The following is a 71634-nucleotide window of genomic DNA, read 5'->3' as shown; positions in this document are numbered from 1 at the left end:
AAAGACTTTAGGGTTCCTGTAGCAACAGCTCACTTAGCATGAAAAGCTGGGTTCCCAGAAGTCCTGAAGAGTACACTGTGGTCATATTGGAGCCTGAGACAAACGGAAAATGTACACTCCTATATCCTCCAAAATATTTTGAACAAAGTGACAAAAATTATTAAAAGCTCTATAATAAAAAATTATGACCGTATATATACCCCCATATTCATTGCCTCATCTGTTATCATACATTGTCAACCTTCGTAAACCTGCCTGGTGGGATTTGAAGACTTTGGGAGCAGGAACGTGGGGCCGATTGGAAATGGCTGTTCCCATCACACAGCCATGCACTGTGATAACCCAAACAGCCTGTGTTCATTTAAAATTTTGATATTAATTCATCATGAATTTTTTATTTGTTTTTACTTTTAAAACATATTAAAATATTATTTATCTTGATTACTACATTTTTTGACACCTGCCAGGAGTGAATTTTGTTGCCAGAAGTGAATGCCACGCTTCTCTCACCGTAATCCTGACGCTGGTCCTGAACCACGCAAAGATTTCACCTTTTAACATTTCCAAAGGAAGAGATCTACAACTGAAGAGATTGCATGCCTTACCTAGGGTATTTCCTTCTGGTCCAGCATGAGCTTGAACAATATCAGATGTGAACTTTCAGGAGCCAGGTTTCCCATTTGAAATTTTGTTTTTGGCACATGCCAGCTCTTGGAAATTGTGATCTGGGTGAAAGAAAGGGGTCACCTGCCAAATTTTGTTGCACGAAAGATGCTGCTGGTTGGATGATTTTGTGAAAAAGCAACATATGGTTTCAGTGCTCCTTGTTTCTCCTTCAAATAAAATCATTTCTGAAAAATTTGCTACTTTTTATCTAATGTTTAGAAGATAGTCCATAGTCTTAACACTCGCACACACAGAAAAAAATGTCAGAACATGTATTTTACTAAAGCATTTCCTTCTTATTAGAAAGATATTAGAGGTGCATTTTCTAGCCTAACCAGAATCCAGGTACGACTTGAATCAAATTAAAGAATAACATTTCCCTGGTATATGTTCCCGGTTTTGATTGGGCAACACCCAAATGTACTCAATAAATGTCACAAAATTCCTTGGACAAAATTAAATGTGTGCTTGCTTTCAACTCTAAAGTACGGGGCACACACTCCTTCCTGGATGATTGTTTTAAATGGTGTGATGAAATCAAGCAAACAAACACTGGCAAGGCGTGGCAGTCCCAAGGAAGCTAAGAATTCTCGGTTCCTAGTCTTAGAACTTCTTGGCAAACTAGATGCAAACATATAAAGAAAAAAACTACAGCCGCACCCAGCTCCACCAATAGTAGCAGTGTGACCTTCCGTGAGGAAACTATTCCCTCTTCTTCAAGTGTTCAATGAGCCAATCTGGGCTTGACTCCTAGTGTTGTTGTAAGGTTAAAGAGAAACTACCTGCGGCACAGACTTCCTATGGCTTCCCCAATGTGCATCTCCTCTTATTCCATAGGGATAGAACCCCCAATATTTCCAGCTGTTTTACATGACTATGCAGGATAAAGACTACATTTCCCAGCTTCCTTTGCAGCCAGATGTACTCATGTGGTTCACTTGTGGCCAGGGAAAATCATCAACAACCAGTGAGAGAGAGCCAAGAATCATCATAGACTATAGGTGTAAAGACAATATTGTAGGAATAGCAAAGCAAGAAGCTAGAAGGAGGTTGGACCCTTGACCTTTATGGAGCCATCATATCAGCCATGGATTGCATATGTCCAGACTGTTATGTGAGTGACAAATAAAATCATATCGTCTTTAAGCCACTGTTACTTCGGGTTTCTGTTATGGTGACCAAAATTGTATCCTAACTAATATCCCATGTAAAGTGTTTGGCAAGTGACCAACACATTATAAGGCTTGCAATAAATGCCAGCTATGGTGATGGTGGTGGTAGAGATGAATTCTACGTCTATTGCCCTTCCGAAGAGCATCGGACAATGAAAATAAAACCCAGAGAGACCCAATGTGAAGCACATTTCCCTTTCTTACCTTTATCGCATTCTCTGACTCAAGTGACAGTCATACAGTAGATATGTTTACAAAGGACATCTACCAGTGATCATTTCATGTAATTCCCCTTTATTAATTACAAATGTGCCTGAGGGGAAGGAAAAACATTTCTAAGAAAAAACAGCTTCTACTTAAAAAGTCAAATTGTCAAAGGCCTTATCCTGAAAACTTCCAAGAGTCGACATTTGTTAACATTTTCCATATTTGCTTTAGACGATTGTTTAAAATAAAGCATCACAGATATGTTTGAAGACTCTGACTTCACCCATCCAATTTCCAATAGGTAATGACCCTTCAGAAGTAGTTGAATATCCTCCTCATTGGATAGTTATGTCTTATTAAGTATATGTATCATGAGAAATATATAGTATAGCTTTGGATAATTTTTAATCTTATATAGTTTATATACTACATTAACACTTGGCAATTTTCTCATGTGGTAGGTTATTAGACAACGATCATCCTTATTAAATGTAGGGGAGGCATTAATATTATATTATTATCTATGTTTTTTGTATGTTTAAAATACATTATAAACATAATTTAAAATAAAAAGTAAGAATTTAAAAGAAGTACTCAGAAGTTATATTAACATGTACCATCACCAAGACCATTCAGATTGGGCCAGAAGTGGTGTGTGGGGGGTGAGGGAGACGGTTGGTCATTTCCTAAACATTTTACCCTACATGTGTGAGCAATCAACTTAAAAAAAAAAAAGAAGCAAACACAGTAGTACCTTGGTTTGCAAGTATAATTCGTTCTGGAAACATGCTTGTAATCCAAAGCATTTATATATATCAAAGCAAATTTCAAGAACCATTGACTCAGTTATGATCATGTGACATTCGGCATCATGTACTACTGGTATTGCAGGACACAATAGGTAATTTGAGGTAATAGGTAATTTGATAAACAAGGTAACTTGTTTATCAAGTTAAAATTTATTAGAAGTGTTCACTCATCTTGTGGAACACTCATAGAACAAGTTACTTGCAATCCAAGGTTTTGCTGTATTCTGAGTTTACCCAGCTGATCATTATGTTAATAGGTGACTAGTCACATTACAAATGTAAGTCTACCCTTCTAAAATACCCAAGAATAGAAGCGCCTGGATTTCAACTCAGGTTATGCTCTCAGGGTCATGAGATCGAGCCCAATTGTTCGCCTCTCGTCAGGCAAGAGCTGACAACTAGGGCTGCTGACCTGACGTGGACTGGACCAGTCACATTCTCTGACCCCAAACTTGGACTTGAAGTACGGAGTCAAGGTCTTTTGGTTACTGAAACTGAAGACAGATAAACCTGTGAGTTGTAAGGCAATCGTGCACAGAGAAGCAGATGGAGCTGACCCACAGAGAAAAAGAAGAGAAAAAAGAAGGTGGAGAAGCAGGGACAAAGAGCCCCGGGTCTGAAAGGGAGGTGCCTGACGGGACAGCTGCCCGGGACCAAAAGCATTCTGGTCTTTCCTGAAGCCCCCAACACTCAATCCTTGGATTCCATGAGGTAATTAATCTTGTATCCCAGAACAAAACGTCTATTCTATTTATGTGATCTCATGTATGTACGGATAGATGCATACATACATGTGATATGTATACATACGTAATGTATACACGTCATGTATATGTATTATTATTATTCATTTATTTTTGCTTAAGCCAGTTTGAAGTAGATTTCTGTTACTTGCAAGCAAAAGAGGGTTGACTCTTACAACCTCCTGAGCAGGCATTCTGTGAGGCCACCACCCACAACCTGACCTTGCCACATAATTAGTGGAGATTTTATACACGCATACACCCAGTGAGGACTCACCAGCAAGTGGCCATCACCAATGTTTTCCCTCTGAGAGCTATCAAATTAGAAACAACTATACTGTCTCCATGTGGGTGTTCCCTGCACTTTTTTTAATTTGGTAACCAAACCAACACATTGCTTTCCATATGCCACTTACATAAAATCAATAAGTTTAATTCAGAAATTTTCCAGGGGCAGCTGCTCTGATAATGCATGCCAGTCATCTCAGTAAATACAAGATCCTGAACTTGGTTTCTCTGGTCAAGCAGTCAACAAGGAACAGGCAGCCACACTTCTGGTTTCACCCTTAGAACTTGCTCATCCTCTGATGGTTTCACTGGCCATTTTGAGATTACGTTCCACACAGCTCCTGGGTGCCCTTCAAACGATCAAGCAATTACCCCAAATAACAGTATACTGGAAAAATACCTTGGATTTCTCTGTAAAAAGATAACATGATGAGAATAAGCTAACTCTGTAAGTCCGATAGCTTTTTAAAAATAGTAAAACAATAAGAGAAATCCCATATAGAAAAGATACAATTTCTTGATTATTTAACTCGACTCCAATGATCATCTAAAGCTCTTTGAAGAACCTGGATAAACATCCCACTGCAGATGCTGTTATAGAATATGGGAAGGCAGGCATAAGAAGCAGTCAACAACGTAGGTGTGGCATCTGGCTGGGCTGACTTGGGCTCAGGACTAGGCCTTACATCTCAAAGGCTGTGGGACTTAGGGCAAGTACCTAACTTTTCTGAATCTTGGTTTTCTCACCTGAAAAATAAGGATAATAATGACTGCCTTGTGTGAGGATGAAACAAGATAATGCTGTAGAGAACTTAACCCAATACCTGTGCAGGGTGACTCCAGATAAATGTTAGTGGCGGCTGGTATTGTTGTTGCGGTGGTTGTTACCATGGGACGGCCTGTAAAGCTGAAGGCTGTTGAGACTCAAAGGTCTGGATTTCAAGCTATTTTTGCAAGCAGGGAACTACTAAAAATAGGAGGCAGTGTTTACTCTCTTAGCTTCGGGGAACAGCTATGACTTGGTCTCTGACCAAGTAGATTCGGTGGTAGCGTAAGCGGACTGGTAACTGCCTCTCAGTTCAGACCACATCCTGACTGGACTTCCCTCCAGGGAGCTTTGGACAACCCAGAAAAGCAGGCCCAGCAAATTTCTATAGGCCAGCCCCTTCAGAAGGCTCTCCAAGAGAGAGGACCCGGTGCCCTTCCTGTTTCACACAGGAAACTGCAAGCATGGCAGAAGACCCAGGTGACAACCTGGCTGCCAGTTGTGAGTTCACTGACTTTCTGTGCTCCTTATCCTGCCACCACCACACCACATAATGCTAGGGCAGTGACTTCGTGACTCACAAAATCCAGGGCTCCAAGGCAGAAAAAAGCCGCCTTCTTTTCGAAGGAGCTGAGTGGTGAAGGGGAGTTTTGCTACAACCCGCCCTGTGGACTATCCTGGGTAGGATCCTAAGAGTTGCGGACCATTCAAACTTGAACTTCTCCTGGTCCACAGGATGTATCAAAGATTAGGGGCTCATCTCCAGAAATAATACCTCCCAAAGTCTCTTAGAAGCCTATTGTGCAACCTTTGAAACGTAATTGGAAACTGGATCCATTTCCTGGATTGGATGTTTCCAATAGTAGAAAATACCTTCTTATTCCAGTACATTGTGTAGCTCACATGACTTTAGGCCCACACACACATGTGCGCTCGCAGCATACGCGATATGCATGTGTGTGTACTACAAATACCAAAAATTGTCAAAATTTTCTTTTTCTCATGTTTTCCTAATTTTGTTTGTTTGTTTGTTTATTTACCTTGAGAGAGAGTGTGTGTGTGTGTGCGTGTGAGCTGGGGAGGAGCAGAGAGACAAGGAGAGAGAATCCCAAGTAGGCTCCACACTGTCAGCATGGAGCCCGACACAGGGCTCGAATCCACAAATTGTGAGATCATGACCTGAGCCAAAATCAAGAGTTAGACCTTAGCCAACTGAACCACCCAGGTGCCCCTTTCTCATTTCTTCCTGATCCACATCTTGCAATCTGTAATATATGTAGCATTTGTCCGAGTCCTTAGTGGTATCACAGTTAACAGCAAGTGATGAGTGGTGTCTAATCTCTTAAAGATTTTTTTAAATTATGTTTTATTTTTATTCTCAAAACTTCAGTGAACTTTTCCTAATAAATTAAGTGGAAAAGAGAATAGGTGGCAAAAGTGAATTTAAAAATTTGTTTTGGTTTTTGGGGTTTAAAAAAATTTTTTTCAAGCTTATTTATTTATTTTGAGAAAGACAGAACAGCACAAGCAGGGGAGGGACAGAAGAAGAGGGAGAGAGGGAGGGAGAGAATCCCAAGCAGGCTCCATACTGCCAGCACAGAGCCAAACACAGAGCTCAAACCCACGAACCATGAAACCATGACCTGAGCCAAAATCAAGAGTCTGACGCTCAACCGAGTGAGGCACCCAGATGCCCCTAAAGAAAAATTGTTGTACAGTATATCATCATATCATATACTGCATCAAGGATGAGTACCCATGCTCTATTTTCTGCCACACATAGGTACAAACGCACTGAATGGAACCATAGATCCTACGGTTTGGAAGGGACTTAAGGAAATTACGTAAAATGTTGGCTAACTGAAAAACTAATAAAGCAGCTATTTACAGACAATATGACTGTCTACCAAAAAAAATCTAAAAGACTCTTCAGACAGACTACTAGAATTACAAAGGTTGCTGGATACAAATGAACGAATATTTAAAAAATCAATAGTGAAAAAAATTCAATAGTAACACCACATCCCAACAGAAAACTAACAAAAGGTATAAATAAGAAATAAAAGCAAGATTCCCTAACAATAGTAACAAAAACTTGGGGAACTTCCAAGCAAACCTAACAAAGGAAATACAAGGTCATTATAGAGTAAAGCTTGATTGAAGCATATAAAATATCTAAATAAATGAAAGGATATACCATGTTCCTGTATGGGATGGGAAGATAAAGATGGCAAGTCTCTCCAAATTAATCTGTAAATTCACTGCAATTGCATTAAAATCCATATGTTTTGCCCCTGTGGCATTTGACAAGTTGATCCACAAGTTAGTATCAGAGTAAAGAAACAAAAACACCCAAAATAACTTAGAAGAGTAAAAACAAAAACAAAACAAAACCACAGCTCACCACACTCGTCAACAAGGCATATTATATAGCTACAGTAATTTCAAAAGAATGGCATTGGTGTAGAAATAGACAAATAGAACAACCGAACAGAATAGACAGCCCACAAATAGACCCATGTTAAGGGGAAAACTTGATATATGACAGAGATAACATTACAAGTTAGTAGGGAAAGAATAAAACTATTCAATAAACGGTGTTGGATCAGGTCATTTGACATTCAGAAAAAAATTTGTTTTAGAAATCTATGCTTCCTGTCATTCACATACTTAATTTCCAGGTCAATTCAGTAATTAAAGTAGAAAGCTAAACTTTAGTATTTTTATGCCTCAGGGTTGGAAAATATAAAACAAAGAACATGATTGGTAAATCTGACTGTGGTAAAATTTCAAATCTAAACCATTATTTAAAAACATAAAAAGATAAGCTAAAATTGGAAGAGAATATTTTAAATCATAAACCCCAGAAAGGTGTTTTCAATATCTGTTTCAATATATAAAATCCAATAAGGTAGGGGCGCCTGGGTGGCTCAGTCGGTTAAGCATCCGACTTTGGCTCAGGTCATGATCTCACAGTTTGTGAGTTCAAGCTCTGCGTCAGGCTCTGTGCTGACAGCTCAGAGCCTGGAGTCTGCTTAGGATTCTGTGTGTGTGTCTCTCTCTGCCCCTCCCCTGCTCACTTTCTGTCTCTCGAAACTGAATAAGTGTTAAAACAAAATTAAAATAAAATAATAAAATAAATCCTACAAGGGATTCTTATCTGGAATATATAAAGAACTCCTAAACATCAATAAGAAACAAACAGCCCAATGGGAAAGTGGGCATAGGATAGGAATGAGGAATTCTCAGAAAAGAAACTAAAGGGCCAAGAAAGATCATAGATAGTAATCAGGAAATGCAAATTACGACAACAATGACTCTCCATTTCACATCCAACAGAGTGGCAATGGTAATACCAAATGTTGAGGATGTGGGGAAATGGAAATTCTCAAACACAGCTAGTTACCATAAATTGTTCCAACCTCTTTGGAGAACAATTTTGTACAGAGTTGACAATGGGCATACCTATAGAGCCCAGTAATCCTACTTCGAGGTGTGTATCCCAGAGGAAGTCTGGTATCCTATCCATAAGAACCCATATATGACGATGCTTTGGGCAGAACTGTGTAGAGGAGAAAGAGAAATATCTTTAAAGTCCATTAATAAGAGAATAAACAGAAAATTTGGTACGCTCATAGAATGGAATATACATAGCAATTAAAATGAATTAACTTACCTAAAAGTATTACCGTAAACAAATTTTGAAACCCAATGTTGAAATGCAAATGCCAGGATAAGGTGATATCAAGCCTTTTCATCTTATTAGGTATCATCATCCCTCTGACTTATCTCTTCCCTGAAAAACTGCAACAGCTAATTGCTTCCCATTCTTGCCCTTTCTTCTGCCGCCTTCCACACGACACCCATGGCAACCCTCTCTGCTTACAGCTTCCAAGGGCTTCCCACAGCAGCCTTAATAAAATCCAAATTCCTTGCCAAGTTCTCCTCGGCCTTTCCTAAACCCCTCCGCCTTCTTCCCACTTCTTACTCCTCGCCCCTCACCCCCCCCTTTCCTCCATGCTCCCTGCTGTTCACAACACCCCAGCCTCTGTGCAAAGTTTTGCTCTTCCATGTACACACCGAATTCATTCCTGTGTGAGAGAATCGGCACTTGCTTGCTGTTCCTTCTGTTTGACTTGTTGTTTCTTATTGTTTAGGTTTTGATTTTAAGTTTTCTGTTTTTGTTTAGAGAGACAGAATGCACAAGCAGGGGAGGGGCACAGACAGAGGGAGAGAGAAAGAGAGAAAGATAAGAAAGAAAGAAGAAAGAAAGAAAGAAAGAAAGAAAGAAAGAAAGAAAGAAAGAAAGAGAGAGAGAGAGAAAGAAAGAAAGGAAAGAAAGAAAAAGATAGAGAGAGAGAGAGAATCCCAAGCGGGCTCCACACTGTCTCAGGAGAGCCTGACGTGGGGCTCGAATCCACGAACCATGAGGTCATGACCTGAGCTGAAGTCAAGAGCAGGAGGCTTAACCAACTGAGACACCCAGGCGCCCCTGTTTAGGTTTTGATTTTAAATGAGGTATCTTCAGCAAGGCCTTTCCTCAGTGTCCTACCAACCCCTTCATTCCCCTGCCCCCGCCAATCTGAACCACAATACCCATGTCATCCTTTACAAATTTACAGCTGCCTAGCATCATCCTATTTGTTCATACGTTTATATATTTAGGACAAGGGTTTTGCCTTCTTCACCATCATATTCCCAGGGTCTAGAGCAACGCCAGGCACAGAGTAGGCACTCAATAACTCAACAAATCTATTGATTTGTTTATGCAAATTCTTAAAACACATAAAACTATACTACATGATGTTATAGGCACCTAGTTACATACAAAAAGAGAAAACCATGGAGAGTAACTGGGGCAGAGTTTATTTCTGGGAAGGGTAAGAGGCCAATAGAATTAAAGAGTGGGACAAAGCTTTAAAATTAGATATTTTTTAAGCTATGAAAGAAATACAACAACATTTATTAAATCTGCGTGTTGTCAAAGCTGAGTAGTGGTTGTATAAGTATTGTGCTTTTCTGATTGAGATATTTCATAATGAAAACACAATTAAGTGTGTCAAAGAGATTTGCAATGACAAAATTACAGACATAGAGAACAAAGTAGCAGTGGTCAGGATTTAGAAGGGGGTGTGGGGGCATTGACTCTAAGTGGGAGCTCTTGGTGGTGACTGAAAAGTTCTATACCCGGTGGCAGTCACACTAACCCATCGGTAATAAGATGGCACAGAATTATACAGACGACAATTTTGTGGTCTGCATGTCCTACCGTTACATAAGATGTAAGCACTGGGGGAACTGGGTAAAGGGTACACAGGTCCTCTCTGTCCCTCTCTGTACCATCTTCACCGTATCCTATGAGTCCAGAGTGATTTTTTTTTTATAAAAAGAGAAATATGCAGTCCACCTAACATAATATTATTTCTATTTGACAGATGAGACAAGTGAGACCCTGAAGAAGAAAAACGATTTTTGGTAGGTGGTATGTGGGCAGGGCAGGGGGGCCCCAGAACCTGCAGTTTTCTTTGAACAACCAAGTCAACAAACACATGGGTCTAGATGCCCCAGGAGCCCTTCCTCGGGACTCTGACATGACACTGACTTCACAGTGAGTAACTCCGTCTACAGGGCAGAGCTGCAGATCCCATGCATTAAAACTGGAGAAACTTTCTCCAAATTCCAATGGCCTTTTACTTCAAACTCTCGGAGCCTCAGTTTCCTCATCTGCAAAACAGGGACAGTGTGATGACGCGCCACCTACGCTGTTAAAATCAAAGAGTGCGCACAATGTGCTTGGCATAAAACTTGACACCCAGCAGAGTCAGAGCACAAGTAAGAGTCAAGAAATGCAGCCTATTACCCGCAAAAGAAATCCAAGTATGTTTACTATCTGTAATCCTTGGGACCCAAGGACCCTCCTATATGAGATACTGTGCAACCACATAAAGAGTTTTTGTGTTGGGTGAAGTGGAAAGGTCGGGATCTGGTCAGCTGTGGACAAGTGGAGGTAGAGCGTGAAGCTGTCCGAGAGAAGCAAGCGACCCTCACAGCCTATGCCCTCTATCTGTTACTGGAAAGTAGCTGGGAGACCCACTCAGAAAAAGAAAAGAAAAGGATATAAAATCCAATGGCTTATTTTGTTTGTGAAACCCCACAGACTACAATAAGATACAATCACACATTCAATGCCAAAAGAATACCGACTATTCGATTGACTGGACAGAAAGCCAAAATAAAGCGATACGCTTCAAGTTCCCAAGGATTACAGCAAGACTCTCGATTGTGGCTGCTCAAAATTAAAAAGAAAAATGAGGACACTTCTTTCCTTTTGGTCATGAACTAACTGCATTTAAAACCACTGAAACGAGACCGAGTTTCTGAGAGGAGAAGGATCAGGTTCTGCTTTCAGTTGGCCGAGGAAGAGCATTCCAGCCCCAGAAGCACACACACATGCAGGAAATCGGACACTCAATTTCTTCTCAAAAGGTACATTCAAGTTGACAACAAACCCACTTGAAATTCTGAAATCAGAACAACAAAGAATGGAAGGAAGAGTTGGTCTTTCGGCTGAAAATATGCTGACGGGGTCTGCGCTGGGTCGGCAGAAATACATAAATCAGGTGGTTAAAAAAAGAAGGATCAGAAGTGCAACTCATTTTTAGGACTAAATCGCAAAAATTAATAAAAATATGTGAGGTTTGCCTGAAGTGACTGGGAATCGGTAAAATATGAGTCTATTATAGGAAGAAAAGGTTGAGCACATTTTCTTCGGAGGACGATTCCAAACGCATTAGCCAGCCCCCCTGCAAATGCCTTTAAGTCAGTAAATGCTTGTGACAAAAAGTGCTTGTTTCATTTTGACAAGATTTTAAGCCCACTAGTAAATCTAAGCTTAATACCCATCAAATATTTTGCAAAAGTAATGAAGTCCAGGTAATAAAAGAACTTTCAATAAATCTCTCCATTTAAAGTATAGCTGACAAGAAGAATTGGTGCCCTGTGTTTGGGGCTGGTTCATTCAATTTGACATAGTAGCAGAATGCAGTAAAATTTGCTTAAAGTGCTGGTTGTATAATCGTGAGATTCTTTTCTAATTTTTATTTCAAACACGAAGATTAATGACCTACAAGGACTAAGTTTTCCCCTAACCCTCAGTATTCTAGAACTCATATTCCTCCACTACCTCCCTTATGTAACATTCCTTCTAGCAAAGTGAGCAAATATGTATTCGTATTATCAGCTTTCAGAGCAACAGAATTCTCTATGATGACTTAATTTCATGCTAACTACAAAATAAAAATAGAATTACATCTGAAGATACGAGAATAATAAAAGGAACCAGAATATTTCCTCTTATGGAAAATAAAAAATGGGAAAATCATAGCAACACCATTAGTTAACTCTTAATTAAAGGATAGATTTGGTAAAGAATATGTTCTAAAGTCTTAATGGACTTAAAAAGTTACAAGAGCTGGACAGTAGAAATTATAGTAGTTAAGAAATATCTTTGTTTCACTTTTAAGGTTTTTTTTTTAACAGAATATGTAAAGTGCTGTAAAAATGAAAGTACTGTAAAATCGAAGGTCAATTTTAGTCAAAATGAGAGAGGGAGATTCAGGGTTTAGCTAAAATTCCCGATCTCGATTTCCTATCTTGACAGTTTCTGCCTCTTTTCTTAAATTTAAATACATTATTAACTTGAATTCATTACCTTCAGAAGTCATATTATAAAAATGTATGTCTGTGAAAAAGTTAAAAGCATCTGACCTTAGAAACCAATTTATTTTTCCCTTCTTATTGCAAAAACAATTTATTTCCAAATTTCCAAAGCAAATAATCTCCCAGGTGCTTCCTGCCAGTTGTAAAGAACATTCTATTTAGGGACAACATTGGAGCAACACGTTTCACCTCCTCTCTCTTCCTGCTGCCTTCCAATGTGTTGCTGGGAAATTAAGAGTTTGAAGTTGGGAGTTTTAATTAGACAGGGTTTCTATGGCTGTCGGTTTATTTCCTTTATTTTAAGGCATCAGTCTCTGTATGCTAGAGCGGAGCTGCTCACAGAGCCACAGAGGGTCAGACCTGAAATGGGAAAGTTATTTTAATTTAGTTCAGCATGTTTGTTTTTCCTTTCTGCTGACACTTAGATCCTATTCTGATGTGACTGTGTCTTTGTTTAAGATGGCTTTTCAGGGTGTGAGGGAGCTGGGTTTTAAAGGGGTCGTTTTCTAAATAAGCAGGTAGTTTGTGAAATAAAAAAAAAAAAAAGATGTCAAAGTTCTGTAATTCCCAAAGGGTTGGTATCATCTCAAAGGTATTTGGGGGGCGGGGGTGGGGGGGGGGCCGGTGTGATGATTTAAACAGCAACTTCATAGCTACTGGAACCACAAGTTTTTTGGAACATGACTTGTATCTTGGTACCTGGATATATCTTGGTTTCATCTGTAACAGGTTGTAACTATAAAAACCTTACACTGAAAATAAGAAATGAAGTGTTTCTGTAGAGGTGGTCCTCTTGAAGCATTTGAAGTCACAAGCAGATCAGCTACCCCATGGAGTACAGATTCTAGATACAGAGTCAAATCACCGTGGTAAGAACCACACATAAAATTATTGCTCTCTCCAGAACCACCTATCGGCTGCAGGAAATCAGCGTGTCGTCCATAGAACTGGGCACCCCTCTGGTATTTCGCAAGAGAGTGCGGGAAGATAAGTGGTTGGTATGAAAAGGAACAAAAACAAAAAGAGGAAGCAAGAAGAAAGACACCTGAGATAAAGGGATAGAAAGCAGGGGTGCCAGGCTTGTGTCAGCAGGAACTTCGTGCCATAGCTGTGCTCCATCGATCTTTTGAACAGAACTAATTGCAGTTGATATTATAAAACATTTTTTAAAAAGTTTTTCAGATTCTGCCTTAAAGTTTCCAAAGACAGTCTGCTGTTTTTAACTGGAGCCACAGTCAAGAGCATGAGCCACATGCCCGCTCCCCAGCTCCGGGTGTCTCTGGTCAGGCTGGGTCTGAGGTTCTCAGACTGAGTACTGGGCCAGGCCTTTGGCTAGTTCCAAAGGCCGCAGGGCAGAGCACTTAACATTCCAGAGACATCATTTCTAGCAGGGAAATTTAACTCCCGGGTCATTTAATTAGCAAATGAACAAGCTTATTTGGTCTCAGTACTACATATGCTGTTTAAAAATTAACAGTATTTAAAGGAAAACCCTCAACTGTGCTTACAACTTAGAAGGCAGTAAGCCTTGTTTAAGCCTGAAATATTAATCTAATTGGTGCAAACTTTTTGGAATATGATTTGGAAATATCTATTAAAATGGTAATGCACATATGATTTCACCCTAATATTCCACTGCTAGAAAATGCACTCAACATATATATTCCTCTAAGGACACAGTGATGTTGCCACAGAGGGTTTTTTCCTGCATCACTCTAATAGCAGAAAACTGGAAACAACCCAAATTTTGCCCATTAGAAAGGGATCGATGCAATCAGTGATGGTACATTCATAGGATGGAATATTGTGCAGATGTTGAAAAGAATGTGGTGGATCTTTTTGTTATCATAAGGATCCATAAAGCTATATAGACGTGCAGAGATCCCAGATACTAAAATAAAAAATTAAATAGCAGAATGCACGACATCCTATTTGGGCTTTTAAAAAAAATGATTTAAACATATGCTTATCTTGCATTTTAAAATTCTGTAAGAACAAAAAGGAAACTTTTAACAATAGTGACCTCTGGAGAGGAGGCTGGCAAGTTTACTCTTCCCTTCAAATGCTCCTGAACTGATGAGATTTCTAATCATGGTAATAATAGCCACGTTGTTACTTACAGAAGAATTAAAAAACGAGCGAATGCTACAAGCTGACGTTAAACCCACATTAGCAAAATCACAGCGGGGGCTCCTTGAGGAGACAATCCGAGGAAGCTGCGTTCTCCGATGTGTCAGGATTCCCAAGGCTGCGTGAACAGATGTTAACCCATTCGACGTGCAGCACAATGCGACAAACACCGCCGCGGACTCTGGATTCCCCGCTCCGCAGGCGGGTTTCCAGTATTAAACCCGTGGACATCGGTCGGTTTCTAAAGGTCTCGCGTCCCCCGACGCTGCACCGCAGGAGGGGCAGGGGACGTCCGCGGGGAGCTCTGCGCTGCAGCAGGGCGCCGCACAAACCACATTTCTGTATCCCCCAGCGGCGCCAAGGTCGCTCCCCTGTCCACAGCCCGAGTGCACGTGCGCAGACGTTAGAGCCAGTCCCTGCAGCAACTGCGTTCGAGAACTCGAAAGAGTAGAAAGAAGGGAAACCCTCCCGAGTGAGATTCCTCTTCCTCCCGCAGACACACACACACACACACACACACACACACACACACACACACACACACTTTGTTCTCACTCCGCGTCTGTTTCACGCTCCTCTCTACTGGTTCCTAGAAATATCTCCCGGGCTATTTCGTTTCTGGTCTTGTATACATAAATCAAAATCAAGTCGTTTCCAGCCGCTCGTAGGAAGTCTTGGTTTTAACCCCCTTTATTCACCATACAATTTCTCTCTTCTAGTGCTGCCTTGACCAGGTTATTAAATGTCTTGGGGGAAAAAAATGGGTTTGAAGGTCTGTAGCTTAAATAGGTCTTCCAAATATAAAATTTTCCTACACTATAATTATATTTCAATAATGCATTTAAAAAAATAGTCCCTTTGCTCCCAGAGTATTTTTGAGGCTTCACAGCAATGCCAACAAGTAAAAACTTGTTATCTTCAGTGTTAAGGGAGAAGCCAGTACGTTTAAAGAAAAGTTAACTCATCGTAGTCTCAAATAATACTTCTCACCTCTTCACTAATAATGTTTAACTTGCTCTTCGGATATTTATAATTCAAATGGAAAAGGAAAAAGGACTGTGATTTTCATGTATAAGTTGGGAAGCTAACTTTTCGTAGTCTGTTTCTCCCAAATCCTTCTCTCCCTCCTTCCAAAAAACAGCAACAGTAAACAGCAAACAAATCTCAAGGTCAACCCCAAAGTAGTCTCTGTAGGTTCTGAGTTGAGAAATGTTATATGGAAAATAAGGGGGGAGGGGGTGTGCCTTTTTTTCCAAAAATTTGGGGGCTAGTGTCAGTAGATAAAACTATTTTACTGCATCAGTAACTCTTAAAGGTCCAGATACTTGCTTATATTTGCCATAAATCCATATTAACAATCCACTACTTTGTCAACCTTCTCGGCTTTGGCGCTAATGGAAGGAGCTGTTAACAGCCCTCAAAACTAAAGTTCCTTTATTTCTTCTGCCACTTGAGAAAAAGTTCTGCCACAAAATTCTAATAACACTAAGTTCCTGCAAATCAACTTGGAAACGTCTAAATGTGTTTTTCCTACAAAAAGTGCCAGACATCAATTTTATCTGGCAACCGTCAAAATACATCAGACCACAAAACTATACATTCCTGGACCTCACAAGAAGCACGGCAAAAAATTTCCCCCAGCCCACCAAGTGTTCAGTTGCAATTCTATCTGCAGTCTACAACATGGGCAACAGCACTGAAATTAACCTCTGCTACCAAGCCAAGTAACACCCTCTCTGCCCTCCCGCAGAGGAACGGGTGGAGATTTCAAATCCACCTTCTCAATTTCTGGTTTGAGATTACACAGGATTATTCAACTCTCCATCACACTAAACTCACTTTCACAAAAACAAGCAGAAAGCCCAAGTAATGGAATTTTTATTTGTACATTCTGTGTTATTTTATGTGAAGACAAATGACAGAAAACATGGGAATTTAAAGTAAAAGACCAATTTCCTAGAATGTCACGGTTGGTAAAACGTCTGTAACTGGAGTATGGCATAATTGATGTACACAGTGACCTCAAGAGAGGAAATGCCTTTGGAATCTATCAGTCATTTATTCAACGCCTAAAATGAAAAACTTAGTGGGAATCACAAGGCACTTTCCTGCACAGAATCTGACATCTAGCTAGAGAAGATAACACTACGGGAGTTCAAAACAATGTAGGATTGACAGCGGGGGGGGGGGGGGGGGGGGGGGGGGGGGGGGGGGGGGGGCTAAGGGATAGTTATTTTTCATTATGTCTCTCTGTTTTATATTTTTAAAACCTTGCTACATGTCTGACATCAATAAATGTTTAAGAGTTGAACATTAGCAATGGAGAGGAAGGGACAGATGTGACAAGCAACAGGAAGAATTCTGCTGAAGGCAGAGACTTGATGGGGGCGTGGGTTACATGCAGATCTCTGCCTGGCCGTTTGTCCCAGATCTATCAGCAAGTTCCTGCTGTCTCTAGAATCTCCCACAGATTCTTCCTCCTCACCCTCCTCTCCATCACTGCCTCAGGCTGGACGACTTGCTCACAATCCCCTTCTTCTGGTACTTGAGTTCTGAGCCAGTGGGCAGAACGGCAAAGACTATGGCCCCTGCTCGGAATACCGTTTTGAAATGTAAAATTGAATATGCAGATCACAAAAGCTGAATTCTATTAAAATGCACATATCAAGATTTTTTTTCTGGGACATAATAGATTTTTTAAAATTAATTAATTCAATGACGAGATACAGCTGTAAGTCTAATGGCTACCGTAATTTCGGTTTAGTGAAAAGGGTAAAGGGTATTTTGAGACAGCTGCAACAACTGTACTATGATATCCATGTAATATGTAACATAAAAATACCTGATTTCGATTGGTGATAAACTCATGTCTTCTGCTGTTCTTTTTCATTTTTTTGCTAAGTTTATTTATTTTGAGAGGGGAGGGGAAGGGCAGAGAATCCCAAGCAGGCTCCACACTGTGAACACCCAGCCCGATATGGGGTTCACACTCAGGAATCCCGAGATCATGACTTGAGCCAAAGTCAAAAGTTGGATTGCTTAAACCATGGAGCCACGCAGGCTCCCCTCTTCTGCTAATTCTCCTGTGGATTCTCTGCCTACATCTATATTTGAAGGAAATGCTTGATTTCACGTAGAGGCTAATGACAAAAACAATGTTTCCTAAGTTCACAGATCCCAAGCATTCTGTCCAGGGATCTTTTGCATCTTAATCTTGGATTAAGAAGTCCTGAACTGGCGGCATGCCCCTCCAGCCCAGCATCCACATTGCCACTAAATCTGATACTATCCTTCTTCAGCTCAGAAGTTTCTGTAGCTTCCTCACTTCCTGGGGCAAATGCAAACTTCTTTGAAAGGCAAGCAAACCCTCTGTGCTCTGTTCTCTGCTCACCAACTCCAATTTATCTTCCCAATCTAGCGCCCTTCCTGCGGCTCAGGTCAACCCATTCTTTCAGTGCCAAAGCTGCCTCTTCTCTGCTGCCTTCCCTGGTGTCTTCTCTGCCTGCACTGCTCATCGCACAGACCTCATTGCAGGGATTATCTTACTGTACTAGAGTTGCACCATGTGTGTTTATCTCTCCACCATGGAGAAGACCCTAGAGGAGGAAACTGTTTTTTAACTTTGTGCTGGACCTTGCCTCATGCCTGGGACAAATAGGTGCTCAGTAAATATTTGATGAAGGATTGAGCGATGAATGACTACATAAACGAAAGAGAGAAATATAAAGAGGAAGAAGTCAAAGATAATGCTACAGTTATTTGTTTATTTGTGTTTAAGAGAGAGAGAGTGCGAGATTGGGGAAGGGGCAGACAGAGAAAGAGAGAGATTCCCAAGTGGGCTCTGCACTGTCAGCCTGGAACCTGATGAGGGGCTTGAGGCTGGGCTTTATGGGGGCAGAGGGTGGAGGGACATGGAGGGAAGATGCTCAAACCCATGAATTGTGAGGTCATGACCTGAGCCCAAATCAAGAGTCCCACTTAACTGACTGAGCCACCCAGGTGCCCAGATAATGCTACAGTTTCTGATCTGGGTTAATGCAGGGGGGAAAAAAAAAAAAAAAAAGGAGAATGAAGAAAAACTTGTGCTCATAAAGTATTTAATTAAGTACATGTACATATTCTAATTTTTTTCAAAGATATTAACTCATGAATACTGTGGAGCATAATTATCCACCAAAGCACACCATTTATTCTAGTATTCTTATTATACATAAACATGCTACAGAAAAAGACCCAAACTAGAAACAGGTTGCATTCTAAAACAAAGTTTGCACACCAGTTGTCTGGAATTTAGAACAGTTTCTCTCAGAAGCAAATTGAAATTAGTAAGAAGGTGCCCCAAGGATCTCACAAGTCCATCTGATTTGTAGTGTGCCTGAATGTCTCTGCGTTTCACTGAAAACCAGCAGAAAATAGTACTGTTCAATACTATTGCAATATAGCCAATTAAACGAAGCAGTAAGAAGTGAATGGGAACATTATTTATCCTGAATATTGACACTGGAGAAAAGACAGGTTTAATTTTAGCAGGCTGAGGAAGCCAGGAGAGATATTTATGAAGATCAGAAGGAACTTCTGGTTATTTCAGAAGCTTTTGAGGGAAGAACCTCTGGCTCTTTAATATGTATAATTTGACTTCAAGACTTAAGACGTTTCCTTTTGGCTCACAGAAAGGAAAGAGAAAAGCTATTTTGCAGTACCTGGAAAAGTTTTGGAAGACAAAGGGGAAGGAGGAATGGAATTCAAGAGGCTCTGTGTATCCTATAAAGGTTACGTGAGGTCGAATTAGCCAAAATAGAAAAAGAGAAGCAAGCTTTATATGGCATGGTATAAGTGAGGGCTGTTACTGCTGCTCACCAAATATTTCTGGTTTTCTCCCCCTCCTGGACACTGAGGAGGGCTCGACTACCCGGCCCCCTTGTGTCTGAGTGGCACCATTTTGCAGAGTGCTGGCCAATGAGTGGAGAGTAGAAGGGATAAGGCATTTAAATGGCAACAAGATATCCTTGGGTTTCTCCTTTCCCACTGGATCAGCACCTCAGCCACCTTTTAAGAGGTAACTCCTTTGGAAGCCTGGGTTCTGAAATGACGTAAAAGAAGAGCCCCCTTTGTGACACATGGCAGACACGTATAGGCAGAGAAATCTGTTATTATATAAACCATTGTTGTTTTAAGCCACTGAGAGTGTGGGGATGTTTGTTTTGCAGCATAACCTAGCTTATTATGACTGACACATTATTCATATAGTTTACCTCCAGAGAAAAGAAAAAAGGTGGCAGGGAAGAGACAACAGGTTATGGCTGCCCTAGTTAGAAACCTAAAGGAGGACAGGAGAAGGCAGAAGAGGTGTAAATCAGATGGAAAGGATCTTCCCCAGCTGGTGCTCAGGGTTTGGGGAGATCTTGGTTTACTTCAAAATTAAAGCCCCAATAATACCATAATTACAAATTGGGCAGACAGGGTCCTAGCCTTCCTGCAATTAACTACGTGGGGCTAGAGGGTACATGGTCTCACATACATCATTGGGGCACATGCTAGGTGGAGGCCTCAGAGCTTAAAAGCATTTGTAAGCCTGAGAAAAAGAAAGCAAGAGTGAATAAACACATGCGTTAGGGAGTCATACTGGCTTGAGTTCAAGTCTTAGCTCTCCCTCTTAAGTCACTAAATCCCTCTATGTGTCAATCTCCTTTTCTCCAAAGTGGACATAAAAACAGAACCGATTTCAAAGGTTTGTTGGGGGCACTAAATGAGGCCCTATTTGTTAAGTGTCAAGTGCAGTGCCTGGCATTACTAAATATTCAAGCTTTTTCCAGTTCTCTGGAAGCCCAGGAGTTGGTTTGTTATAGAAGGGACACCTCATTGTTGTGCCCTGACCATAACAAATCCCACAGTCTACGAAGTGCAGTTTCAAGCTAGATCTCGTCGGAGCTCTCATTCATGACTAAGCTCAGTGATGTGCCTCTGCCTGTGGCAGCTGCACACTCCTCTTCCGAGGCTACCAAGATCAGAGGTGCACCCCACTTTCTAGCAGATGCAGGAAAATCCAAAGACACAAGATGGATATATTGAGGCAGTACCAGTCATGCTCCAAGATTCTTTTCATTTTACCAAAGAATCCAAGAATTCCAATAGTACTTTGCAGGTTTTTTCATTTCTTCCTCCACTTCTTTTTTTTTTTTTCTTAATGAATTGCTTGACAAAGAAAAGGAAAAACCAAAGCTCCGTGGTTTCCTTGTCCGTGGAGGATCAATCAGAAATGAGAATAATCTATGCAGGTGGGAAAAAGGACTTGTGGAAACACATGCGTTGCCCACAATTTTCTAGGGGCATATCTATGACACGGGTCAGGGAGCAAAGCTAGCCCTCCAGGTCCTTGATAATGAAAAGCCATCCAAAAAGTTATTGTGATGATAATAGAGGGCACGTGTCAGATTCCTGTTTCTCCAGCACAACCAAGATCTACAACCCCAAATTCAAACTCCTTGATTACAGGGAAGGCCCTCCAGCCTTCACCCACAGCCAGGTGAAAACACAAAGTTCTTCTAGCCGGGCTAAAAATGGAATCAATGGACACCAGCTGTGAAAAAGTCCACAGTTAAAAGGAAGTTACTATTTTTTTTTTAAATAAATGAAAATACATTATGGCATAGAGGTCAAAATCTGCACTATAATTTAAGGGGAAGCTGAGATCCACAAAAATGTGGAGCCTGCCACTCCTCGGGCCACCCCTACCCCAGTGGGAGAGAGTGTGCTCTCACATCTGCGTACGTGGGGTACTTCATCAGACGACGTCGGAAAGCATGAAGACGAGAAAACTCAGATGAGATAACTGAGGCCCTAAGAGATTCAGTATTTGGCCCCAGGTCAGAAAACCAGAAGTGACCCCAAGTTTACCCAGTCCTGAAAGAGGACTTCAACAACCTGCATTTTGACTTCATGACATACTTTCCAATTGAGGAAATTCTTTCCAACTATCTCTTAACTCAGGCCAAAGACACTGCAGGCAAAGTATCCCGTGATGGGAACCGAAACTACCCCCTTAAGCAGCAAGGGCTGCCCCTACACCGGCAAGATCCCACGTGACCGACCCCAAGATGAGGATCAGCCTGACCTTTACTGCCCACCTGTTTGGACTCGCTGACCTTTTCCCCAAAGTTTCCTTATACAAACCTGGAAATATTTTCAGCACTTTGGAGGCAGTCTTTGAGACACTAGTCCTCTGTCTTCTCAATGTTGACTTCACTGAAATAGATTCCTTTCTGGTTCCACCACTACTCCTCACTCTGCCTTTGGGTTTTGTCAGCAGCGAGTGGCCAAATCTAGTCTGTCTGGGTCCCTCTGAGAGCCATGTGTTCTTGCACCTGTGCGCACCAGATACAGTCGTAGTTCAAGTTTCTGCTACTGCACCACCACCTCCTCCTTTCCTGAGGATGGAATCTGCCACGAATGCCAACTCGCGGCGGGTGGAAGCCAGCCTTCCAAGGGAGGCGTGCCCGCACTGCCTACAGCCCCAGACTCCAGGGCAAATGTGAGTCCGCAGGGGTGGAAGCGGGTCAGCATCTGCGCCCTTCTTCATCTTCTGCCAACCTTGCCTCCTCCTCTCCCCACATCTAGCAGCTCACACCTACCCAGTCTCACTTTGTCCAGGACATTTTCCAGAGGAGCTTCAGAGGGATGATATAAAACACAAACCTAGTTTAGTTACTTCCCTGGTTAAGAAGCTTTTATCCACTGCCATCCAGATAAATTCCAAGCTATTAAGTTCTACAAGATCTACCCCAACTCACCCCCTACCCTCCTCTCCAATCCCTCAAAGAAACGCCTTCCTCACTGAGGAGTCTAAAGACTGCTTCCTGCCCTTTAATAAGCAGACATAGGCACCTTCCTCTAAGGCCCTTCTCCAGCCCCTCAGGACACGTTGATGGCACCTCATCCACAGGTAACTATTATTGCCTTTATCATGGCATTTTACAATAAATTGTACATAGAATTCAAGCTCCAAATGGGATCCTGAGACACAGAACCAATCTTCAGAGCCCCCCCCAAAAAACCTGGGTTTAAACCATCACTTCACCAGTTACTGGAAAGCTATTTTCTTTCTCCAACCCTCAGTTTCATTTTCAATAAATGGGGAAATTCGTACCTTACCAGTTTGTTGCAAGGATTAAATGGAATGACAATGCAAGGCAGAGAACATACAAGATTATTTACCAAGTGTTATTTCGGCTTCTCTCTGTCTCTTCCCCTGGGCTACAGGAGCTCAGTAATGCAAGAACAGTTTTTTTTTTTTTTTAATTCTTTGTATTCCTTATGAATAATACAGTAGGCAGCGTGCCATAAATGTAGGCAGGATAAAGGGAGGGGGAGGAAAGCAGGTGAGAAGGGAGGGAGGAAAGAAAGGAGGAAGGAAATTAAGGAATGAAATGAATGAATGAAGCTAGGAGCAAAAACAAGGGACCCTGACCTATTAGAGCTAAAAGAGGTATTTTAAATATTAGTCCTCGGACTTTGGGAATGTCCTCTTCCTCCCTACTAATAAACTCTGACAGGATATCTGCAGACACTAGGAAAAGATACTTAATCAAGAGACTGGCCCATCTACCAGAAAACAGTGTAGTTCAATATAGGATTGGCATACAGATTTTAATGCATTCCTCAATTTATTCATTCCTACTCTGCTCTAAAACACTGGCTTTGTTACAAAGGAGGATACAAATAAACTGATCTTACTATCATAAAGAGGCCTCAGGTATAGAGGACAGAATACCTGAATCAGTGGTGGTGTTAAACCAATCATGGGGGGGGGGAAGCCTAATTTGTTGTGTCTGCCGATTGCTATGGTGTAACTATTCTCACCGTGGCTGAGTTCAATCTACCAGTGATTTACTCATAATGATTTAGCTCAGAAAAGAACCCTAAATACAGTGGTTCCTGCACCCCTTATCCACAGGAGAGGTATTCCAAGATGCCCAGTGGATGCCTGCAACACGGGTAATACCAGACCCCATATACACCAGGTTTTTCCTATCCATACATTTCTCTGATAAAGTTTAAAATTTTTTTAATGTTTATTTTGTTGAGACAGAGACAGAGCTTGAGCAGGGGAGGGGCAGAGAGGGGGAATCACAGAATTCAAAGCAGGCTCTAGGCTCTGAGCTGTCAGCAAAGAGCCCGGTGCGGGGCTCTAACCCACGGACCGCGAGATCATGACCTTAGCCCAAGTCGGCTGCCCAACCGACTGAGCCACCCAGGCGCCCCTTTCTCTGATAAAGTTTAATTTATAAATTAGGTACAGTAAGAGATAAACAATGTAGAACAATGACAACAATATACTGCAATAAAAGTTTATGTGAATGTAGTCTCTCTCAAAATATCTGACTGTACTCACCCTTCTTGTGATGATGGGCGATGATAAAATGCCTGCATGTGATGAAGCAAAGAGAGTGGACACAGGTGTTGTAACACCTTGTCTGGCTACTATCTATCTTCTGACCCTACAGCAAAAGGAGGCTCATCTGCCTTAGGGACCTCCACTGGTCAGGGGTAACTGACACAGCCTTAAGCTAGCAACTACATGGTGGATACGCAGGCGCAACTGCTTTTAGCTGGCTCTCAGGGGCCCTCAGCAGACCACTGAGTCTCCAACCCTCTGAGTTGAGTTTTCTCATTCCTGCCATCTTTTTAGTTGCTCTGCTGTTTATTAGCATCCTCACTGCCTGATGGACAAGGAAAACAAATTGAGAGATCAGAGAAGCAACTAATTTTTCTGTCAGTGGTTCTAACAAAGGAGATTGAATGGGGAGGAAGTCAAAACCATTAGCTACAATGTGTTTATAGGTTTCTACCATCCCCATTCTCTCTGCCCCATGTTACTGCAGATAAGTGAAAGCAGATGCCCTACTCCAATGAGCAAAATACAAATACACTTTCTGACCCAATATCAACCTGACAGCTACAACCTGGAAACAGAAATGGGGAGAGAACAGCTATGTTGGAAACCTAAGAAAGGTCAAGTTCATCAAGATGGCAGAGGGGATATTAAAATAGGACTTCTCTGGGTAGAAATAGCATGGAGATTATTTTTCTGAAAGCTACAGATCATAGCAGCTTTCTGGACCCAAATCTCAACAGGAAAAACCGTACCGAACTAACAAGGGAAAACTGTTTAGCAAAACGTAAGTTTTTATCTTAACATGGTTAGAAACCAGGGAGACATAGAAAAACTATGAAGTTCTGTGATGAAGTCCCACTCTCTCTGCCATAGGAAAGGGGCTCCCTGGGTGGTATTTATGCTTTGACAGAAGAGGAAGGCAGCTGGAAACACTGCCTTCCCATTCCCAGAGTTTGTAAGGGAGGCGCCTCCCCCCCCCCCCACACGCTCAGTAATAATTCACAAAATGTGCTTCTGATCTCCAGGGGAAGTAAAGGATGTAGTTCTGAGTAAGAGTTGTCTATAAAAGTGGTTTTCTTTTTATGGCTCAGTAAATGTCTGTTGATGTGAACCCCGTTCTCTGTGACCACACTTCGTCTGATTCCGTCTGATCCAAAGCTCCTGAAGGAATACCTAGTTTTGCTGTATGATTTCAGCTTACTTACTGTCTAGGTATTTGGGATTCTGGGGCTTTTAGAGGCTACAGTAGCAACAGCTGTTACTTTACTTTGGTAATAAAGTTAAGTAACCTGAACTCAAGCCACACAGAGGAAACTTTAGAAAAATCAAAAATATGCAAAGGTGAGAATACAAGAAAAAACATGCGTCCGCAGGAGGAGAGAAACAAAACTATCACAGACTCATTCTCAAGGAGATGAGCAGAAGGGAGGGAGGGCGGGCACGTCCATTCCATTCAAATGATGTGCAATTTAACAGTGAAGGAGCCTCAAGTACTTGACATTAAGAAAATGAAAATACGCACATAAAAAAGTGGGTGCATTTAGGGCTGGCTACTTGTTTCACAACCTGAAAGGAATCGGAGAGAGACTGGAGACAGATTTAATCTTCAGGTATTCTAAATTACCCAACTCAAGGAGAATATAATTACCGTCTTTCACTGGGGTAAATAAGGCTGGGCAGGGCTGTGTCAAATGAGCTAACAGGGCAGATTTATGACACAGAGGGCACAAAGTAAGGCAGGAATTAACTGTGCCATTATGCCCAGGAGCGGACAAAAGAAAGAATGGGCTCCACTGGTGAGGACAGGAGGGTGGGCAGTGACCTGGGCACCCACGGCTGTGTGTGAGTCACATCTGGCAGACGCAGAAATGAGATCATAAAGCAGCATGGATGACAGGTTTTTGATTTTCAAACAGCAAATAGATGGAGGAGTTAAAATGAACACACAAGTCTAATGTGGATTGAGACATCACGAAACCCAGCAAAAGTGGATTCTCCAGGGTGGGGTGGAAAGAGCCAAGAACTGGGATTATCCCACGTGGCATTCCAAAGGCCCGCTCTCTAAATTTTCAGAGGAAGAAAAATGTGATGTTAAAAGCACTGTGTGTGTGTGGGGGGGGGGGGGGGGGCGTCGCCTGGGTGGCTCACTTGGTTAAAGCATCCAGCTTTGGCTCTGGTCATGATCTCATGGTTCATGGGTTCGAGCCCTGTGTTGGGCTCTGTGCTGATAGCTAGCTCAGAGCCTGGAGCCTGCTTCAGATTCTATATCTCCCTCTCTCTCTCTCTCTGACCCTCCCCTGTTCACACACACTCTCTCTCTCAGAATTAAATAAAACATTAAAAAAAAAAAAAAGCACTGTCGGGCTTGCAGGGTAGCACCGGGGAGCACTGACAATTCTCACACGGGGTGGAAGGGTGCAGCTTTTATGGCTACTAAACCCGAGGCTAGACTCTCCAGGCTCAAATACCAACGCTGCCATTGGTTTGCTGAATTGTGTGTGCGGCGACACTCAGATCTCCTGACGTCCCTGGGTCTGAACACGGTCTTCAGTAAAGTATCGGAACTAAACTCTATGATCTGAAAAGTGATTTCAAGCTTTACAATTCTAGGAAATAGGGAGAGGTTACAGGCCTCTTAGTAAATGAAATGTCTAGGATGAATGATAACCCTTTTTTCTCCAAAGCACAGAACCGAGGCCATGACCACAGAGACAAGACAGGCCTCAGCCCAGCTGTTAGACAGAACCCAGGGCCACTCAACCCCCACTACCCTGTGCCTAAACCGACAACCGAGAAGGGCACGGCCTGGTCTCAGGACATTCCATCCCTTGGATTATTTGATGACGTCTCTGTCTCCTACCCGCCTACCAGGGTACAATTTTCTAAAAGCAGAAAAAAAAATCCTTCCCGAGAAAATAAACACTCCAAACAACTGTCCCATTCTGTTACCTATTTGGATTACATAATTACTATGAAGTCAAGACTTTCTTACTGACATGCCAAAAAAGAACTCTCAGCTCGCAAGCTGAACTTTTTCTCCACCGTCCAAAGCTCGAAAAAATAAAACCCAAGTCCCTAAAAAGCAGTCCCTAGTGCCCACTACAGTGAAATAAAACCCCCACTGCCTCAAATCTGTCCAGAATGGAAACTCACATCAAAATATCTTAAGTCAATGGAGATGTAGAAGTTCGTGTAGTGTATTCTTCAACAGTAAAAACAATAACACAGACCCTCACTTAAGTCCCAAAGTGCCCTCCATAGGCAGAGAATACTGGCTTTTTCCTGATTCCATCGAGGATAATTTAGTCAAGTGTACACCTTACCTTTTTGGTTTGCCTATCTACAAAATGGGGCTACCGTTAACTGGTAACTGGCATTGTTTACCAACAACCAAGTAAAATAGTTAACCCTCGGGGCACCTGGGTAGCTCAGTCAATTAAGCAGCCAACTCTTGATTTCCTGCTTAGGTCATGATCTCAAGGTTCGGCTGGGGAGTCCTAGCCTCAAATACGGCTTCAAGCTAACAGCCCGGAGCCTACTTGGGATTCTCTCCCTCTCCCCTGCTCATGCTCTCTCTCAAAATAAATAAAACTTAAAAAAAAATTTAAGGGACACACGGGTGGCTCTGTTGGTTAAGTGCCCACTTCAGCTCGGGTCATGACCTCACAGTTTGTGGGTTCGAGCCCTGCATTGGGCTCTGTGCTGACAGCTCAGAGCATCGAGCCTGCTTTGGGTCTTGTGCCTCCATCTCTCTCTCTCTCTCTGCCCCTCACCTGCTCATGCTCTGTCTCTGTCTTTCAAAAATTACTAACCATTAAAAAAAATTTTTAAGTTAACCCTTCCCTCACTTACCCCTACATCAGGAAAAAAACTACTGGGCCAAGGTGATTCAAATCCCACAGAGGACATTAATTAAGATACCTGTACTTTTCTGGTTGGGATAGCAGTAAAAAGGCTGAGGGGTCCTTTTATAGCCTGCTCTAACTTGTTCATCTGGATAAATGCAGAAATAGTAGCAATTTGCTCTTCATAATTCCCTTCCAGGAGTAAAAAGGGCTAAGATATTCCTGGAATGCCTCCTCACTCACAAATTGGAAGGCATACCTCCTGTAATCACTGAACTTTGCTCATATGGTCGGTGTGAAAATTAAATGAGATAATGCATGTAAAGAGCTGAGTGAGAACTTGGTACACAATAAACTCAATAAATAAATGAGGTTAGTAATGATGAAAAAAAAAAACCCACAGCAAAACAACACATTCCCTCCCCCAACCACCACCACCAAAAAAAAAAAAAAAAAAAAAAAAAAAAAAAAAAAAAGGACTGCCTCCTGATGCTTATCAACTTACTTGGTATAGGGAAGACTGAAATGTAAGGTAATAATTCCACAGCACACTCAAGATACCTTTGCTCTCCTCTGGTGTGCTCATGGTCAGTCATCTGCTAGCAGGAACGCAAGAACTTTCCACAGTTCTGTGTGCTCGTTCATACCCCACCAGTCCGTCCAACTCTCAGCATCAAGAGGCATCAGAGTTTGAACCAATGAGAACAGAAATGCAAAAGACCTTATAGAAAGTCCAAAGTCCCAGACACTGATCACATGGAAGTTTTTCCAGAAAAGTCAAATACCCCACACTAAACAACTGTTGTCAGTGGGGGGAAGGAATAAAGCACAGCATCTGAACACCCTAATGAAAAGGTCCACATCATAGACCAGAGCCTAAAAGTAGAACTCTTCTCTAAATTTTAGGCTACAAATAAACTCTTCCTAAGGCACACCTAACAATCTTTTGTGTTTGGCTCTGCTGTTTGGACATGCATAGTTATGTTTTCCTTCTAGGCACAAAACCATTTTTCAAGACTTCATGAAAAGAGGAATTTTTTCATGATGAGGGATAAGCAGGTTTTACTATAATTTATAATAGTTTTCTAATTCACTTGGAGCACACACATAATATGTAACATTCACTTTGCCAATGACATACCACAGAATGTAACTAACTAGGATTTTTTTTTTTTTTTTTTTAGAGGTGACAAAATGAATACTGTCTGGTCTCCACATCTCAACCGCCATGAGATTGTGGCAAAAAGTAAATAGTCCTAAAACTTTGAATTTTATTTTGTATTATGCCTATTAACCCATAAAAGACCAGGATATGTCACAAGTCTTGTAGTTTCTAAGCCTTTTTTTTTTTTTTTTTTTTTGGAAACACACAGGGCATTAGTGTCATGCTTATTAAATCGGTAAAAAAAACCAGGCCACTTGACAGTACTTGTACTTTCTGAACCATGCCTGCCAAATGCAAAGGGCGAATGCAGCCCATTTTTGGGGAAGGGGAAGTCATGTTCTACCTCTTGCTGAATAGTTGGTTGACGTCACGTGACAGAAGGTTTTGTGGCAACTGTCTGGTACCACGAATGTGTATGTTTTCTACAATTCAAAGTAATAAGTGCACCTTGTCAAAGTCAAGTTTTTTTTTTTATTTAATACATTCTAATCAAATAGTAACAGCAGTAAATAAACACTTTGAAAAACAGGCAGGTATCCCCCTATCTCTGGAAGAAAATTAAGTCGAAGTATTCTACATGGTAGAAGGGAGACCAAGTGCTGATGTCCATGGTCAGACAATTCAAGGACAACTTGGAAATTTCTAAAGCCATTTACCAAAAGTCAATGGCAACAGGTTGGGATACAGCTACTTCAAAGGATAAAATGTCTGTATCTACATGGTTTTATTAATAGGGATTGAGTTGCACCTGTATAGCACGACATTCTTGTCTTTAGCCTTAAAGGAAAAGACACAGTCTTTTCCGTTTGCACCAGTTTGAAATATTTCTGAAATAAGGCTCCCTTAAAATGGATTACTACAGTACTCATTCACATGAGAGTTCATACATGTAGGAAAAAGTCAAATACAGGATTTCATGGTCACTTTTTTGGTTGATTTGGTTAATTGCATAAAAAGAAGGATAAATACTCACAAGCAGTATCTGTTTAACAAAATTCCTAGGTACATCAAGAATGCAAAAATAGAAAATGTCCTAAAGTCAACTCTAATCACCAGGCATGTAAAATTAAAGCTAAGCCTGTGTCAGTCTGCTCCGTCTCCTTCTTCAGTACTCCTACGTGGAGTTCTCTCTCTACTAATGGGGCCTGGGCCTTCCACCTAACAAAGAGGAACCTCAGGAAGGCAAGGCATTCCGATAAAATGCTCCTTCAGCCTTTACTGGGGACACTTTATTTTTAACTTAAAAGGATCAGCTGGTCTTGGTCAGCCTTAGGAAGGGAAGCATCACTCAGGTGAAAACATCTGGGGAAACTTAAAATACCTAGCTACCTCGTCACGCGTTTAAATTAGATGGACTTCAGCTGTTCTTAGAATTCCGAGTAGTTATCCAGAGTAGTGACTCAAGTTTTGGTTCTTTTTTTTTTTTTTTTTAACATAGCTGCATTCGGAGATACTCTATAGGAGGCATGTTTAGAAAAAGAGAAACATTTATACCTGGAATTTATATTCTTCCAAGTAATCTTTTAGTCTTGTTGGTAAAGGCAGTCCCCAGATGGTACCGGTGCATTTGTTAATGGTGAGTCGACAGAGATGCTGCAGAGGCGGGGCTGACGTGTAGAGCGGTTTGGTCAGATAAAGGTGGACGGTGCCGTTCCGGGGCGCTTCTGGGCCTGTCCGCTTATCCTTGCACATCTGAACGTAGTAGTCGATCAGATGAACCACACTGTCAAACTGTTTAAGCTTGGACTTGACACATATGATAGAGTCCAACCTGAATTTCCCATCTTGGTATTCGATTCGCAGATTAGTTGGTCCGGCTGATGTTTTAACAGATATTGTTAGCAGGTAGTCCGAATGCGAGCTATCTCTAATCAAGAAAGTTCCTTCTGGTGCCTCTTTTAATTTCTCTTTGGCTTCATTAACAGTCATACTTCCCCAGTACCAACCTGGGGTTTTCGTTCAAGAAGAAAAAGAAGAGAGGGTAAGATAGTTATTATACAGAATTTTTTAAATAGGGCAAACACTTGGCAACGACTTTTCTAGCTCTAAAGAGAAGTGTGTGAAAGTTTACCAGACACTACCATAAATATTTTAGGTAGACAGACACTTAATGAAAATGTGGGTCCATTTTACGAACACAAACTGTGAGCCAATTTTTATGCTTTAAAAAAGTAACTTTCTGTAGCCCTTTAAACTGTCTTGAGATTTTTCTCCGAAGGACACAAAAGAATATTGGCGGTATGACACACTGTCCCACAAGCACAATGCTTCTAGCACTGTTCAAGTGAAATCAAAGTAAATTAGACATCGGAAGTTAGACATAAAAGTCACGCCCTTACAAAGGTGGAAAACCCAACTCCTGTGACTCCAACAGGGTAAAAACAGAAAGAACTTCTTGGAAGGTTCGTGTCCACCCCCTCCCTCCCCAAATCTGTTCATGGCAGAATCTCGGTTCGAAGACCTTGGAAAGCACTGCCATTTCCTTGTTTTTAAAGTGCGGTTCTACTACGACCGCATCTGTGCGTTGCTTTGGTTACAACTACCTTATCAGTCGCTGGGAAATGAGGGAAACCCCAACCGATAAGAAGTACTTCAAGTTTACAATCCGCACCTCCTTTGGACTTTGCCCTAATCCTGATCCCATCACAACCGTCCGTCTCCCCCAGCCTTCTCCATTTGATCTGCCTGCACCATCCCGGGGCCCATCCCGTTTTCAAAAACGACTTGGAGACATTCTGCATAAGAAGTCTGAACAAGGAGCTCTTGCACCCCACCCCCCACCCCCAAACTGCTCGGATACCTGCAACCGGCCGGTCCGCCCCGCCGAGAGAAAGCCGGTGGTCCACACTCCACCACCGAACCGCACGTGACTTTTCCCTCTCTCTAGTGCTACCAAAACTTCAATTTGGCCCCAAATGTAAGCTTTTAGGATCCAGATTTGGAAAGCTCGCGTGGCTTGCCAGATTTTTCTTTTGTTTTGTTTTCAATCTTCTCTTCTTTCTCACGCGGAGAGACGACCGCGGGCCACGCAAAGCGCAGGACTGCCCTTGAAACAAGCAATACTCCGGGCGCGCAGCCCCTCCAGGCCGCGCTCCTCCCGGCTCTGCCGCAGCCGCCCGCGCGGCAATCAGTCCTTGGAACTTGGCCGCCAAGGTCCCGGGCTGCAGCGGCGGCGCGGCTCGCGAGCCGGATGCAGCTGAAACCGCGGCAGCGGAGCACCCACCCGCCGCCCTGGTTCGCCGCGGGAACGGAGGCGCCTGGCTCGCTCTTCCGCTAGGGTTCCAGCCCGCGTACCGACCCGCTGAGCGGCTGCGAACAGTTGAAGGCTGCTGCTCCCTAAGAGGCTATTTCCAAGAAGCCCTTCTCGCGCTCTGCCCTCCTCCAGGCCTCTGAGTCCCCCGAGAACCACTTACTTTTCTTTCGCGTTCCCGAGGATCCAGGGCCGTGCGGACATCCTCTCCGCGGGCCCCCGCCCTGAGCGGGGACCAGAGGCGAGGGGCCGCAGGGCCACCCCATTCTTTGCTCCGCAGCGCGGCCCCGCTTCCAAGCCGCGCTCCCCGCCAGCAAAGCCCCCAACCCAGCCTCTTGGGGGCAGCGACCCCCCTCGCACGCGTCGCGGCTGCTCGGCTGCCTACCTGTTTGACTGAGCTCCCGCAGGGCCTTCGCCAGACGCGCCGCCTCCGGGGACGGCTCTTCCGCGGACCCCGCGGTCCCCCACTGGCTCTGCGTCCCTTCCGCGCCATTCCCGGAGGACTCGAGGCACCGCAGGGTCATGGGAGAGGGGTCACCGCGCCAAAGACAGGTGGCCGCCCGCGCTGGGATCAGAGAGGGGCACGCGTCCTTCCTGGAAGTCAGTGGGAACCCCGAAACGAGTCTCTGCGGGGTATCCGAAACGGTGGAGGGGGAGGGGATACGGAGCTTCTGGTTTTTCCTCCCCAGGTCCCAGTGGACGGATGGCAGAGTCCCCCGCAGGCGCGGTCACCCACAGTTTGCCTGCAAAAAAGAAAGTATGGGGTCGGGTCGGTCCAAACTGGACCCCTGCGTCTGGGATTGTGGGTGGGGAGCCAGAGGCGTGGAAAATCCCGGGGACTCCTCCGCGTCTGTGCCCCCGCACCATTTAACCCCAAGCATCCAGTGACTGCCCCGGCCCAGCTGTAGAGAAAGGAGGATAAAGAGAGAGCAGCGATCCAAGACGCCGGAGTTGCCGAGAGGGAGGGGGGAGGGACAGGATGAGGGTGGAGAACAGGGTGCCTTCCCGCCCAGGGCTACTAGCTGAAATCGCAGACTAGCAAAATCGAGTCACCTGCGGGTATGGTGGTAAATAGGCCCTAGTCAACGACAAGCAGGAAAATCGCAGAAGAAAGACCAGAAGAGATCCCCACATTGGCGCTCGGTCTAGCTCACACTCGGCACAGCCCGGGGGCTCCGGGACGAAGCACCCTCAGCCGCCAGCCCGGGGCGCCAAGGTGCGCGAGCTGCCTCCACCCCGCCCTGCGGCTGCCTCGCTCCCCTCCGTCCGCTCCCCAGCGCCCGCGTGGGGCAGAGACGGGGGGCGCCCGGGGCGCCGTGGCGGGGCGGCTGCGGCTGCTGCAGCCGCCGCGGGCGCTGTCGAGGAATCGGCCCAAGCGCGCAGCCCTCGCGGGGGCTCGGAGCCCGGCGCTGGGACCTGGGCGGGGGCAGAACGGGCGGCTTCGCGCGCCGCTGGACGTGCAAGACAACGAACGCCGAGCCCTTACCTCGGCCTCGGCCGCCGCCTCCACACCAGGCAGCCTCCCCAGCGGACATGGGGCGGGGGAGTCGGGAGGGGCCGGGGAGAGGAGGGGTGACTGCCCGAGTTTCCCCTGTTGACTTTTAATTTGGGAACGAGATGCCTGGGGATGCGCTCCGCGGCAGCCAGAGTTCTCTGCGCAGGGAGCCAACAGAAGCCCCGGGGATCTTCGCCTAGAACCCCCGGCTCTGAAATCCCCCACCCCGGGCAGCTGCTGGCTTTCCCTCCAGCTGCGACCAAGGAGGTGGGAAGAAGAGAGGGAGGAGGAAGGAGCTAGGGCGGGAGGCAGGCGGGTGGGGAGGAGCGGCAGATCAGGTTATTAGGCGGATTATTAATTTGGATGGCTGTTCGGGGCGAGGGAGGAAACTCCGGAGACTTCCCGACGCCTAGGAGCCGAAGAAAGCAGGCAGCAGCGCCCAGCCGCGGGGCAGAGCCGCAGCTCGGACACTCTCCCCGGCAGCTCTGAACTACGGAAGCCAAGGCCGCCCGGCGCTCCCGGCCGCGCCCTGTGCCCTCCCCGGCGACCCTCCATGGGGAGGAGCCTTCGGGCTCCCGGGACCAGTACCTGCCGCCAGCCCCCGGCCGAGCTCCTCCGGCGCCCGGGCTGCGGGCGCAGGGGATCCTGAGGCTGTGCGCACGGGGCCTGGGGCGCACTGTCCGCGGCCCGCGCAGCGCCGGTTGCGGCGGGCGAGGAGGCTCATGCTTCAAGTGAAGCCCAAGGCCCGCGAGCCGTGGTGGCTAGACACGGCAAGAGTTAAACGTCTGTGCCCGGAGCGGGGTGTGCGCGCGACTTCCCAGCCCCGCGCGCCTCCCTCGCTCCCCGCCTCCCTCCCTTGTCCGCGCACCCCGCGCGCCCCGCCCGGCTGCTGCGGAGGCCGCTTTCCAGGAACTTTCCAGGAATCCGTCTCACGTGACCGCGGCCCCCGCTTTTGCTTTAAAGAGGCTCCGGCGCTAATGCGCAGGCTCCAGGAGAGGCGGGCTCACTGAGCCCGGTGCGGGTCCGGGCGGCGTGGCTGCCTAGGAATCCGCCCGCCCCGACCGCACAGCTCCGGGTGCTCTGCGGAGCGCACAAGCCGCGCCGCCGCCGCCGCCGTCCCCGCTTCGGCGGCCGGGGCCTGCACCCCCCCCCGCCCCCCCGGGCCAGCTGTGCGCTGCGGTGTGAGGACTAAGCGGTATCCTCGCCCAGCGCTGGGCTCTGTCTTTCCCACCCGCTCCGCGCCTTCCCGACGCGACCCTCCCGGCCGCGCATTTTGTGAGCGGGATGCGGGAGAGACTGGGGACCCTCGAAAAGGGCCCCTCTCCCTCTATGGCACGTTAGCGGAGTGGGAGAGGCCCCGTTCCAGGCCCCCGCGCTCCCCACCGAGAGCCGGAGGAGCGGAGCGGAGGCGGTGCCCTTGCCCAGGTCCTAGAAGGCAGGCGGCAGGCGGAGAGCGGTGCCTCCTTAAGCAGCGCTAGCGGCTCTCAGTCTCCTCCCCCGGGCGCTCCTGCGCTCCGTCCCCTGCGGCGGCCTAGCCGGGCTCCTCCCCTCCTCCCCCCACCCCCTCGCCCTTCCCCACGCTGCTCCGCGGTCTCCTTCCGCTCGCAGCCCCGCTCACCTGCTCTGACCGCCGGAGGGGTGCCCTTACCTACGCGCCCGTGTGGTGCTGGACAGCCAGCCTCGGTGCCTGCAGTCCCGAGAGCTCCCGGCTCGGCGATTTCCCCCGCAGGGCTAGCGCCCGGGGACTGGAAATTCGGAAAGATCCCGTCACGCCCCTGCCGAGAGACCCTCACCTCCTCCCACCCGGTTGGAGGCCACCTGGCCTCCGTTGGGACTCAGCTCCTCGCCTGCATGCCCGCCTCCAAAGTGTGACCTACTTTTTAAAAACCATTAACACTCACGGGAAAACCGGATCCCAAATTTCGATAACCATTTTTCTTTGAAATACTATTCTATTGCATCACTGCTCAAAAGCTTGAAAGGTCAATGGCCACTTTCAGTTGAAGCAGGGGCTAAGGGGAAGTTGGGCGAGGAAGAGGGAGGAGGCGTGGGGGAGGCGCGGCTTACAAACCTTGCCTGGTGCCCCCCCCTGCTGGCCCTAGGAGGAAACGTAAACCAGCTTCCTGCCTTCCGGGCCAGGCAGGAGTCCGGAATGATTCTCTCCACAATTTTCCTGCTTTTGAGTAAGTAACTATGCAAATGATAGGCAGGTGCCAGGAAGGGGACAGGGGGCGGGGAGTGGGCATTTCCAGGCTAACAAATGGCTTTGTCAACAATAGAGTGGTGTGCATAGAATCATGTTTTTTAGAGTCTAACACGTGGAGGGCAGAGCTAATTCAACCCAAGTTCAAAAACTCTATATAGCTGAATAACTTGGCCCAGTCATTTACTTATCTTTGGGCCCTTGGCCTTTTCTATAAAATGTAGGGACTGGACTCCTGTGCTGCCTCAGGGACTGGGATGAATGAACAAATCAGGTTCATGTAGAGTTTGTGTGTCCCCTGAGGCCCAGAGGACCTTTAAGAACCGCTACACCTACTAAGGTTCACTGTGTCCTAAATTATTCCATTTGGCTTCTTATCCCTTTGCAGAGAATCCCAGACGAAGGACGTACCCACTGATCTGTAGTTTAAAAGATTTTCAATTTTTTACCAAGATAAATTTCTATTTGTCCGTTGAAATGAATCTGCCAGCAACCTTCCGTAATGTAACTTTCCTGTTGCCTCCTAGCACATGCTGTTCCCTCTTCCTGGGATGCCCTTCACCAGAACGGGTGTGTGGCCAGCTCTCATTCTTCAGCTCCCAGCTCAGTCACCTCCACAAGACACTGTCCACAGTGGCTTCCAGTAAGCACAATGCCAGCTGCAGAACACTAAATATTGTAGCAAAGTAAGACTTTCGACTTTTGTTTCTGAAATGTTTCCCAGAGATCCCAGCATTTTGTCAGCCTTTTTAAAGTCCCCAAGAAACGCATATGGGAGGGCCTCTTAGGAAAGTATTTATGGGATCATGTTAAGTGAGAAAAAAGTAGAATGTGAAACTGTATCTATGCTATGGTTACAACATTATAACATTATGTATGCCTGTGGGCAAAAACAGAAGGAAATGTGGAGAAATGAAAGCAGCTGTTTTTAGGGTAGCAGGATATGGGTGAATTTTTAAACCTGAGTTTCTTTAATACTGTTCCAGTATTTTTGATACGGTCATCGTTTTCCAAAGCTGCACGTGGGTCAGTGTCTTCGGTGATTTCAAGAGTGTAGGGTGTAGTTGGTAATACTTATGACTCTGGTCCTGATGGACCTTTCTCGAACCTCCAGAGCTGCCACTCACTACTGCATTTCAGATGTCTAGTGGGCACTCCCCAGGTTGGCGTATCCCAAACTGAGACCCGATAATTTCTTAAAACAACCCCGTTTAAGATAAAAACAAAAGCGGTTCCTCCCTCATTTTCTCCCATCTCTGAGAAATGTCATTTCTAGTCTTCTGCTGCTCTGGCTAAAAGCCTTCAAGTCCTCCTTGACTGCGCTCTCTCTCACACCCCACATCCCAGGTGTTGGCCAATCCTTTGACTCTGATTTCACAACAAACCCAGAAGTGAAGCCCTTGCCACATTTCCACCACACACCAGTCCAAGCCAGGCTTACAGTCTCTGCCTGGCTTACTGCTGCAGCCTCTTCCTGGTACCTTTGTCCCTGCGACACTCTTCCTGACAGAGCAGTGACACTGATCCTGTTTAAACCAAGTCATGGCCTCTCCCTCCTCGGCTCCAGTCCAAATGGCTGCATCACACCAGAGTGAAAGACAAAATCCGAGTGGTCACTCACAGCACCCTACACGGTCGGGTTCCATTTACCTCCCTGAGCTCATCCCCTCCTGTGCTGTCCCTCCACTCCAGGTACACTGGGCTCCTTGCTGCCTACTGCCCTCACTGCTTCCTCAGCACCTTCCCCTCACCCACCACGCTTCTCCTTCAGATATCTGCATGGTTTGCTCCCTTCCTTCCACGGACCTTCATTCAGTGCCGCCGTCTCAGGGAGACCTTGCCTGACCGCCCTAATCAGAATCGACCCACCTCCACACACATTTCTCTCTCTTCCCTGCTCTGGTTTTCTCCTTAACACTGATCACTGTCTAACCCAGTTGTATTTTATTCATTGGCCTGGCTTCCTGTCTCTCTCCTTCACTAGAATGTAAGTTTCATGAGGCTGTGCACTTGTATTTGCATTCTTTACAGCTGTATCTCAGCACCTCTGATAGTCCCTAGCACGTAGCAGGCATTCCCCGCAAGTGTTGAATGAGTCAGTGGATGGATGGGTGGTGCTTTAGCAGCGTAGCTTTACGGTTAAACTTCCCAGGCATGAATCCTCACTCTGCCGCCACTTGCCACATGGGTGATCGTTGGCAAAGTATTTATCCTCTTACAGAAATGATACTGGAACTTACCTTAGAGAGCGGCGGGGAGAACTAAATGAGATCATCCGTATCTCATATCTATATCCCTGTGTCTCTCTAAATCTATATCTCCCATCCATTCTGTTCAGTGGGGCAGGTGCATGGCTGCAATGCTGAAGTGTCGTTCTACTTGAGGGGAGAAGGGAGAAGTGTCGTTCTACTGCTTCTGTGGCCTGCACTGAGGAATGGCCAGGGCCTGAAAATCTCTATGCGCCAAAGTCAAACTGGATGTTCTTGGTTTGCAATGCAGATGCTCTAATACTGCCACACTGAGTTGTTTTTGTTGTTGTTTTGCCTGTTTGCAGAGAGTATTTTAATTTTTTTTTAGGGGTGGGGGAGCTATATGATAATTGTTGGCTTTTATGTCTGGAGTCCCTGTGGGCAGAAGGTACTTTTAATTGGCCACTATCCCTTCCTTTCAAACTTTGCCATCTCACCACCACCACCATCATCAGATACACACCACCTTCACGAATCCCTGTGATTCTGGAACCCACCTCTCTGGAGAGCATGTGACCCGGGTGAGTTAACAGAAATATCTCGTTTCCCTGGACAGCGGTTTCTCCAGTATCACAGCCCAAGCAGATTATTGTTTTAGGATTTGATGTACGTGCTGCAAGAGGAGCGATCCCCCCCGACTTTCCGAGATAATGAGCAGTGATGACCATGGGAGCCAAATCCTCTCCCACCTAGAAGGAGCCCATCAAAGAATAGAAGCAACAGAGAAGGCAGAGCTCAGGCTAGCATGGGAGGAAGAGGTCCCTGAGCTCTGAATCTAGTCTGCCTAAGGCTGTACCACCCTTGGACTCAGATGCAGAAGTCAACACATTGACATTTCCCTACCTAGTTTGATTTGGGTTCTGTAGCTTGTCATCAAAGACACTCTCGCGGGGCATAGGGAGTTGGATAGGAAAGAGTCCATGGGAGGGAGTGGAATAGAGAATTTAGAAGATACAGAGCAGAACTATCTTCTATATGATGAGCATCTCTTACTTCTCCCCCAGTGCTACTCAATCCCAATTCCTTTTACGAGGTCCTGCTTCTTCCATCCCCATGATGCAGACTACTCCTTGGTGTCCTGGCTGGCTTCAGTACTCTGAGATAGAGATTCCAGAATGGGGAAGCTGGGAAGATGGCTTTCCCCTAGACTTCTGGGACCCAGGAGCATGCGAGATGGCCATGCCCTTGGTCTTTCTACTCATAGAAGTTGAGAGGAGTCATATTCTAGGATAGTCATTGTGAATATAAAACCATAGGTCTCTCAGAAATTCTAGTAAAATCTATAGACCAGAGTTCCCAAACCACCTGCCAATGAGCCATTTTTGATCCCTCAGAGTGTCACCGTTGGTGTGCCAAGATTCCTTTTAAAAACATGTGAATTAAGTTAAAATTCTAGAGATTTCTCCCCAAAGTGATCCAGAATTCTGCTTTCTCTTAACCATCCCTAAACTCTTGTCAACACTGGATCCCATTCCCTAGGGGGCAGCGATCATCTGAAGCAGAGTGGTGATGGCCCCTGTGGAAGGCACATTCATTCGCCACAGTCCTCACCAGGCCCTACGGTCTCCAACACTGAGCGTGACTTGCCGTGTGTCATCACACCTGCAGTGTTTTTCTTATGGTGGAGAAATATTTCTGGACCCAAGTCTCTACCAGAAGCAGGGAAATAAAAGATCGAAAAGACTGGATATTTCAAGATAGCTGGGAGAGAACTTATTTCACTCTCCTAAGCAAATAAAGTATGGCTGGGTTCTCATACCTGACCTATTTCATCTTCTGTATTCCTACATGGCCCAGACATTTGTGGACAGGTTCCCTCCAAGACATTCTCTGCAGAAAAATCTTCTGGAAGCACAGATTTGGGGGATCTGTTGACAACCTGAAGCCCAACTTTGAATCTCAAGGGACCTCTTGACCTGAGGCGAGAATGCTATCCTGAGGCTGGAGAGCCTCCCTGGAAGTACTTCTCTAGAGATAAAAGTGTGCCTTCAGCACTGTATGGACCTCGCTCTATTGGAATGGGCTGTAGAGCCAGAGGACCATCAATCACAAGACTTCAGTGCTAAAAGGACATCATTTCACTGGTGCAGAATGACTTCCTTGTCTTCTTCTTCCTCACGATGTTCTAAACCTCTGGCCTCCTTGTTTCTCAAACACACGAGCCTGCCTGAAGGCCTTTGTACTTGCTCCTTCCCTGCTAGTCTCACGGCATCACTCCCTCGCTTTGCTTGGGTCTTTGCTCAGAGAGGCCTCCCCTTTCTTATCAATGACCATTCCTTTCTCCTGCTTTATTCTTCATCTCAGCAGCTACTGCTACCTGACATGATAATGGTTTTTATCTGTCATTTGTTTAATATCTCTCTCTCTCTCATCAAAATATAGCAGGGATTTTGTCTATTATAATCACTATTCTATCCTCCGTGCCTCAAGAAACTCCTGGCCTGTAGTAGATACGCAATATAAAGCTCTTGAATGAATGAATGAATGAATGAATTGAATGCATCTACAAGTAAGGAAACAAATGCTTTTAACCACCTTTCTGCCTGGATCCCTTGACTTCTCAGCTAGATGTGCTGCTCACTTTAATCTACGGCTTAGCCTTCAGACTCTGGTCTGCTACCAAGAAGAAATGGCCTGTTTTAGAATCTCTCCTTAATCTCCTGGAGCCTGATCTCACAACTATGGTACCTAGTAGACAGTCTGTGACTCACCCACCTAACAGAGGTTCATGAGAACTTAAATGCTCTAGGCCTTGCAGACAATATAATTCAGCCCACTCTTAAGGGGGGGTCTGTGAAGTGAGAGAGAGACACCACTGACGTTTCTAACAAAGGGTTAGAAGTCATGGAGAAACGCAGACTGGTTTTGCAAACAGCTGGAGAGCACCACTGCAACCACCTTGGGAAGTCCAGAAAGGCTTCATGGGAGAGGGGATCTTGATCAAGCCCCTTAACTTTTCTGGATTCTTGTTCTCTCAAAAGAAAAACATTTGGATCTGATGAGCAATTATGTTTCCTTCTCATTCAAATCACCTTCTGAGCCCTGTTCCACAACCTGCCAAAGAGCAACTGATGGTGGTGTTATACATAAGCCGGGGCAGCTTCTAGGTATGTTTGATTTTCCAGACAAGTTCACAAAGGTCAAGGCCTGGTGTGATGATGTGGTAAGCAGAGCAGTGAGAAGAAATACCTATTAGTAAATAACAAACTGCACTCCTGGCTTAGTCATGGAATTCTGAGAAGCAGCAGCACCCAGTGAACCAGCCTGGAGCTTGGCAATCGTGGAGGAGACTAACTTTAACCTAAGGCATGTGGCAGGGCTACTAAAGGCAAGCTCTGAACAGCACGCCACCTTGAGTCACAGGACAACCACATACATTCCACACTGGAAGGCCAGCTGATTATATCTACAGGCCTTTTCTGCTAACCTAGCACGTTAAAATTATAGTGGTCATGCCCTGATGTAACAGAAAGCAATATGATATCACCAGTTTGCCTGTATATAATGGCTTAAATCTCCCTTCACCAATGTACAGAGCGTATACCTGATTTTATTCTCATAGCACTTGGATGGTAGTAGGAATAAAATGCCTAGTTTATGTGTAAATAAATTAAGCCAAAGTAGATCGAGTAGGTTATTCTGTACTTGTAAACAAATTGTCCTTAGGAAAACAGTATATGAACAAAGAAAACATCTTTAAGTGGAAAAGTAGCTTGGAGGGTAAGTTGCTTTTTTTCCATTCTTTTTTCTTTTTTTTTTAATTTGAGAGAGAGACAGACAGACAGAACACTAGCAGGGGAGAGGGGCAGAAAAAGAGAATCCCAAGCAGGCTCTAAACCCAGCACAGAGCCTGAAGCGGGGCTCAGTCCCACAACCCTGGGATCATGACCTGGGCTGAAATCAAGAGTCGGCTGCTCAACTCACTGACTCACCCAGGAGCCTCAAGTAAGATGCTTTTTACATAGGTCATTAAAATCACTGAAAGTACCTATTCCAACAAATGTGGCTATAATATTTTCAAAGGTTATTTACAACATTTGAACAAAAGAAGGGATCAAAGTTGAGGGGGAAAGTTAGGCTCCTTTGTTTTGTTTTAAAATATTCCCAATGAAGAAATTATTACATTTCAGTATGTGCCAACAATTCTAAAATAAACATAAAAGTAAAGTCTTATTTCTTATAAAACACATTTTAAAAATCTATTTAGAAATAACTCTGTGAACATCATGCTGGTAAATCCTGCCATTTTTCCCTTTGGCTTTTCCAGTGTTTTTGAGGAAATTTTAATTTCAAGTTCTCCCTTTCTCCCCCCCCCCCTTTTATTCCTTCCCTCTTTTATTTTTAAATGTTTATTTATTTAGTTTGAGGGAGAGAGAAAGAGCACACACGGGAGGGGCGGAGAGAGAGAGAGAGTCCCAAGCAGACTCCATGCTCTCAGTGCAGAGTCGGATGTGGGGCTTGAACTTATGACCTGAGTTGAAATCAAGAGTTGGGCACTTAACCCATTGAGCCACCCAGGTGCCCCACCCCTCCCATTTTTAACACCAATACTTAAAAGAGGCAAAGTTGCCTGACAAAGTCATCAGGCAAATCCTTATCTTTCACCACATAGTATTTTTAGCCCAAAGTCTGTCATGCCTTCTGTTTTGCCAGGATCACCTGGTTTCCCCCACCACATGCTCATTGTCTACCAGATTAATTATATTGTAATCTGTTGATTCCAGCCATTAAATGGACAAAAATAAAGATGGCATAATAAAGATAGCATAGTAAATAAAGATGGTATGAATAAATACATATCACTGATAGCAACTGGGAAATCAGAAAACAGTTATAATATGACAATGTCTCACACAAAGATGACCACTACAAAGGAATAAAACACCAAACACCAAATCTTACCCAAAAGAAATGGATAATCTGTATAGCCCTATTTTTATAAAGAAATAGATTCCAGATTGAGAAAGCTTCACTGGTGAATGTTGCCAAACACTTAAGAAATAACATCCATTCTTCACTAAATTTTCCCAGAAAAATAGAAGTGGGAACATTTCACAGTTTATTCCAGGAGGCCAGAATGTTCTAGATACCAAAACAAAAACAAAACAGGTAAGACAGAAAAAACTATAGACCAATATCTCTCAAAAGCACAATCACAAAATACTGGCAAATTGAATCCAGAAATATATAAAGAGGATAATATATGAACGACCCATTTGGATATATTCCAGGAAGGTGAGGTTGATTCAACGTTCAAAATCAGTCAGTAATTCACAATCTCAACAGATTAAAGAGTAAAATCATGTAATTATATTAATACATGTTTTAAAAAGCATTTCTAAAATTCAACATCCATCCATCATTTAAAATTTTTCAGCAAACTAGGAATAGAAGGGAACTTCCTCAATATGACAAACCTTGTCTGCAACAGCAGCAACAACAGCAGCCAACATCATTGTAATGGTGAAAGATTGAAGGCTTTCCCCCAAAGACTGGGAAGAAAGCAAGAACGTCCATTTGTACAGCTTCTTTTCACCATTGTATTAGAGGTACTGGCTGTGCTTTAAGACAAAAAAAATAAATAAAAGTATATAAATCGTAAAGGAAGAAGTAAAAATGTCTTTAATTGCAAACAGCATAATCATCGACACAGAAAATTCTAAGGAATCAGAAATACAAATAGTTACTACAACAAATATGTGAGTTTAGCTAGGTTTCAGGATACAAGGTCAGTACAAAAAATAAGTTGCTTTTCTATTTACTAGCAACAAACTACTGGAAATTGAAAATGTTAGTAATATCTACAATAGATTTAAAAACATGAAATACTGATAAATTTAATCAGATATGTGCAAGAGGTGTACATGTAGAATTTCTGAGTGCTGAGAAAAATTAAGGAAACTTAAATGAAGAGACAGACTATGTTCATGGATGGGAAGGGTCAATATATTAAGATGTCATTCTCCCTAAATTGATCTATAGATACAACACAATCTTAAACAAAACCTCAACAGCCTTTCTCCTTGTGTTGTGTAAATCAACAAACTGATTCTAAAATGTATTTGGAACACATGCACAAGCGTTTTCCCCAAACATGGAGTCTTATAGCCCAGGTCTTACCTGAATCGGGATGAGGGAGTGGTGGGTTCAGGTGGGGCTATTGGCTGTGCTACTTCTTGCAGCCTATCTGCATATCCCGCCCTTCCCCCACCCACACCGTCCACCCCCACCCCCAGCTTCTGCTCTTTACTCCTGGAAGTCTTCAGGCAAATTTTTCACCTACGAGGGATTGCACATCTTCTACCAATACTCTGCGGCTGTAGTTGGAAGTCCTGAGGTAGTTGTGCTTTTTATGTGCCTTCCAACATCCAACTATGATTGGTAGAGGATTTGGGAAACCCTAAGGTTTCATCGAGTTATTGCCCTTGATTTCGTGGGCTTTGGCTTCAGTAACAAACTGACACCACATTACTATTCCACTTTTGAGCAGGCCAGCTTTGTGGAGGCACTTTTACGGTAGCTGGGGTTCCAGAATGACAGGATCAACCTTTTGTCTCATGATTCTGGAGATATTGTTGCTCAAGAGCTGCTCTGTAGGTTCAAGCAGAATCGATCTGGTCGGCTTACCTTAAAGTCTCTGTCTGTCAAATGGAAGGTATATTTCCTGAGACTCACCATCCTCTCCTTCTCCAAAAGCTTCTCAAAGATGGAGGCATGCTGTCGCCCATCCTCACACGACTGATGAACTTCTTTGTATTCTCTCGAAGTCTCACCCCAGTCTTTGGGCTGTACACCTGCCCCTCTAAGAGTGAGCCACGGGACATGTGGGCAGGGATCTGCAACAGTGACAGAAGCCTAGTTGCCAACAGTCTCTTACAGTACATCAACCAGAGGAAGAAGTTTAGAAGCTGCTGGGTGGGAGCTCTGGTTTCTGTAACTGTTCCCCTTCATTTCATCTATGGACCATTGGATCCCATAAGTTCCTATCCAGAGTTTTCAGAGCTGTACAGGAACACTGTGGACCACAGTGTTGATTCTAGATGAGCACATTAGCCACTATCCACAGCTAGAGGATCCCATGGGCTTCTTGGATGCATACATGGGCTTCACCAACTCCTTCTGAGCTGGAAAGAGTAGCCTGTATTACCACCCCTACTCCCTTATCTGTTGTGTATCCCACTTAGAAAGAAATGCTCAAAAGAAGTCCTGGCCACCAGACACTCTTCTCACCAGACAAAAGTCCACCTGACTCGTTGGTGATCAGCATACAGTAAAAAGCCCACAGAATGTCTGGCTACGGATGACCCTAACAGTCCATCTCCCATTCTTCTAACATCTGAGCAGGTGTACGGACTTACCTGCGTCTTTGTGCCGTTAGGAAATTCTGATGAGTGCTACTACTCACAGATGCAGAGAGACAGGGAGACGTTCTTAAAAGTCTTTTTAACATTTCTGTGGACTTTGTTGAAATATTTAGAAATGCTCATTTCTGGCCCATCCTCGACTGGAATCCTATGGTAAAGAATGAGGAGAGGATGTCTCCTTATGTGTCTTCGAATGGCTTCAAGGTACATGCTATTGTAACTTCTCTAAGCAACACAGCTTAGTGAGAGTCTCCCTTGTCATAGCTTTGTATTTCGTTTCATCAGGTACTTTTAATTATAGGCATTTTGTTGACATAGGTTTGGGTTTGAATATGCAGTATTCTAAGTATTTTTTTTTTTTTTTGAGAGAGAGAGGGTGAGAGAGAGAGAAATCACAAGCAGGGGAGGGGCAGAGAAAGAGACAGACAGACAGACAGACAGACAGAATCTGAAGCAGGCTCCAGGCTCTGAGCTGTCAGCACAGAGCCTGATGCGGGGCTTGAACTCGCGAGCTGTGAGATCATGACCTGAGACGAAATCAGACACTTAACTGACTGAGCCACCCAGGCGCCCCCTAAGTATACTTTAAGACTATGATTTACCTGCATGTATTATATGTATTTTATAAGGATACTTAACCAGCAGATACTCTGGTAGTGAACCTTATTCAATAGGTTTAATTTCTGAATAAACTGAATTAAATACAAACTATTTACAGAATTTCCTAAAATCAGGATGTTAAGGACCAGTAGCATCTGTGCCAGAGATTTACTGTTAGTAACTAATTCTAACAGCAGATAACAGTCTGACTCTTCATACTTCAGTGCTTAGAAACACATCCCTCCTGAGCTGGAGAGGAGGGCATCGTTTTATAGTCCAAGTTACTGTGCTGAATGTACATGGATTTCTTTTATGATGATGACTTAACTTCTCTTTGGTTGTCCCAGAGAGGCTTCCTCTTGTGGCTCAGTAATCCCTGTATTTTACACACAGGAAGGTTCCAGAAACTTTTAGAACAAATTCTGAAAAGCCTATGAGCAAATTGTGCTGAATACGTTTTTTTTTTAAAGCCACAGCTTCATTGTCTTAGTCAAAAACAGGATGATGGAGTGATTATTTCAAATTCTTTTTTTTTTATTAGCAACTTCAAGTATAACAACTGAAACTGGAATAAGTGTTTATTGGGGTGCCTGGCGGGCTCAGTTGGTTAAGCATCCAACTTCAGCTCAGGTCATGATCTCACAGTTTGTGAGTTCAAGCTCCACACTGGGCTCTGTGCTGACAGCTTAGCGCCTGGAGCCTGCTTCAGATTCTGTGTGTCTCTCTCTCTGTTCCTCCCCCTCTTGCACTCTGTCTCTCTCTCTCTCTCAAATAAATAAACATTTAAAAAAATTTAAGTGTTATTTTTATTGATAAAATGACTTTTGGCAAAAAATAAAGAAATAAAATGTATTTGGAGATGCAAAGGGCCTAGGAAATTATTCTAGATTATTCTAGAAAAAGACTAATAAAGGTGGAGGATTCACTCTAATTTGAAGATTTATTTCAAAGCTATAGTAATCATGACAGAGTAGTACTGGTCTAAAGACAGACATACAGATCAAGGGAACAGACTTGAGAGTCCAGAAATAGATCCACCAAAATGAAGTCAACTGATTTAAAAAAATTTTTTTTTATGTTTTATTTATTTCTAGGAGAGAGAGAGAGAGACAGCGTGAGCAGGGGAGGGTCAGAGAGAGAGGGAGTCACAGACTGAAACAGGCTCCAGGCTCTGAGCTGGCAGTCAGCACAGAGCCCGACGCGGGGCTCGAACCCACGAACCGACGAACCGCGAGATCATGACCTAAGCGAAAGTCGGACGCTTAACCGACTAAGCCACCCAGGCGCCCCGAAGTCAACTGATTTTAGACAAACTGCCCAGGTAATTCAGTGAAAAAAGGATAGTTTTTCAACAAATGGTGCTGAAACAATTGGACATCCATACACCAAAAGAAACACATCTTGACCCTTACTTCATACTGTACACAGACATAAATTTTAAATCAAATATAAGAGACAAAACTTGAAGACTTCTGAGAAAACAAAGGAGAAAATCTTGTTACCTTGGATCAGGCAAATGTTTCCTTTTTTAAATTTTAATTATTTATTTTTAAATTTACATCCAGTTTAGCATATAGTGCAACATTGATTTCAGGAGTAATTTCTTAATGCCCCTTCCCCATTTTACCCATACCCCCCCCACAACCCCTCCAGTAACCCTCAGTTTGTTCTCTATATTTAAGAGTCTCTTATGTTTTGTCCCCTTCCCTGTTTTTATATTATCTTTGCTTTCCTTCCCTTATGGTCATCTGTTTTGTATCTTAAAGTCCTCATATGAGTGAATGATATTTGACATATGATATTTCTCTTTCTCTGACTGACTTCACTTAGCCTGATACCCTCTAGTTCTATCCACGTAGTTGCAAGTGGCAAAATTTCATTCTTTTTTATTGCTGAGTAATACTCCATTGAGTGTGTATATATATATACCACATCTTCTTTATCCACTCATCTGTGGATAGACATTTGGGCTCTTTCCATACTTTGGCTATTGTTGATAGTGCTGTTTCTTACATAGGACACACACATTACAAACCATAAGAAAATATGGATACACTGGACTTGACATCAAAATGAAGACTTTCTGCTCTTCAAAAGATAATGACATGTGAATAAAATTCAATAAAGCTGTTATAAAAAAGATAATGTTAACAAAAATTTTAAAAGCCACAAGACTTGGAGAATTATTAGAAAATTCTATATCTGCTAAGGAACTTGTATCGAGACTACTTAGAAAAAAACCTTCACAGCTCGGTAAGAATATAAAAGCTAAAAAGTGGTCAAAATATTTAAACAGACGCTTTCATCACAGAATATATATAAATGACACATTAGTTCATTAAAAGATGCTAATTTGAATTTAGAGAAAGCTAAATTAAAACATGATAAAATACCATTGCACACACACTAGAATGTCTAAAATTTTAAAGATTGACATTACCAAACACTGGCAGGCATACAAAGCAACTGAAACTCTCACATTACTGGTGAGAATGGAACACGGTAAAACCACTTTAAAACAGTTCAGTGGCAGGGCACCTGGGTGGCTCAGTCGGTTAAGCGTCTGCCTTTTGATCTCAGCTCAGGTCATGGTCTCATCGTTCCTGAGACTGAGGCCCTAGTGGGGCTCTGCGCTAGCAGCCCGAGGCCTACTTGGGATTCTCTCTCTCTCTCTGCCCATCCCCCACTTGTTCTCTCTCTTTCTCTCTTTCTCTCTCCCTCAAATAAACTTTAAAAATAAAAATAAAACAGCTTAGTGGTTTCTTATAAAATCAAACATGCACTTACTGTGGTTAGCAGCACTACCACCCCCAGGTATTTATGCAAGAGGAGCTGATTTTGCATGTTCGCTCAAAGGCCTGTACATGAATGCTTATAATAATCTTCTTCATAATAGCTAAAGACTGGCAACAGCCCAGATGTTCACCAACAGGTAAACAGAGTAAAAAATCGTGCTATATCCAGACCATAGAACAACAGTCAGCAAAAAAAAAAAAAAAAAAAAAAAAAANAAAAAAAAAAAAAAAAAAAAAAAAAAAAAAAAAAAAAAAAAAAAAAAAAAAAAAAAAAAAAAAAAAAAAAAAGCAAACTACTGACATATGCAACAGTATGAATTAGTCCTGAAAGCAGTATGTTAAATATGAGGAGCCAGACACAAAAGGCTACATGTTATAGAATTCCATTGAAGTGACTTTCTGGAAAACAGATCAGATGTTGCCAGGAAATGGGAGCAGGTGAGGAGACTGACTGCAAAGGAGCAGGAGGGGGACTTTTGGAGTTGGTAGCAAGGTTTTACATCTTGATTAAGGCAGCAGTTACACGACTATCCAATTGACAGAACTCACCGAACAATACATTCTTAACGGGGTAAATTTTATTTTATGTAAATTATTCCCCAGTGTGTCTGACTCTTAGAAAGGTAAAACTAAAAAATAATGAACTTGGAGAAGAACAAAGGAAGAGAAAAAGCTGAAATCTTGTATTACTCAGTCTAAGAAGTCAGTGTGCATGGAAGATTCCATCATGGAAGAACCTTCCTTCCCTCTAATCCACATTTTGGCATTTGTACAGTCCTCACCCTAGGAAGACAAATAAGAGAGGTAAGGGTGATTTTTTTTCTTAATTCCCACAACTTAAAGGTCTAGGCACATGCCCACCCTTCACCTTAATTCAGGTCATTGAAGAAAGAAAATAGTTCAAGGTCAGTGAAATTACAGATAAGAAAAGATAAGATTTACCTTTAGTATAAAAACAGGTTTAAAAATAGCACTCTTGGGGCGCCTGGGTGGCTCAGTTGGTTAAGCATTCGACTTTGGCTCAGGTCATGATCTCATGGTTTGTGGGTTTGAGCCCTGCATCGGGCTCTGTGCTGACAGCTAGCTCAGAGCCTGGAGCCTGTATTGGATTCTGTGTCTCCCTCTCTCTCTGACCCTCCCCCGCTCACGCTGTCTCTCTCTCTCTCTCTCTCTCAGAAATAAATAAAAACATTAAAAAAATAAAAATAGCGCCTTGGGGCTCCTGAGTGGCTTAGTCACTTAAGCTTGCAGCTCTTGATTTTGGCTCAGGTCATGATCTCCTGGTTCACAAGATGGAGTCCCGAGTCAGGCTTGGGAATCTTTCTCTCCCTCTCTCTCTGTCCCTCCCTTGCTTGTGCTCTCATTCTCTCTCAAAACAGATAAATAAATAAACATTTAAAAAATTAGCACTCTCACTAGATCTTAAATGTTATCACCATAAACAAGAAATAATAGTATGGGATGGGGTAATAATCATGTTGCCATATATAAATGTATCAAATCAATACGTCACATACCCTAAACTTACACAATGTCATATGTTCATTATATCTCAATTTTTAAAAATAAAAATAAATCAAAAAACAAAAACAGCACTCTTACATTCTCCCAGATAGGCTGAAGTGGTTTCCACACATTCGTTCTTAGCTCATGATAGTTCTGCGAGTGGGCAGAGAGGCAGGTAGAGCAAGGTGCTATGAAGACAGAATGGCTTCCTCCCAGGGAGAGGGCGCCTGGATTTACATGTTGCCGGGATCACTCTGACGGTCATGGTGGGAAAGCTGAATTGGATCAGGGCAAAGCGAGATAGATGGTCATGATTGTTGAAATTATCCCTTGACAGATGATCAGGCCCCTCACTTGGGATCATTAGAGATAACAGAATTAGGGGCAGCAACCCAATGAGCCTTGGACATTGGTTGAATGTGAGGGGTGCTGGAGAAAGTGGCTTTGGGGCGTCACGCCAGTGTTTCTGATTTGGTGGGGGGTGTGACACCAAAAGAACCAGGGAAGCAGGGCCAAAGGGCATGCTTGGGAAGTGTTCCCCTGTGACCTTGTCCATGTTGATCTGGGCATTTCATCTTGGCATTTCTCATAAGTCCTAACAAGGTGACCAGCAGAGAAAAGATGTTCCATAAATGTTTGCAGAATTGATTGAGGTGAGGAGGTTGTACTTGAGCTGGCAGCTCATATCTGGCAGAGAAGAGAGGGCAGACCAGATAAACTCTCATAAACGCTGTGTACCTACACCAGGCTTGCGGGCAGGGACACGGTGCTAAAAACACGCTCCGGCAAAGCTGCTTGAAGGCCGTGAGGAAGGGGCTCCCTCCTCTCAGAACAGCTCCAGAAAGATTTTTATTTATGATCCAATTTATTTCCAGGAGCCAATCTCTAGACACAACCCTAGAATCCCCTTTACTGATAGTAGCTTGTCCTGTGCAGACCTGTGACCTGTGACTTTCCACTTCGCTTTCCCCTAAAAGGACTCCACATGCCGTCTCCCCCCTCCTTCTAGCGGCTCTCTCTTGTGTGCATCTCATGTGACTTTCCAGGACAGCTCCTGAGGTGAGGACACAGCACTGTGAATCATGCAGGTGCCCCCGGTGAGGTTGTTCACTCTGCATGGGAGTGTCTTTTGTGGTCACCTCCATGCTGTGGTCCTGTGCTTCTGGAAGTGAGAACCTGGTCTAGATAAAAGGAAAGTGGAATGTCTCCAATTCAGTCCTCATGGAACAGAAAACAGAGGCATGGAGAACCGGAACTCCATCCTCAGGGCTGTATCTGTCCTTCTCTGAATAACTTCCAGAGCCCAAGCCCCATCCAGGGGCCAAGGACCATAAGCAAGTTACTTAACTTCTCTGTGTCTCTGTTCCTCATTTCTTTCTTTTTTTAAAATATAATTTATTGTCAGATTGGTTTCCATACAATACCCAGTGCTCATCCCAACAAGTGCCCTCTTCAATTCAGTTTCCTCATTTCTAAAATGGAAATCATTCTCCCTCACAAAACTGTTGTGGGAGGTAAATGAGATTGTATACGTGAGGGTGCTTTCTTTATAAATTGTAAAGCTTGAGACAAAAAGTCACAGCACCTGACAAATAGTATGTGCTCAATAAATGGTTATGTGTTTGTTTTTGTCTTAGCTTTCTGAAAAGCAGAGGGATGGTAGTCTCACCCGCTAAACCGCTTTTGGCTTTATTTTTAATTCTAGGAGCCCTCCAGATGTTCTTCCTTAGACACTCCTAGGTGTTACATTTAAACACCCGGCACGGCAATTCTGCCCTAAACACTTTTCCACTGCATCACTGTGACGGTTGATCTCATAGGCCGACATTACTGGGAGGAGAAAAGCCCAGATACCTGATAAAACATTATTTCCTGGTGTGTCTGTGAGCGTGTTTCTGGAAGGGAGTAGCATGGGTAGACTGAGTGAAGATCACCCTCCCCGATGTGGGTGGGCATTGTCCAATCTGTCAAGGGCCTAAATAGAACAGAAGAGCAGAGAAGGGAGAATTTGTTCTGTGCCAGAGCTGGGACATCCATCTTCTCCTGCCCTCAGATATCACACTCCTGGTTCTCAACTCAGGCTGGGACTTAGACCATTGTGTGCCCCAACCCCCTTCCTCAGGCCATTGGATTTGAACTGAATTACACCACTAGCTTTCCTAATTCTCCAGCTTATAGATAGCAGATAATGGAACTTCTCAGCCTCCATAATTATATTGATAGCTACATATCTATATCTTAGATACAATAAATATTATATATATATATATATAATAACGTCTCCTATTAGTATTGTTTCTCTGGAGAATCCTGGCTAGTATAATCACCTTACATCATATTGGAATCTTCAGGCAGGAGCTTCCTGATCGATTTTTCCAAGCAATCTTACTTTTGCGGGGGGAAGAGCTACCGTTTGAATGTCAGTCTCCTACTGATTTCAGTGGATCAGCTCACATCTCATAGGAACTTTCACCCACACTTTCCTCTCTTCCTCCAAATGCAAGTTTGTAATCAGTGCTGTTGTGTCCTGTCCAGATTCCCACTGGGCAGGTCTACAGCCCATGACTACTGCAAATATTGGCTGCCACAGGCTTACAGCTGTACCCTTCCCTTGCAGAGTTGCCCTTGACCCATGGGAGCCAACTTGCCCAGAAATATTTGGGTAATTATTCTACCCTTGGGGCAGCCCATAGCCAATGGCTAGCTGATGTAGGGCATGAAAGTTCAAGCCCTTACCTCAAGCTGCAACAACGCTGTGGTACTGTGAGGTGTTTTCTGACACCAAATATGTGGGTTTTCCTGACACCAGCCAGTTCTCCAACACCGAGTGGATGTCTAGCAATTCAATTCAGTTCTAACACTATCTACCTGGTGTTAGTTAGCATGAGATCCTACAAGTTAAAGGGCTCAGTCCCGCAAGACTACTCCCACTTCAGGTGCCAACCACAAATGGGGTCACCAGGTGGCCAGCACTTCTGTTTAACTGACTACAAATTCAGGGGTTCCCATGATACCCCCCCCACCCAGTTTTGACAATTTGCTAGAACAATTCATAGAAATTCAGAAAGCACTCTACTTACTATTACAGTTTATTATAAAGGATAAAAGTGAACAGCCAGATGAAGAGGTACATAGAGCGAGATCTGAAAGGCTCCCAAGAATGGGAGCTTCTTAGGTTAAGGGTGTGCCACCCTTCCAGCATGTAGACATGTTTACCACCCCCAGAAGCTCCCTGAACCCCATGGTTTTGTCAAGGTTTAATTCTTCAGGCGTGACTGATTCAGTCATTGGCCATTGGTAATTGACCTCAATCTCCTGGCCCTGTGCCCTCCTCAGAGGTGGGGGTGCAGAGCTGAAAGTTCTAACCTTCTAATCATGTGGCTATTTTTTCTATTCAGCAGGTCCCACCCTGAAGCTATCTAGGCCCCCACAGGACCCACCTCATTAACAAACAAAAGATAATCATTTCTAAGGGTTTTAGGAGCTCTGTGTCAGATATGTACTTTTTATTATATCGTGGGCTCCATCATCCTTATGAGATCCTTGAGGGATCCGGCCAAGGCTGTACCCACCTCGGCCTAGCTTCTCCCCTGCCCTGTCCTGCTTCACTCACATCCTCAAAGGTTTCACCCCGGAGCACTTTGTCAACCAAGCGTGTGCACACGGCCCTGCACCTGTAGCTTTCTACTCCTCACAGATATTTGTGTGTCTTTTATGTGACTTTTTTGACCGGGCGGCCCTTGAGATCTAACCCATATCTAGTTTGCCTTTGCCTTCCTGTAACGCCTTCACCATGCCTTACACATATACAATTGTCAGAAAATTTTGTGGAATGACTTATTTCCTATTTTGAAGTCATTTAATTCCCATCCTGCAGCCCCCGGCCCCAAAACCTAGCACGTGAGAACAACAGTTCAGTTCTCCCCCGTGAAGATGAGGGCAAAGGATTTCAAGAAACTGCTCATGAATAGACCCCTGCGGAGATAGCTCCACGCCTTTCCTGCCTGGTGCCAGAGATCGCCAACCAGGGCTGGCCGGTGCCTCGAGTACTTTTGTTCCTTCCAACCTGCCTGCCCGATCAAGTTAAATAGTCCCTAAGAGTAAATAAATGTGGCAAAGATAAAACAAATATTTTTTCCAGTTGGATTGGTTCATTCCTTGTGTGGGTTCAGAAGAGGGAGAACCAGAATGTTTTGATTAAATCAGCTGTTGCCATGAAATGATTTGCTTGTTTACCAACGGGCTGTCTTACTTCTTGTCATTATCTACCAAAGTGGGACTGCTTGGTATTATTGAGTGGACTGCTTTGATTAGGAAAATGACAAGGTGCCTTAACCTAATGTTCTTCCTTTGTGACAGAGTGTAAAAACAGCGAATCAAAAGCAACAGACAAGTACAACCCTGGGTAATTGCAAAGGAGAGAAAAGGAAAGCAGGTGGAGTCCCTAGGTATCCTGTTTACAAGTCTTTTTGTTCGATGTGTTTCTGATAACTAACTTTTCCACTTTCCTTTCTTTTTTATATGATATGTGCATCTCACCCAGGTGCTACCATGATTTGACCTCCTAGAAAGAGGAGAGGTGTTGTGGCTCCAATAACTCCCACAGTGTGGGGACCACCACAGTTCTTCCTAAAAGGTCTTCATGGTCCCATGAGGTGCCACTGACTTGGTGGTGGTGACTGCTTACTTATTAAGCATTGAGCCTGACGGTGACCCCTTACCACTGCTAATGGTGATTAGGACTGATAACATTGGGGCGCCTGGGTGGCTCAGTTGGTTGAGCATCCGATGTCGGCTCAGGTCATGATTCGTGGTTTCTGAGTTTGAGCCTCACATCGTGCTCTCTGCCCTCAGCTCGGAGCCCAAAGACTGCTTCAGATTCTGTGTCTCCTGCTCTCTCTGCCCTTCTCCCACTTATGTTCTATCTGTATGTCTGTCTGTCTGTCTGTCTGTCTCTCTCTCTCTCTCAAAAGTAAATACACATTAAAATTTTTTTTTAAAAAAGGACAGATAACTTTGATTGGATCTGTCCAGCCTTGTTCTTGGACTTCACATGTATTCATTGATTAATGCCCCAACACAGCTCTATGAGATAGGTAACTTTATTTTCATTTTTTAAATGTTTATGTATTTTGAGAGAGAGCGAAAGGAGGGGGCAGAGAGAGAGGGAGAGAGAGAACCCCAAGCAGTCTCCATGCTGTCAGAGCAAAGCCTGATATGGGGCTCCATCCCACAACCGTGAGATCATGACCTGAGCCGAAATCAAGAATTGGATACTTAACCAACTGAGCCACCCAAGCACCCCTGTTTTCTTGTTTAAAAAAAAAAAAAACCCCATCCAATATATCTCTATATACCTAAGAGCTTTTTAAAAAACATAACCATCTTACCATTATCTCACCATTAATATCATCAAATATCCACTGAGGAGTGTTTACATTCTTCCAGTTGTCTCATAATATTTTTTTAAAGATTTAAACTAATCGGGGCGCCTGGGTGGCTTAGTCGGTTAAGCATCCGACTTTCGCTTGGGTCATGATCTCGTGGTTCATGGGTTTAAGCCCCGCGTCGGGCTCTGTGCTGACTGCCAGCTCAGAGCCTGGAGCCTGTTTCAGTCTGTGACTCCCTCTCTCTCTGNCTGGAGCCTGTTTCAGTCTGTGACTCCCTCTCTCTCTGACCCTCCCCTGCTCACGCTGTCTCTCTCTCTCTCTCCTAGAAATAAAAAAAAAAAAAGAAAAAAGAAAAGAAAAAAAAAATAAAGATTTAAACTAATCTCCACACCCAGTGTGGGGCTCCAACTCACAACCCCAGATCAATAGTCATGTGCTTTACCAACTGAGCCAGCCAGGCGACCCGGCAGGTAACTTTGATATCATCATTTTACACAAGAAAAAACTGGGCCTGACAGATGTTAAAGAACTTGCCCAGGTGTAAAAATTCTAAGTGACAGAGTCAACTTTGACCCTACACATTCTGGCTCTAGAACCCAAGGGTTACAAATCACTACAAATACTGCCTAGTAGCGTTAGTCGTCATAGCAACCAATAACATTTGAGTCTTAGTTATATGCCAGCAACGATGCTTTGTTATATGTATTAACATTAGTCCTCATAAAAACTCGATCAGATGGATATTTATCATCCTCTTTCTACTGAGGCACAGAGAGGTTAAGTAGCTTGCCTAGGGTTACCCAGCTCGCAAGTGAAGGAACTAGGTTTTAGGTCTTCGTAGAATGCCTTTGTAGGCAATACTCTTAGGCTGGTCTGCTCTTGCTCACAGGTGCTGTGAGCTTCCGCTTTGTGGAGCAGGTGCACGCTGCTACAGACCCCACTTTATAAAGTATGGTTTATCCTGTCTCCCCTGGGAAATATCCAGAGAGCCACAGAACAAGACATACTGGAGGCCCAGTCTACACTATACATCTGCTCTGGCCTATTTGTTTGCCTGCTAGCATTTTCCTCTCATGTTGCTAAGAGCATTCAGGTTTCCTATTGGGGAATATATTAGTTTTCTGTCATTACCATAACAAGTGACTGTTAACTTAGTGGCTTAAAACAATGCAAATTTATTATCTTTTACAGTTCTGGAGGTCAGCTGTCCAAAACAGATCTCGCTGAGCTAAAGGCAAGCTGTCAACAGGGCTGAATTTCTCTGAGAGGCCCTCAGGGACAATCTGTTCCTTTGCTTTTTCTGGTTTCAAGAGATGCTCACATTCCTAGGCTCATGGCTGTGTTCCTCCGTCTTCAAAGCCAGCAGCCGGCAGGCCAAGTCCTTCTCACGCTACCATCTCTCTGGCGGTTCGTCTTCTGCCTTCTTCATCCACTTCGATCCTGTTGATTATCTGGGGTTTACCTGGATCATCTCCCTAGGTGGAGGAGCTGACAGGCAACCTTACTTCCTCTGGGCCTATTCATGGCTTCTCAGCGTTAGGAGGTAGACGCCTCTGGAGTGGATCTGGGGGCGTTACTCTACCTGCCCCAGGAAACCTCCCCCTTTCACGCTTGGACCATATATTCTGCATTAGCCCAGCCCCACAACCCTGGCTCACAGGATAGGTCTGGGACCTTCCCGGAATTCTTGGGAAAGGGAGGCCCTCCTCGCCCACCAAAGAGCTGATCACAGCCCAAGAGCGGGGCCTCTCCCTGAGTGGTTGGAGCCCTTTTGCACTGGCTGTTACATGCTGTGACAAACTCCCTGCTGCTGGGAGTGATGAGCCGGTAGCCATTGTGGGCAACTTCACCAAAACATGGGACGAGGGTCCCCAAAGTGAGGCCCCTTCCTCCTGCTGCTTCCTCAGCACTTGTAATCTCTAAAAAACAAAGACAACTCGAAGAAGATCTCTTTAATGCAACCCAGCTTAGCACTGCTCAGTACTTTGTTCAGTACTCGCTGGCTTGCTTTGAGCATTGGGATGCATGCCACGTTCAGCATGTCGACTCCTTCTCCAGCCTCACCTTTGTCATTCTCAGCATCTCCAAAGCTTAAAAAAACTGCAGTAAAATACCTGCTTGCTAGAATCCACCCAAAGCACACATTATTAGTTGGGCTTCTGCGGTGTGAATGCTGTGTAACAAATGATGCCGGGGTCTCTGTTGCACACCTGAAAGATTTATTTCTCTTCCTTGCAGGTCTGTGGGGCTGCCGGGGCAGCTCTGCCTCAGGCCGCAGATGGAGATAAGGTCCACTCCACATTTCTCTCATTTGTCCTTGGACCAGAAGGTACCCAAGGGCTGTTCTTTTTTTTTTTTTTAACGTTCTTATTTATTATTTTTGAGAGACAGAGAGAGACAGAGCACAAGCCCTGGAGGGGCAGAGAGAGACACACACACAGAATCTGAAGCAGGCTCCAGGTTCTGAGCTTTCAGGACAGAGCCTGACTCAGGGCTCGAACCGTGAAATCATGACCTGAGCTGAAGTCAGAAGCTTGACTAAGTCACCCAAGTGCCCCAAGGACAGTTCTTCTCATGGTAGAGGACAGAAGGACAAGAGGTCAAGCCAAACTACAGAAGCACTTAAAGTCTCTGCTCATATCATGTCCACTAGTATATTCCATTGGCCAAACAAGCCATAAGTCAAGTTCAACATCAGTGGATGGGAAAATATACTCTGGTCTCTCCAGTTCCGGTGGAGGGCGGGGGCACTGTAGAGCATCATGGCAAAGACTGGACACATTCCAAGGGGCATGAGAAGAATTAGAATAATCCACTCCTATCACAGACACCCTCCACTTAAAAAAAATTTTTTTTAATGTTTTATTTATTTCTGAGAGAGAGAGAGAGACAGCATGAGCAGGGGAGGGAGACACAGAATCTGAAACAGGCTCCCCGACGCGGGGCTCGAACCCACAAACCATGAGATCATGACCTGAGGTGAAGCCGGATGCTTAACTGGCTGAGCCACCCAGGCGCCCCCACCCTCCATTTTTATATCGCCCTCTTCTTTCTTGAAAAAAAAGAAAACTACATAAGAAGGTCATTTCAAGGATTTCTGCAAAAATTTTCTGAAAGCTATTTCCAGAAGTTACCAGGATTAGTAAGGTTTCATTCCATCTCCTACCTATAGGTCTGACTTCAAGGGACTCAGGCAGGAGCTCGGGACCCCACATTCATAAAGATCCCATACTTGGTTTAATGCTGTGTGGTCACTGTCTTAAGGTTCTTAATAATTTTTGAATAAGGGGCTCTAAATTTTCAGTTCACGCTGGTCCCCACAAAATAGGTAGCCAGTCCTGTCTACACATGTTGTGTTTATGATCCCAGATAGTGAGGATTAATGCTTAGAACGGTGACCCTAAGGCCTATAGATTCCAAAATGATCCCCAATCCAATTACAATAACCATGTTCTTTCATGCATTCAACATGCTTCTTGGGTACTCTTATAATTCCAGGATTTAGAGGTTAAAAACCATGAACTAACCTGCCCTGCCCTCGCTGCATTCACACCATGCCACACTTCCTGTTATCTGCCCACTGGACAGATGACTTTCATGTACAGCAGTTCAGGGGAAATCAGAGGCAGACACGTAACAGAGTGTGTCATAGGTACCGTGGGGGTGGGGGCACACGCAAATCCCAGCAGTCACCAGGAACTCCATCCACCCTAGTCTCTCCCTTTCAAGGAAACAAATCAGAATGCAAGAGGGTAAGAGCGATAACATCAGAGAGCTCATCTGAAACCCACTCTGCATTGTAAAGATAATAAATCTTTCTCAACTCGGCTACTTTAGGCGTTCTTCTAGCCTCTCAAGTGGCAAAAAGACAGATCCATTTTAGGGAGGTTTTCAACCATAAAGACTGAAGTCAAAGAGCAAACCGAGTCTCTGGTTATTGTGAGAAATGCCGCTCTGTGACAGCTTCAGCCGGACGCCAGCCCCATCCTTCAAGGAAGCTGTTGGCTCTGGCGTTGCTCAGAGGAGCAGGCGGACGTCGAGCTGCTGATCCGCTTGAAGGATCAGAACAGGTGCATTTCACACGCCAGCTGCAGGGACCCTGCCCTGGAAAGGAACCCGCCCTTTCCCTCACTGGCTTGTTTTCCAAAACTTCACTCCCTTAGACCCCGCACCCCCGCACCCCCACTCACCCCCACCCCAAACCAGACTCCCTGCTTCCAAGCGAGCCCAGCTGGAGTAAACGCGCCACACACGTGCGCCTTCCTGAACACACGGCACCAGCAGCTCTGTCAAGTGTGTTCCTCCAGGCTCCGGAGTGCCCGCATCCGGGTCCCCTGCGGGCTTGTTAAACACAGATTTTAGGGCTCCACCCTAGAGTTTTTGATTCAGTAGGTCTTGGATGGGTCCTCAAAATTTGCTTTTCTAGTAAGTTCCCAATGGCCTGATGCTGCTGATCTGGATGACAACCTTTGAGAACTACAGCTTCAGGGCATTGCCTCGCGTCCTGAAAGGCTGCCTCAGCACCACTGTGGTCCTGATGAGACCCCAGTTCTCTGGCTCCTGACCAGTCCCGCTTCAGCATTCCTCAGTTGCCATCCGTTCCTCATCTCCCTTCGCCAGTCCCCTGGCCCCACACACCACTAAAAGTGCTCTTGCTAAAATCAAAAACGATACCCCTACTGCTACATTGAATGGGCAGGGGACGTCACTCTCGGGTGACCCACATGCTGCGTCACAACTCAGCACGCCCAGATCGAACCCCCCCACCTTCCTCCGCACCCCGCGCCTGCTCAACTGCGTGGGGCCCCCTCCTTCTGATGACAGTATTGCTCTTCTTTGCAGCAGCTGCCCATTAGTTCAGGTGTGATTTCCAAGCCAACCCTCTGACACCTTGATGTGGGACTTCAGGCCTCCAGAACTGTGAGAAAATAAATTTCTCTTGTTTTAAACCTCCTCCCCCCACCCAAGCGTGTGATAATTGGTTATAGCAGCCATAGGAAACTAATTCATCCTGATTCCATTTTTTTTTTTTAAGTTTATTTTTTGTGAGAGACAGAGAGACCGTGAGGGAGGGGCAGAGAGAAGGAGAATCCTAAGCAGGCTGCATGCCATCAGCGGGAAGCCTGATGCCGGGCTTGAACACACAAACTGTGAGATCATGACCTGAGCTGGAGTCAAGAGTTGGACGCTCAATTGACCGAACCATCCAGGAGCCCCGATCCTGTTTCCATTGTAATGAGGGTGGGGGCGGGGGGGGAGGGGAGGGGGCACTGCTTAGGGGATTTGACCTAAGACATCAAAAATAAGAAATTTCAAAGCTTCCTTAGGGCAAGTCTGGTGCTTGAAAAATAGTCCAGGCACCAGCCTATCCAATATGAAGATAGTTACCATTTTGGTGCAGATAGGTAACTTACCAAAGTAGGACTATCTGTCTCTTACACCCGTTCTGTATATTTGGCCCCTTGAGGCTGTAGGGCATTCTTCTCTCGTAGGTGGGAGATACCCTTTCTTTATATAATACATTAAGAAAAATGTCCAGTTTCACTGAATAGCTCCTTTCCCAGAAAGTTTAAAATTAATTTTCTTTGTAATTTCTGATAATAAGTACTGATAGGAAATTTCCTTACCAGCTTTTGTAATCCTGATGCCGTCACAGATCCACCATCACTGTAGGAAATTATTCTTCTATATGACTATGATAACATCAACCTCTACGAGGGGGGGAAGAGAAAAAAACAACAGGAAATTCTGTGTTCAGCTGTTAATTGATAGGTGAAGGAGGAACTGGTTTTTAAGTAAGTTCCCTTAATGAGGCAGCATCCTCAGTTACTTGGCTTTAGTTATTCAATCTATTAATTTACATTAAATCTTTTGTAGTAGAAGTCCTCCAGCAAAAAATCAGGGAGTATACTGCAGAACCCATCACTTTAGGTCATACTGCGCCCTGATGTCAGACATGAGCAGAGTGGCTAAAATAATAAAGACCCAGACGGGGTATGGAGATATTTTTAGAAGGAAAGAAGAGAGAAACAGAGAGAGAGGCAGTGGGGAATGGAGAGAGAAAGAGAATGAAAAGAAAAAAGAAGGAAGAAAAGAGAAAAGAAATACAGATGGTTACTAAACAGTTGAACTGGGCAACTTCACTAATTGTAGTAGTTAGGGTTCCCCAGAGATACAAAACCAACAAGATATGTGTATATTTAGAAATTGAACTGTATTTTAAGGAAGTGGCTCATGCCATCGTGGGGACAGGCAAGTCCAAAACATGCAGGGCAGGACAGCAGGCTGGAGACCCAAGGAAAAACTGACCCAAGCTTTTTCTCTGAAGGCCTTCAACTGATTGGATGAGGCCCACCACACCATGGAGCACAGTCTGTTTTACTCAAGATCTACTGATTTAAATATTAATCTTCTCTAAAGTATGCTTTCACAGCAGCATCTAGACTGGTGTTTGACAAAAAACAAAACAAAACAAACAAACAAAAAAAATCTGGGCACCATAGCCTAGCCACATTGCCACATAAAACGAACCTTCACATTCATAACAAAAAAGCAAATAGCTATTTTCACCCAACAGGTATCCAGAGATTGAAAAGAATTGCTTTTTTGTTGAGAGACAACAGAGCACTCACATACCACTGTTGGGGGCACAGACACCAAACATTTTTCTGTAGGGCAGTTTGGCAGTAATAAAATGTCAAATGTGCATACCCTTTGACCCCACAATTCCATTTCTAGGATCTCACTCTAAGAGAATATTCAAACAAGTACAAAGTGGGGGGTATATGTACATGGTCCAGCAATGTTACATATAATGATAAAAAAAATTGGAAGCAGCTTCCATGTCACTGATTATGAGCAGGTTATTTAAATTATAGAATATCTGTAGATCTGTAATCTACAATGGAATACACACTAGACTTTAGAAGGCATAAGGATAGTCTATATTCCTAGACATAAAAGGATCTTTACAGTATGACGTTGTATAAAAAAGCAGGTTTCAGAACATCACATGGAGTTTGATCTCATTTATGTACAAGTGAGTCAATTGGTGCCTTTCCTAGAAAAGACATTTACCAAAATCTTCATCGTGGTTTCTCTGGGTAGTGGAATTTCAGGTTATTTTTGTAACAGTTATTGAGGGCTTTTTATGTGTTAGGTATTCTTTTTAAGTACTTTCTGTGGATTCAATTCATCATTTAATAATCTGTATTACTTGCATCTTTTTAAAAAGCAAAACCACTATCACTGTTTTCCCCAAAACTACAAAGTAATTTTTAAAAAATATGCCTTCTAAGGGCACCTGGGTGCCTCGGTTGGTTAGGCATCCAACTCTTGATTTCCATTCAGGTCATGATCTAACAGTCCTGAGATCAAACCTAGCATCAGGCTCCACACTGGGCGTGAAGCTTGCTTAAGATTCTCTCTCTCCCTCTCCCTCTGCCTTCCCTTGCTCGTGCACTCTCTCTCTCAAGAAATAAAAAAAAATAAAAATAGCCCTTCAGTTATCCTGCATGAGAGAGAGCCCTTGTTTCCTAATGCCCCACCATCTTAGAACCACCAAGGGTCTCAAATTGTTCCATGCACACCCTACCAAGCATTATTATTGGGAATCTCCCCATTTTGCAAAAAGTTGACGTTCTCTCATTGCTGTTGGAGTGTTTGTTTGATTGTTTCCATGGTCCTCTCTTCCTTATTATGGACTGAGTGAGCAATGTGTTCTCTTTTAACCCTCATTCTTACTCTTCACCCTTTCCATAGGCAGCCCCTCTGATGTATCTAATTTGCCTCCTTCTGTTTCTGAGTGTTCTTACATGCATTGTACTTTTCATTGACCTAAATGGTCTGTTTTTATCTCTCATTCAAGGGTCTTCTCTGCCTCCCTCCTGCACCCAGCCACACTTCTGCCCATCCAACACCAATAGTCAACGTTCTCCCTGTTTCTGCTGTTGCTGCCATGGGGATCCCTGGAGTTGTAGGCGTGTCCTTCATCAACCCTCCATCAACCCCTCACCCCCAACCCCGGGCTTGGCCCAGTACTTAAGGTTCACCCAAAAGTCAACCTTGGTTTTTGTTTTGTTTTGTTTTTTCCTATGTATAGCAAGTTTTCCTATGTGGTGTGAGTTTCCTATTGACTGGCCTGAAGGGAATTGCACAGCTGGCATTGAGTGCCCAGTCAGAGCATTCCTCGTGGGTCCCAAACTAAGGCATCTGGACAAGGCACTGTCTGCTAGCTCTCTTACCTCCAAGTAACCGCCCCTGCCCTCCTACATCACTTTCTCTTCTCCACTCGGTCGAAACAGCCTTACTTTCCAATCTGTGTTAATGCTTACCTCTGGAGACCTGACTGTCGGCCCAAAGACTCCTTTATGTATCTTCCAGAAGACCTAGCACATCCTTCATCATCTCCCAGCCTGAGAGCTCAATATTTGCAAGAGGAGTAAGAATGTATGTGATGAGTCCCCACTGTGACCTTCCTATAATTCCACCTTCTACTCATCCCAATGGCTGCCTTTAACTTTAGTCTGATTTAACCTGCAGAAAAATGCTAGGGGGGTGGGGATATGGTCAGAGGAGGATTTCTCTCCAAGTTAATGAAGCTTAGTTTCAAGGCCCCTAACTTGTAAAGGCCCTAGAAGGAGTCCTAACAATGTGTTCACAAGGACACATGGTTTTGTTAAATTTGCAAATGTAAGGTATTTTAACCGCAATCAGTTAGGACCTCTGTGTTTACTCTGATTTTCCTTCCATCACAATCTTCCTCCTGTCGGAGAGCTTTGGAGCAGCCTTGGACATTATGGGATCTAGCTGAAGGAGAGCTGGCGTGAGGATACATGTTGGAGGGGTTAGTGGATATATTTAAATGTTTCTTAAGCACTGTCGTGTCTCCTTGTTATCGTGTTGGTATCCTAAAATTGTATTATTTTCTCAAAGAACGTTTCTAAAGTTATAACGCTTTCTTCCACTTCCCAAAGCTGAGTCTTCCCACACTGTGAAGCACAGTGTTATTTGCTTCAGAGGTGCCTGCGTGGCTCAGTCGGTTAAGGATTCTACTTCAGCTCAGGTCCTGATCTCGCAGTTCCTGGGTTTGAGCCCCGCATCAGGCTCTGTGCTGACGGTGCAGAGCCTGCTTGGGATTCTCTCTCCCTCTCTCTCTCATTCTCTCTTTGCCCCTGTCATGCTCTCTCTATCTCTCTCAAAATAAATAAACTTTAAAAAAAAAAGGACTCATATATCCTTCAGGGTGTCCTTGGGTGTTGATGATGCTTCTATCCTGATCTTAGTTTTGAAACATTCCTGTTGTAGGTGGACCCCTAATTTCCACTTAACAAGTGCAGCCCTGGGCTCAGAGAATGGCTTCCAACTCACATATCTTTGTTGGTTTTCTTTCTGAGGCCTCTCCCCACCGTCACCTTACACGCACACACTCTCTCTCCCCTGCTCTCTCTCTTTTATATCTGGTTCAGTTGAATCTCCTATTTAAGTATCACAAGCTGGAGTGCCAAATGGCAATGAGCCAGTTTTTAAAAATGAGCTAAAATCTACAAGGCACACACTTTCAAGAACGCCCACAGCTGCCAGTCTTAACCTTAGCGGGCAAGAGTAGGAAACCGGCTCACGTGGCAGGCGCTCTGTCTGGGTGTTTGGAATTGAAGCTGTTTAGCAAGATAAAAATATTTCCAACTCTTCACCTAACAGAATGGTATAAGGATGAAATTCTTTTAAATTAGAAAAGTTCCTCAAACTAACATCACAGAAAAAAAGTTTTAGCGTGCACACACACACACACAAATAATTGGCCAAGAACTATTAAGTTAACAGAATCTCATTTTAGGGAAACACACTACACTGTCTCAGAAGAGAGGTTTTTTTCATTGACCTATATTCAAGATCAAGTTTTCTGTTGGTGGTCTTTCTGTAAGGTTGGGGGACAGCTGTTTTTTATCTTCTTTTCCCCCTCTAAAATGCCTTTCCAGTGTTAACTTTATCTATAGGTTTGTTTTTGTTTTTGTTCTTGTTTTTTTTATTAACCTTCAGGGGCACTGGGGGGCTCAGTCAGTTAAGTGTTCAACTTCAGCTCAAGTCATGGTCTCACAGTTAGTGGGTTGGAGCCCCACGTCGGGCTCTGTGCTGACAGCTCAGAGCCTGGAGCCTGCTTCGGATTCTATGTCTCCCTCTCTCCCTGCCCCTCCCGGGCTTGTGCTCCATGTCTCTCTCTCTCTCACTCCTGCCTCTCTCTCTCAAAAATAAATAAACATTAAACTTTTTAAAAAATGTTAACCTTCATTTCTCTGACAGTAAGCTATTTATATATTGATGGAACAAGTATTTACTGAGGGCCTTCAATATGTTAGGCCCTGTTCTAGGTACTTCTTTCACAAGGAGAATTTTCCTACGTTACTAAATCTCTTTCCAAACATGATTTAATATCATAATATTTTATAATAAGCAGATGGGAATTTATTTAGCCATTCTGTTTTTTGTTAAACATTTAGACCATTTCCAATTTCTCCCTATTATAAGTAAGGCAGCAGTGATCCTCCTTGTAATAGACATATGTCCATATCTATGATTAATTCTACACGACAGATATCTATGAGTGGAATTACTAGATTGGAGGGTATGAACACTTGAGTTTCTTGACAAATATTTCTGGCAGACTTTCTAATGCATATTATCACCTCTGACTTCCTCAAATCCTCTTCAACTGAAGAATCATCCACCCCTATTTAAAAACGGGAGAGCATATTCAATTCCTTCTATAGAGGCTTGCTGACTCTTCAAGTAATTTTATTTCCTGATGGCAACAAAAGTAATCAGGTTGTTTTCTTGAGCACCTCTAGTCCTTTCTGTACTATACTCATTGTTTAGGATCACATTTCTGCATTCTTTTTGCAAGGGCAAAACACTTTAAGAAGAAAGAGTATCCATTTACCCGTCCGCTCGTTATTATCACTGTAGGCAGATGAGAAGTTGACCTGGGAAGGTAATCACCCACGAGGAATACAGAATCATGCAAAAGAATGTAAGGTTATAGTAATCATTACTGTTCATATTGAGGCCGTGGGGAGGACAGAGTGACAATGCATACTAAACACACCCCTGAATAGCCTTGATCACAATCACAGCACAATATTGGGGAAATCAGCCTTCCTAGGTCATCAGTGTCTCTGCCCTGGCAAGTCCAATGGTAAAAATACCTCACAGGGGTGCTTTTCAACGTAGAAGTAAATTTCATTGCATAGATCTTTGTCCTCTAATATTTTCTGGAATAACTTCATTCCCTCTCTACCAAGAAAAAATTTCTGCCTTCCAAGAAAACCAGTGCCATCTTGAGAATGCCCCCAGGACATGGTACTCAAGAAGAAAAACTCAGGGAAACAAAACCAGGGGCAAGTCCCCTTCGGTCTAGTTCGAGGCAGAGTATTTGCTAACTGTGTCGCCTTGTTGTCTTAATTGGATCAGAAGCCCCTTTAAGCAGGAATTTTGGGGCACCTAGGTGGCTCAGTTGGTTAAGCGTCCGACTTCAGCTCAAGTCATGATCTCACGGTTCATGGGTTCTAGCCCCGCGTCGGGCTCTGTGCTGACAGCTAGCTCAGAGCCTGGAGTCAGCTTCAAGTTCTGTATCTGTATCTCCCTCTCTTTCTGACCCTCCCCTGCTCACGCTGTCTCTCTCTCTCAGAAATAAATAAAACATTAAAAAAAATAAGCAGGAATTTTGTTTTGATGATGGTCTGCTTAGGACAAGAGCTAGTAAGATTGAAATTCAAGGTTTTCTATTTCCTGGGATCCTGACAGCCTGAATGCAATGGATTGCCTGGGTGTTTCCCCCTCCGACTGAGTCCAGGCTGTTGGAAAATCCCCGGTGAGGGCACAGTTCCTTCTCTGGCTGACCAAAAGGGCTTTTACCAAAGCGGAAAATAGAATCTGTGGTGGGTCCAGAATGGCCATGATTCATTCACCCCTCAATGAGGTCTGGATGCTAGTACATGCTAGAAATTAGGCGGGGCACTGTGTGAGTGAAATGGGCAGATAACTTGCCCTCACAGAGCTTGCTGCTGAGGGAGAGGCAAACATTAAACAAACGATTGTGCCCAGAAACATAAAACTGCAGGTTTGGTAAGTTCTGCGGCATCACGAACACAGAGCGATGAATGCCTATGACAAGAAGGACGTGATGGGAAGGTAGGCAGCTATGGGAAGGAAGTGTGTTTCTGGAAGAGGGAACAGCAGTGGACAGAGGGACCGAAGCTCAGAGAGTGAGAAGAAGGGGATGTGTGCAGACTCCAGAGAAGTGATCGGGGCAGGGTTTGGTTCTTCATCCTAAATGGGTCTTTAGAGTTCCAAAGCCCATGTTACTTTGTGACAATTCCACTCTCAGGTATTTACATAAGAGAAATGAAAACTTACATCTTCAAGGGACTTGGATATTCATAGCAGCCTTAAAACAGCCTAAAACTGCAAACAACCCAAATGTCCATCAAGAGAATGCATAAATAAACTGTGGAATATACTCATGCTTAATTTAAAGGAATGAACACACAACAACATGGGACACTCTCAAAAACTTATGTCGAGTAAAAATAGGCACAAAAAAGTCCATACCATGCGGATTATATTTGTATCAATTCCAAAACCAGGTAAATCTTATCTGTGGTGATAAAAATCAGAAAGTGGTTGCCCCTGGGAGTGGAGGCCAGGCAGGGAGCCAATGGCTTGAAACAGGGAGCAAGAGAACTGTTCTGAGGCAAAGAGAAATGAAAAAAAAAAAAAGAAAGAAAGAAACATTTATATCTCATTTGGGATGGTGATTTCACAGGCATGTTCAGTTATCAAAACTCCTCACACTGTACTGAACATCTGTGCATTGTGTTATTCATATCATATACATCAAAGTTATTTGTTTTTAAGTACAATACATGTAGCAAAGTGTTTTAATCACAGGAGTAACAGGATATTAGAAATGTGAAAGGAGCCCCCTGGCTATGGTCTGAAGAAGGGTAAGAAAGGCCCAGAATGGAAGTAGGTAGACCAGTTACCTCTGCTTTACGTGAATGACCTAGATGCCAGAATACTCCTAAGAGGCATGTCAGCCCCTTATTAGCCTTTAAAAAAGGAAACTTCAGACCTTCCCTCGATGACAACCCCCAGGAATTGGCCACAAAGGGAATTTCGCCAGAGCAAAAAAGCTGGGACACTGGGCAAACAGAACTAAGGAAACCACAGACAAAGGAATTCGATTGAACCAAATTTCTGTTACATGGGATCTTTCAAGACACGATTAAAGTCATCCTGTGTGTTTTGAATATTTCAAATCCGGTGAATGCTTTTTTAGGTTCTCTTCCCCACATCTACAAGTTTCATCTGAAATTAAGAAATCTAGTAGGCTGGAACTGGCTGATGTAATAGGAAGGCAAAAAAAAAAAAAAGATCTTTTATCCAGTTAGAACGAACACAATTAACATGAGATGAGAATGAGGTTATGTCTCCGAAAGAACATGGGCAACATTGCAGCAATGAAGGAGGGTTTGGGAGCAGGGGGACTGGGTTGTAGAATCACATGTAGAATCCTAAGGCACCAACGCAAAGTCAGAGGAGGAACTTGCTTGATGAAAGTTTAAAAGAACCACAGAATGTAAGCATTTCAGGGCTGGAAAGGATTCTCAGAAAGCATATAAACCCACACATTTCACAGATGAAATGCAGAGGTAAAGGGACACAATTACCCAGGAATATTCATAACTAACATTTGATTAGCACCTCACCAAGTATTTCTACATTTATGGCTCCATTAAATCTTCATAAAGTGCTGGCAAATAGCAATTATTAATTTTTCTGTTCAGAAGAAAAGTTGGGGCTCAGAGGGGGGTGCGGAGAAAGCTAGTTCTTATCAGTGTTCAAGTTTCTGCTCTTCCAGGACCAGCCACTAGATCACAGTTCTCTGCTCTCTTGCAGTTTGGTAGGATGGGCTGGCAGAGTACTGAGTCATGGCCAATGGAATGTGGCAGATGCCCCCTTTTGTGGGGCTGACTAAAAGCTGGCATATAAGCCTCTCTTCTCCACACTCACTCTTCTCCTTTGCCTGCCATTAGATACACAGGATGCAGTAGAGGATTTGAGGCCCAAGGGGATGAAGCCACAGCTTGGCAGGAGCCTGGGTTCTGTGAATGACTGTGTGGAGCAGATTTTTTTCCCATTCACTGACCCAAGTTAGGTTGTAATAAGAGTGAGGCGCTTGGGTGGCTCAGTTAAGCATCCTACTCTTGATTTCACCTTAGGGCATGATCTCAGTCTGTGCTGTCATCACAGAGCCGGACTGGGATAGTCTCCCCTCTCTGCCCCTCCCCCACTCACAGTCTCACATTTTCTTTCTCTCTCTTTCTAATAAAAAACATTTAAAAAATCTTTTAAAAGGGGCACCCACGTGGTTCAGTGAGTTAAACGTCTATCTTCGACTCAGGTCACGCTCTCATGGTTCATGAGTTTGAGCCCCACATCAGGCTCTCTGCTGTCTGCTTCACATCCTCTGTCTCCCTCTCTCTCGCCCCTCCCCCATTTGCATCCCCCCCTCAAATAAATAAATAAAAACTTTAAGAAAAAACTTTAAAAAAGATTGTAACAGGACTGACCTTTGTTGTGTCCAAGGATTGAAGTTTTGGTTAGACTATCATAGAAAGGTTAAGGGACTCATGCAAAATTTAGATATTAATTTAACAAAAATCTATTGAGCACGTATTATATGTGCCAGACATTGTGGCACAGTGCAGTGTGGGGTGTACATCAATGAATTAGGCCAGATCTGGGCCATGCCTTCATGGGGCTTACATCTACTCGCTTGCGTAGTTATGGACAGGATGAGGATGCAGATGAAAAGCTGCTAGCTCTACATGTCTTCTATTTTCTACTCTACATGCTTCCTCCCAAATAATCTGAATCAAAATGCATGACAGTCCTCAAAGATTACTTTGAGACAGAGTGCGAACAAGGGAGAGGCAGAGAGTGAGGGAGACACAGAATCTGAAACAGGCTCCAGGCTCTGAGCTGTCAGCACTGGGCCTGATGCGGGACTCGAACCCATGAGCCGGGAGATCATGACCTGAGCCGCAGTCGGACGCTTAACCAACTGAGCTACCCAGGTGCCCCTCAAAGATTACTTTGAAAAACAGAAGATTCACCCCACCATATGAATTCTAGGATGCAGAAAAAGAGGTAGCGATTCTTTATTAAACTTCTCTGTTCTTCTAGGCCTAAGGAGGCCCAACCATGGTAAAATTACCCTGTACTGTAGAGGCTTAGTTAGTAGAAGAGACTGGAAAACCATTGTTTTCATATATTTAAATCTTTGATTATTTTAGGATGAATGTAACATATGTATTTCAATTTACATTGTTGAAAATGGCATGAGTCCATTTCCCTTCATTACTAAGTAGTAGGTGGTTTTAACTTCTCCAGATCTAAAATTCTATAAACCTATGACTCTTTCTGCTAACTGTGGCTTTCTGGTGCCTCATAGTTACTACTCAGAACCATTCTCATTATAATGCATTCTTAAGGTATTGGGTTGTATCTCTCAGACTCAGAATACCCCAAGCAATTGATTGGATTTTTTAGAATACTCAGAGCCTGGTTTCTTTTGCTTTACTCTCTTTCCTAGGTGGTTAATTTTGGCAAGTTGGCATGGCCAACAGATTCTGAATTTTCATTTGTCTCTCAGATCTTTTTCTAGGAAAATTCAGACACCTGGGGTGCCTGGATGGCTCAGTTGGTTAAACATCCAGCTCCTGATTTCTGTTCAGGTCATGATCTCATGGTTTGCAGGACTGAGCCCCATGTCAGGCTCTGTGCTGACAGCATGGAGCCTGCTTGGGATTCTTTCTCTC

The 71634-nt window shown here is 44.0% G+C and overlaps 1 protein-coding gene, 2 long non-coding RNA genes and 1 pseudogene across 9 annotated transcripts; 2 read left to right on the top strand and 2 right to left on the bottom strand.

Annotated features, from left to right (window-relative positions):
- Positions 1 to 4009: 4009 nt before the first annotated feature.
- On the bottom strand, positions 4010 to 8192 carry LOC120234636. The gene is made up of 2 exons (XR_005529148.1): positions 8117 to 8192; positions 4010 to 4296 (listed from the first exon to the last, which is right to left on the bottom strand). It is a non-coding gene; the product is annotated as an uncharacterized LOC120234636 (long non-coding RNA).
- A 22080-nt stretch (positions 8193 to 30272) lies between these two features.
- Positions 30273 to 35391, bottom strand: SOCS2 (suppressor of cytokine signaling 2). Of its 7 annotated transcripts, none has more exons than XM_039236618.1 (3): positions 35030 to 35123; positions 32537 to 32894; positions 30273 to 30847 (listed from the first exon to the last, which is right to left on the bottom strand). In XM_039236618.1, exons 2-3 carry the CDS (start codon positions 32673 to 32675, stop codon positions 30390 to 30392), a joined length of 597 nt encoding a protein of 198 aa, XP_039092549.1. In that variant the 5' UTR covers positions 32676 to 32894; positions 35030 to 35123; the 3' UTR covers positions 30273 to 30389. The 7 variants fall into 7 exon arrangements, with proteins under 7 accessions (XP_039092549.1, XP_039092544.1, XP_039092547.1 ...); XM_039236613.1 differs by lacking the exon at positions 35030 to 35123 and adding an exon at positions 34235 to 35023; XM_039236616.1 differs by lacking the exon at positions 35030 to 35123 and adding an exon at positions 33638 to 34218.
- Positions 35392 to 35512: 121 nt separating this feature from the next.
- LOC120234662 lies at positions 35513 to 38297 on the top strand. Its single transcript, XR_005529156.1, has 3 exons — positions 35513 to 35829; positions 36377 to 36535; positions 38188 to 38297. It is a non-coding gene; the product is annotated as an uncharacterized LOC120234662 (long non-coding RNA).
- Positions 38298 to 44228: 5931 nt separating this feature from the next.
- On the top strand, positions 44229 to 45231 carry LOC120234677 (annotated as a pseudogene).
- The last annotated feature ends 26403 nt before the right edge of the window (positions 45232 to 71634 follow it).

This window comes from Hyaena hyaena, unplaced genomic scaffold (assembly GCF_003009895.1).
Source record: "Hyaena hyaena isolate Hyena2069 unplaced genomic scaffold, ASM300989v1 scaffold_113, whole genome shotgun sequence".
Taxonomy (NCBI): Eukaryota; Metazoa; Chordata; class Mammalia; order Carnivora; family Hyaenidae; genus Hyaena; species Hyaena hyaena.
This window is presented reverse-complemented; position numbering and strand designations above follow the sequence as displayed.

What these genes read in the sequence shown, in the direction of transcription:
- SOCS2 (XM_039236615.1), bottom strand. Translation starts at nt 32,675, where the DNA reads ATGACCCTGCGGTGCCTCGAGTCCTCCGGGAATGGCGCGGAAGGGACG. An exon ending in GCGGGAGCTCAGTCAAACAG is followed by an intron (nt 30,848 to 32,536) that starts GTAGGCAGCCGA and finishes CGAAAACCCCAG; the next exon opens with GTTGGTACTGGGGAAGTATG.